The sequence below is a fragment of the Gambusia affinis genome, linkage group LG20 (assembly GCF_019740435.1).
Source record: "Gambusia affinis linkage group LG20, SWU_Gaff_1.0, whole genome shotgun sequence".
Lineage (NCBI taxonomy): Eukaryota > Metazoa > Chordata > Actinopteri > Cyprinodontiformes > Poeciliidae > Gambusia > Gambusia affinis.
The window spans coordinates 13,636,660-13,708,748 of record NC_057887.1 but is presented as its reverse complement, the minus strand read 5'-3'; the positions used below and the strand labels follow the sequence as shown (position 1 = coordinate 13,708,748).

Sequence of the window (72,089 nt, the reverse complement as noted above, 5' to 3'; positions counted from 1 at the left end):
TGTAATGCATGTCCAGCTCTCTGAAAACTTTTGCATGAGTTAGTTTATCTATTTTTTGATCTATTTATTCATTTATATGTCGTCAAAATAGGTGACGGAGTGGTTGGATGATATTATTGTGTCATACAGAGACACCTAGAGGTGGAAAATAGAAAAGAAAATGCCCAATTTTCATGAAATGTTTTCATAACATTGTTATGAAAACAATGTTTTCTGTTAGTTTCCAAACATCTGAATATTAAAGATCACACTGGTCAGCAGAACGGTCATAATAGTGTATTTTGTGCAAAAATAATCTGAACCTCTCAATATTGCTTAGTAAAATTGAGGGAATTACTCTTTAAGCCCAAAAAGAACACAACAACAGTATAGGCACAAGACAGAGACTCCTCAAGCAGTTTTTAATTTTTTTTTTTATGAACACAGACAAGACAATTTTACTTACACACTCAGAAATATGTATATTTTTGACATGCTGTTTTAGTAAAGCAAAAATTGTCTAGTAGTTTTTCAAAAACTGTGAAATTTCTGGTATTCAGTCTCAGTGCATAAAGTTAGTCAGAAGGTATGATCTGATTTGTAAATAAATTGTTCAATTTTTACACAAGCAAAACACTTTGCAGCAAACTGACATGTGTCGAACAGGCAGAGGAAGGAAGTGGAGGTAATGTCAGTCAAGGGTTTTGGTGAAAAAAAAGAACTGTCAAACTAACTTAAAGCTGCCAACAAAATCTCAGCTGCAGGCTAAGAGATCAAATCGTATAAATTCTTTTGACTTTAGCCACCAGGGGGCAGAAAATAACTGAACCAAGTTCAATTTGAGATTTAAACCGAATACCACAGAAAGTTCTGAAATTTATAGAAAGTGATATTGAATTATTTGTATATTCTGGTTTTGCCTTTTTTCGTACAGTTTTTATACTTTGTAATTTTGCTTCTGTAGCTGGATTAATTCTTTTGCTCTTGGTATTCCCTGAAAAAATGACTTCAGGGAATATGGCATTCCCTGAAGAAACGACTCTTATATAAGCCTTTATGTTTCCATTTTCTATTTGTTTTTTGGTTGTAGTGTTCTCCCCACGTATTGACACCCATGTTAGAGATGTGTTGAACCACCTTGAACAAATCCACATTCTAGTGCACCAGTACACTGAAAATTTGATTTAAAAAAAATCTTTCATTATGAAAATAAGTTCTTTGAACATTGTGAAATGAACAACATTTATTGTGCAGCTAAGCTAGTGACCAGAACAAAAAAAGAAATGCCAGGCTGTTGTGGCTGTGTGTGGTTCTCCGGAGCATGACAGAGACATGTTTTTTTGGGGCCCCACCCACATAGTTTGAGCTGCTACCATCTGAAAAAGAAATTCAGAACCTAAATCAAAGACCAACAGATGGAAACACTTCTATATTACTCAGATCGTCGTTCAGATGAATGTAATTTTATATTTATAATTTAAATAATATTTTATTCAAAATGATGCTGAAGTGAGAAAACTGAAAAGAAGGACAGAAAGATAGAAAGACAATACACTTTAAAGAGTGTGTAAACATTTGATATCTGTGTTTGAGAAGCAAAATCTATTACAACATTTCTGAAGCTGGGCATTCATCCAGCACAAAGCGAGAATACAAATCAGACCATCAAATTAACAACAACCACAAGTTTTGGCATGCAGGTTTGCTTAAGAGGAATGATGTAAGCAAATGGACAGATGAAGAATAAAGAAAAAATGGAATCACTAAGAACAGTGATATTGTTTTAAAATCACCTTTAAATGTTTTTTTTAATTATCAGTAAAATAATAAAAATAATCTCACCATTTATAGAGGAAATGATTGAAAGTATTTTTTATGATGTTCATGTTATAGAGTTTAATATTCTTACTGCATGAAAAATTAAACTGTTGCACAATATTTTCTTTATGTAAACAATTAAATTTGCTAAAGACAAGTAAACATGTATTTTTGATGCTGAGTGAAGAGTGATTGGTTGTATTCCTTCAAACAGCACTAATCTGATGAAGTAAGCTGGTTTTCTGAGGACAGCTTGTACATGCTCATAGTACAAACATAGTGTTACGTTTTAGTCCATAACAGTCTGTGCAGAAACCTACACTTGTTATTCAAGAGCTGATTTTTTCAGCTTCATTTGTCCCATACAGGGTGGCTGATATTTGCGTTGTGCGAACCAGCTCCTCCATTTGGCCCTCACCAGTAGGAAGTCATGCTTTTAGCTTTCCATTCCCTATAATTAAGCCCTCCATCCGGCCTTAGAACCTGTCATCTGGCCTGACTTTTTCTCACTGGGTCGCTCGATTGACTTTTTCCACATATACATCATGAAACATCTGAGCTCAGCTGTATCTCATTCTTGACTTCATCCTATATTACATCATCTGTGCAGGTCCTTTAGACTGTTTTCATATTGATCACTTTATTCTGCTCGATTCAAATCCCCAGAGAGGCATTAAAGGTGAGCAATTGTTCTTGCTGGAGCTCTTAATTGAGCAGCTGTATTTTAAATGGAATGTTACCCGGTATAAACAATGTAAAGTATTTTAAGACACCCACACTATAACTGCAAACTGGATGCTTCTGTGTCTGAAAAATTTTCTTAGTCACATAATAAACTCCTTTGATAAATCTTTCAAGCCTGCCCAAAGTGTTCCAAAAGTCAGTTCAAAGAAGCTTTTCTTCATATAATACAATTGTTAAACATTAAAATGCATATTGTTTGTATAAAAAATATTCACGTAGAGGGCTGCACAGTGGCACAGATGATAGTATTGTTGCCTTGCAGCAAGAATGTCTCGGTTTGAATCCCAGAACATGCATGGAGTTTGTAAGTTATCCTTGTGCATGAGGTTCCTTTTAACAAATTTAGCTTCCTTTGTTTTAAGCTCAAACCATCTGGAGTGTTTGCAGTTGCAAAGCTTAATCTTTGTCTTGTCTGACAAAACAGTAAAAAATAAAATAAAATGGCACATCTTTACGTTGGCGATGGAAGTACAGAAAATGACTTTTTCTGACTTGCCTCCTAAATAACAATTGGCATGAAGATCATGTCTGACCTTTGGTGACCCCTAAAATGCAATTTAATTTCTCTATTAGTGAGCTTTAGAGGTTCTTGCCACCTCCCCTAACATCATCCTCTTTGATTCACTTGTGAATATTTTCCAGGGAACAATGTGTTTCAAGCAAACTGGATGAACTTCCCTTGAGTGCCCATTAGCCTGAGCTTCCTGTTTCGCCTGTGTGAGTGAGTCTGTCACCCTCTGAAGTGTTTCATTTGATGCTTTGTGACAGGAAGAGGGGCTGAATAGGAGCTGAGTCAGGGGATATCAGCAGGTGTTTGAACAAGCACAAAGAACAGGTGGCAGACAGGCACAGGGACGTGTGGCTGTGGGGGTTTATATGCTGTATGAAGTCCTCACCTTCCACCTGAACTCTCTGCAGCCTGACACCATCAGCAGCAGCTCTGATTTAACAAATCAAAGCCTGTTTAAACACCTCATTCTTCATTCCCCATTGTCCCCATAAGCATCGACTTGCTGTCATTACATGCCCTCTTCCTTCCCTTCCTCTGTTGTTGCTGGACTGCAGGAGACGGCTTCAAAGAAAAGGTTCACATCATCATCTGTGCACAAAGTCTAAGCATAGGCCACATGAGCCTGACATCAGGAATGAGCACTATGTCTTTTATTGCCACTGTAAACACAATGATGGAGCAGATGGTTTACACTCTGCTCCACATTTCAGATCCGAGTGTGTGGGAGGAAGAAATTTAAAGTGTATATAACTTATCAAAAAAGATACATGGTTAACATTTAGACCAACAGCTTTGATTATCACAATTCATTGTAGAAAATTTAAGTAATGTCACAACATTTATACCCATTCAGAGCTGAATGTTGTTGAAAATGCACAAGTTAAACAGCTGTGTGAAGTCTTCTCCCGCAAGGCCTAGAAGATTAATCAGGAACCCAAAAACAATGTGTCATTCTTATCGCATCACTCATTTCAACAGTTTGAGTCTGAATCTTGGAATTGGCAACTAGAATAAGTTCAAAAGCCACCCAGGAAAAAGTAAAACTAAATATATTCCATGTAGTCAGTTGACAAAATTGTCTGGTCACATGATGTTACTAAACTATTACTTGCTGGAAATTTCCTAAATCTAGAGTAACGTGGCAGCAGATGTGGTAGCTCATCTGTGTTGTGTTTACCACTATGGACTGGTGTTCAGGGAATTTGAACTTGGACCGACCATGCAGGGATCTTGCCAGGGCTAAACCTAATTATCTGGCACAGGGCTGGCAGCGCTCCTGCCAGCTTTCCTGCTATGCACACCGTGATCTGCCATTGCTTTGGCTGCAACAAAAACAATCTAACCAAACATACAAAACAATCCACAATCTTCTCAGTATTAAAGAAGTGGTTTTATGTCAATATCAAAACCTCAAAAATGTCTAATTGGGGGGCACTGAGTGGTGCAATGCTACAGTCCTCAAAGCGGCCATCTTGGGTTCAACTGCCGACCTGGTGATGTTTGATGCGCATCTTCCTCCCTCCTCCATGTCTGTCCATTTCTGTCTGGTAACTGTCAATAAAGGCCACTCGAATGATTACAATATTAAAAGAAAAATAAAGTCTGCTTGGGTACTGGTTTTATTTGTATGGTAAGGAAATGTATAATGCTGCGAACTGCAACATCAGTTTATCATTCAAGAAGGCAACAAAAAACGTTTTCAGTTCATTTAAAAGTAAAAATTTAATGTAAAATGACTTGCAGAAAAAAAACAAAACATCCAACACTTACTTTTGTACTGCATGAATAATAAAAAAAACATATTATACACAATAAGCCACTTGAAAAATCAGGTGTGGCATTAAACCATAACTTGTACAGTTTCAGGTAGTATGTTTAGATACAGTTATAACTGATGCAGCTTTCATGAGGCTTCACTGATTCAGTGCTTTGGTGAAAATGGAAATGTACTAGCTGGCTATGCGTGCACATGATCATGCATGCATGAAAAGCTGTACCGTGTTTTCTGTGTTAGGGTTGTGCACACATCCACGGCCGATCTGTAGTTTGCTTCGGCAGAGCTGAAGTCATGTTGGTTGGTGTCACCACAGATTGAGGACTTGTTTACAGAGCAAGTCTTCACTCCTACCTTGTGTGCAGCTTCTCATTTCATTTCACAGAAAATCTACTCGTAATTCAAACAGAAGCAGATTTTGTTCCTGAGAGTGTGCTGTGGGGTACAGTTTCTTTGCTCGACTGGCTTAAAATCTGTGGTTTATAACAAACTGCTTACAAATGAACCGGTCACATTTCAAACTCCTTTTTATCATTTCCTAGACTTACGTAACAACTGTAGCGACACAGCAGACTCATTTTTTACATTTAGCGGCAAGCATGTGATTTATTCTATTATTTTCTTACCCTCGACGACTAGCAGATTGAAAAACATGTAAAATTTCTACCAAATATGGAAAAGAAAAAAAACATCCACTTTAATTTAGTCAAATTCTTTGTTGCAAAGATAAATAAACAGCCATTTTGCTTGATTTACTAAAACAAACAACTCCATGTCAGAGAAGACAAAAAACCATGAAAGTTCAGATCGTTTGAAGCCCTGTGAGAGAGCTCCAGGGCTGACTGGCAACTGTCCACAGTCGTGGCTGGAACTCAGTGCTGGTCCCTGGGGTTTGATGTGCACCGGGACCGTGGGACGACGGGTGTTTTGGATTAATGGGGGGAAACACCAGGTCACCAGGGCTTTCTGTTTCTACGAGGTGACAAGGGCGTGGAGTCTCGTTGCGAGCGCTTGTTGTTCCCACTGTAGAGAGATGAGTTGGAGGCATTGTTGGGGGCCTGTTGCTGGGGTAGAGGCCGGCGAGGGTGCAGTGGCCCTCCTCTGAGCTGCACGATGTCCCGCACGACGCTGCGGAAAGGTCTGCTAACGAAGCAATAAAGGAAAAAATTGACAGCTGTGTTGAGCATGGCCAGCATATTGGATAGGTCGTAGGCCAAGTGGACATGCCAATCCTGGTGAACAGAGGAAACATACAGGTGGTAGATGACTACAACAGTCCGAGGAGCCCAGAGAACTGAGAACACAGAGGTGAGCGCCAGCAGCAAGGCCGTGGTTTTTCCTAGACGGCGTGGAGGCCCACGCTCCTCTTGGCAGGGCTGCTGCCTCTGCCTTATCCTCAGCTTGCGGATTATTAAAGAGTTCAGCACCAAAAAGATGCTACATGGCAGGAAGTAGATGATGGTAACATGTGTCCATATAAGGACTGCGTCCAGCACTGTGGGAGGGTGGCTGTCTCTCCACATGTCTGACCACCAGAAGAAAGGTATGCCCGACGTGAGCGACAACACCAGCACCGCTGCAATGATCTTCCTGGCCCGTGCCGGGTAGCTGATCTGTCGGTGGAGCAAGGGGTGGCACAGCGCCACATAACGGTCCACAGTGAGGGGTATGGTGGACCAGATGGAGGCGTGGTTAGCAGCAAACTCTGCAGCACTGACCACGTGCAGCAGGACAGTAGGGACATCGCGGTGAAAAACAGCCGTCTCTAGCAGGAATCCAACAAAGATGATGAAGAGCTGGGAAAGAATATCTGAGCCTGTCACTGCTAAAAGGTAGTAGTACAGAGGTTTCTTGGTGCGGCATGCCAGTCTGCACAGGGCCACTGCTGTGAGGATGTTTACTGAAACATCAAACAAAGACAGAAGCAGGAATGTCATTATTTCAGTCACAGGGCAAGAGTGCCCAACTATGGCCCTCTTGGCCTGGTGTCTCACATGTTTTAGTCAAGTTTCTTTTCAAAAGAAATACTCCTTTTGCATTGTTTCAGTTCATTGTAAAAAAATTACTGGTATGTTTGCATTTAATTTAATATCACCTATTTGTGGATTTCGTGGAACAAAACTCCATATTATTCTCTGGAAATATGCTTGTTTGTGGATTTCTTGTAGAGAGTATCTGATATATATATATATGAAAATGCAGCATAGTGAAATATCTTAGTGCAACTACTTGACACAAGGCTGGCGAAAAGAGGTCTGTGGATATTAGCTTCTGTGGCAGATGGCTTCCACTATGCATATTAACGTATACCAAAGTATTTTGGTGTTTTACCTATTAAAATAGGCAGCTCTAGTTGTTTTTAGGGAAGCTTCAAGTATTTGTGGATTTCTGCTATATTCAGCTTTATTTTTCAGCTTTATTTCTCATTCTCAAAAGAGGGACTTTTCCTCTCGTTGGCTCAAAGTCAAACCCTTTCCTTGACTATAGATTTAGTTACCTATGAGAACAATTAGTAAAGTGAACTCAGTGGTCACTGATACCTCTGCCTGTTTTTAGGATTACTGCAAATCTCCTTCAGATTGATACCAAAAAAATATGTATATAGGAAGAAGCAATGACTAAAGCACATCTGTCATATGCTTATAGTATATACCATGGGCTGGTATAAGCGATGTGGGAAAAAAAATCTAACAATGGTTGGCTTTATTAATTGATTTATATATTTGGCTACAATCACAAATATGCTGTTGGCTCTTATGTTGGAAGAACCAACAGCACAGGTCATATGACCAGTATATTAACTATTTGACCCATTAGCACCAGTAATGTGCCACTAATTCACATTCCTATTCATTCTCTAGTTATGCCTTTAATTTACATAAGAACTGTTAATTAGAGAAACATATACCTGGTACTCCCACACAAAGCAGAACACTGTAGTAAATGACCGGAATGAAGCCAAGGACACATTTGGATCTCTGCGGCTCCTCAGGTTTTAGGTCCAGCTCCTCGTAGCTGGACGCTGTCACATTAGGCCAGTCGATCATGGCCTTTGTGCTTCTTCTGAAAAACAAAACAAAAAAAATACAAGTCAAAAAAAGAATTTCTTCTAGTGTTTAAAAAACCAGCATAAAATAGAAGTATAGATTATAGGTTCTCTTAGAAGTTTTTGTAACTGGATCTATTGGAATTGTAACAGATAGTGAACTATTTAAAATAAATTGTCCAAATAATTATATCTTGTAAACTATTTATTGTACATTATTTAAAGTGAATTATTTTTATATTAAAATTTATTGCAGATTGTTTATGGATGTTTGTCTGTTTTGATGGTATTTACACTTTGTAATGTTTGGGGGTTTTGTATGTACCTCACGGGCTGCCGTAATCAATGAGGGCAGGCCTTATGAAGCTGGTCCAATCATTCTGTCAATGAAGGACTTGAATGGTCAAATTGTTTGGCATGAAGGAATCTACACTTAGTGTTCCCCAGTGAAAGCAGCGAGGTACGTTTTGTTTTGTTGTTTGTATTATATGTTTATGTTTGTATTCTAATATTTGTATATGTTTTAGTTTTCACGGTGACTGTGGTGACTGTGGTGACCAGGTGACTGTGATGCTTGTGATAATTGAAGACTGTGGTGATCACGTTGGATCTGAATCACCTGCATAAAGGAAATAAAAAAGAAGATATTCACCCGTCGAGACTGGCTGATTAATTCAAGAACTGGGGAGCTGTAAATTAGTGAAAGCACTAATTTACATTTAAAACGTAAATTAGTGCTTTCACTTAGACACTTTGAGATGCTGACTTTCTTTAGAGGATAAGTCACCAGTCTAACACATGACAACACAGAAACACACAAGACAAACAACCTTGCACGAACACACACACACACATATATGCAACATGCAACCTTTAACAAATATTAGCAATAATTAGAATTCTACATCTGCCAGGAGCATGAATAATTTCGGTCTTAGCTGTAAAAAGTGCAAACATTACAGTGGAAGTATTCTCTCATGTGCCTGTCTTGTCTTTCACTTAGAAAATAACAAAAATTGTGCATGAAATACTATTTTGTGCTGATGAGATTTCTGGAAGATCTCAGAGAAACATTGTTTGCACAGCCAAACAGTCTCACATATAAACAGTGTCAGTCAATGCACTCATTCAATTAAACTGCAGGTTCACAACAACAGATGGGGCCGACTCATTGACCCTATTAACCTCCTGTTTCTCGATATATACTGCTGTCTTGCCAGTTTGACCTTTTCACCTGAGAGTTGTTCACGCTTTCTTCATCAGCCAATCCAGGACGTGCTCTCCTAATTTTCTTCATTCATCCATGTCACCAAATTTGGACTGTATTATCTCTCAGCCATGTGCGGATACACAGCAAGTATAAACAGCACTTTAAAGTCAACACATCCATGCAAGCTTCCCCGATACAACCAGGGCAATCACCACTACAAGCAGTTTGTCGTATTTAATTAATGCCATCGTAAAGGTTGTTTATGTGCCAAAGCCCTGCACAAACACCTGATGACTGGCACTTTTAGTGCTTGTAGAGGTAATTTGATAACACCAAGAGGCATTGAATTGCTTTGTGGATGGCTGCTTTATTTCATCTTAGCACCAGCAGCACCAGCCATGAACCAAACTGCAGTTATGAAGATTAATGTTATTTATGGTATATAAAGAGAACAGGTCAGCAGGAATAGGACAGCTTCATGTCCTTCTGAAATGAGTTCCTCGTGATCTGCAGGCATTCTACAGTAGAACCATTGGTCCTTAATCGATCCACATTTGCCTGCTGGCTTTTCAGCTCCAAAATGCTCCCTGTCACAGTTGCTCGCTGATGCTCAATATTTCCTCAAAACCTAAGGTTTCATAACTGTTTCATTGCAAATACCTTCAATGAATTCCAAAACTCAATATGAGACATTTTAAAACTAAAATCATTTTGCTAAGCCTTGATAGAGTTCCAGTTAGCTTTAAGATTTCACACGAAACAGGAATGATTTTGTTATAATTTTCTGCATCTAACTCATCTTTTTCTGACTGCATCATCCCAAAGCTTCAAATATGTGCAGAAAGACTTACTAACTGAAAGATGTTTATTCTTTGTATCTCATTTTATTGTCAGTGTGAAAGGTTTTTCCATCTGCCAGCTCAGAAGGGGGATTTCAAAGTTTTATCAAATTCTGCTAATTAAAACAGGTAATTATAAACCCTTTTAATTACCTTTAAAAGGGTAATTACACACACTAAGCTAAAACTTAGTGTGTTAGATTTAACACACTAAGTTAAAACTCAGTGTGTTCAGTGTTCACTTTGTCCACTTATCTACTCATCATCTGTGTGGCACTGAATACTCATGGATCATTATTATATGAGTAATTTGATAAAGCTTTGGTATTTACATTTGACTTTGAGGTTTTGTGAAATGTGCTTCTTTTTTTTTTTGCAATATGTGTACAGCTTGGTGGAGGAAAGTTTCTTGTGTGGTGCAACCTTTCAGCCCCAACCAACCCTTTGAGGGAAAGGTTGCAAGGTTACCCACATATGAACAGTGTCAGTCAATGCACTCATTCACCAGTACACAAAGCAACAGCCATAAAGGCACAAATAAGAAAGCATGGTGTGGAAGAACTTGACTTAAGCGTACAGATTCCTGACATCAAAGTTATAGAACATATTTTGGATGAATTACAGTAGAAACTGAGGCGGGTCTCATTGGCCAACATCATTGTCTGAGCTCACAAATGCATTTCGGAAGGATGTTCAAAAATTCTAGTTAACAGGTTCCTAAACCATAGAAAAAAGACTTCCTGGAAGATTTAAATCTATTGTAGCTTTAATAATTTTTTTTTTTAATCAAAAATTTTATCACATTTTTGATAAATTTTATCAAATTTATCACAGGTCATATGATAAATTTGATCAAATTTATCAAAAATTTGTGTGAAGGCCTTCACACTGCCTTCACACTACTGAGGCAGTGTGAAGGCCTCAGTACTTTTGGCACTATGACATACTCCTCCAGATGAAATCACATGGTAATGGCAACTGGCAAATGGGCTTTTGGAGATGGACGTTATTGAGATGAGAGATACAGTGGAGTTTTAAAATGTGCAATGTTTTGCATCACAAGATTTTAATGGACTCTATTCAGAATGAATTTGGACATTTGTGAATGTTAGATTTAGCCAGTTACTGTCTGCAACCTTAAAACAAACGTGAAAGATGAAGATAGAATGAAGAAATATGAAGCCTGTCAGCTCATCAGCACTGATTCACGTTATAAAATAAAATCATTATTGTATTGTGATCTTACTATGTTATTTAAAGGAAAAAAAATATTAAAATGAGGACTGGTTTCTTTCAAGCTTTTTTGTCATGCAGAAATAATGTCTATATGGCTTTAAGAGAGTGACAGAGGAACATCTGCAAGATCAGGAGGAAGGGACAAAGACACACTAAGACATTTACATAACATTCATCTGACCAAAGCTCCAGAACATGACTTTCGGTTACTGTTTTGTCAAGACTGAACTCTCACAGAGACTTCAATCCGGGACCATAAATAGCTGCCATATCCCTGAACTTTTGGAGGAAACAAGAGCTTAGGCTCATTCCAGTTTCTTGCTTTTTTAGGGAGTTTGTTTATCGATAAAAACCTTCTCCCATTTCATTTTCCTTATCTGATAGGATGAGATAAAATATCCTGTTCAGTATTAATAGGCACACACGACTCCCGCAGGAGATGCAGTGTGTGTTTGCAGGGATACATCATCCCTGCATTGTGTGACAGAAGGTGCCACAGTCTTACAAACAGCATGTGACATCTGCACTCCTGCATGACATCCCAGATTTTTTTACTCACATTTAAAATAGTAATCTTTCTGCCTGCTATCTCAACAGTAAGAACAAAGTCATTTAAGTTTTTATTTTTTTAAATAACCAAAATGGGTCAAATGATATTTTACAGCATGTCTGCCGCAGAAGTTGACTAAATTTCCGTCCTATTTAAAAAAAAAATAATTTTATACACTGCTTGGCAAACAAATTTGTGCTGTTTACATTTCTCCACATTTTGTTACATTGCAACCCCAGACTACTAATTGTAATTGGGAAGTGGAAGAAAAATGATACAGAACCCTCAAATGTCTCTTGCAATTTCTGTTTCAGGTCAATTCAATCCAATAATATAGACAGAGTCAAGACCAATTATATAAATCCCAGTTTGATTTTAGATATAAAGTGCAGTGAGGCTCTTTTACTCTGGCAGTTGTTAATTTTTTTTTCTAAGGAATCCAAGTTTATTGCGTCTAGTCACTGACTCTACAGCTATCCCTCCTCCTTAATAAGCATGTAACAACAGTGGAGAGTTGATTGCATGGCGTCATCAGCTTGTAGCAATTCTCCAGTAGTACCAGACTCTGTGTGAGAAGCCATCTGCAGTAACTGACTGGTCGAGGAGTATTTTCTATTATAAGAAAACTTAAAGTGTTAATTGCAGCAGAAGGTCCTGTAGTAGCTTCATTTACTAGACACCTACAGCTAAACATGTGTGGTTAAGTGGTAAAAGCTATACCATGAAGAGTAAAATACATATAGTTAGAGACAGGAATAGCCCCATCAGGGGTCTTATACTGAAGTGAGACAGGGTGAAAGTGAGAAAGACGGAGCTAAGTGGATAACCTGTAGAGAGGGAAAAAGGTAATAATTGCTCAGCTAATTCCAGGAAGGTAAGACAGCAAAGTAGAAACAATGACACTTTTAGAGAGAAACATTAGATTATAATAGTAACTAAATGTGGTGAGTATATGTTGACTGCACAAGATTTCATTTATGAGAAAAGGTTTTTAGAGTTAGTAGTTGTCATTTACATCTACATTACAATGTCACCAGGGGACTCAGAACCCATCCAATCACTGAACAGATGCTTAGGACAGATAAATGTGTGAATGTACCAAAACTTTCTCCAGCTGAACAAAACAAAACTGAAGTTATTATTTTTGGACCTAAAGAGGAACGATCTAGAGTCAGTGCACAGCTTCAGTTATTACAACTAAAATCCAGCGATCAGGCCCAAAACCTGGGAGTAGTGATGGACTCTGACATGAACGTCCAGAGGCACATAAAGACAGTTACAAAGTTGCCCTTCTATCACCTGAAGAACATTTCCAGGATTAAAGGACTAATGTCTCAGCCAGATCTAGAGAAACTCATCCATGCGTTTATCTTCAGTCATATTGATTATTGCAACAGCATCTTCACAGGTCTGTCCAACAAATCAATCAGCTACAGCTGATCCAGAATGCTGCTGCTCGCGTTCTCACTAAAACCATGAAGATAGAGCACATAACACCAGTTTTAAAGCCCCTACACTGGCTCCCTATAGTTCAAAGAATAGACTTTAAAATACTGTTGTTAGTTTATAAATCACTGAATGGTTTAGCACCACAATGCATTAAAGATCTGCTGTTGCAGTATCAACCTTCCAGACCTCTCAGGTCTTCCGGTTTTGTTCTGGTCTGCATCCCCACAACCACACGAGAAGAAGCAGCATTCACCATCTATGGTCCACAAATTTGGAACAAACTTCCAGAAAACTGTAAAACAGCTGAAACACTGACTTCCTTTAAATCTCGACTAAAAGCCCACCTGTTTGGGATTGTATTTGAAACGTAATCAATTACAAATTTATTGATGGAACTTGACTTAATGTGATTGTTGATTCTATGTTGCATTGTGTTTCTGTGTTTGATATGATGCAAAGCACTTTGAAATGCCTTGCTCGTGAAATGTGCTATACAAATAAAATTTGATTTGAGTTGATTTTGATTTGATTTGTAACATAAAATATATGACAAGCTGGAATCCTTAAAGATCTGTCTAAAATCTTACTTTTTATCAGTTTATCCAAGAGTCCTGTCACTCATCAGAGAAACACATTTTGGAATATTTACATCTCATTGTGTGCAAGTGTCCCAGCAGAATTTATAAAACCATACTTTCTCTACATTTGAAGCTTAATTTGAAGACTTATACTAATGCTTAGCATGCGAAGACACCTGATCTTGTCCTGATCAGCTCAGGACCAGAAAAGAGAAAGATGATCACCATGAATGAGAAAGTCGTCAGACTGCTGGCTAAACGTGAGACAAAAGACCTGCAAACTCTCGTGGTGATCAATAATCCTGCAGACATCCTGCAGACCAGCCAAAATCTCCTTTATCTCAGATGTTTTCCTGAAACCTTCATTCCCGAGAGTGCTGTGGATACTGGAAGGAGAGATTGACCTTTCTCACTCCAGGTGTGTTTTATTATATCATTCTTCAGGCAGCTAGATGTGTTGCACAGGCAATAAAACAACTCAAAGTCTCAACAGAATCATTTCCACCTCTCAGCAGATGAGTGTTTGAACAGATGAGCTCCATCGGATCTGTGGGATGGTCCTTACTGACAGAAAAGTTATTCTCGAGATGCAGCTGGAGGCTGCAGGACGTGGTTCTGCAGGGGGCTTCGGAGCCCAGGATGGCGAACCAAATTCTGCCTGCACGTCTCTCAATTATTCATCATCTGAAACAACAGTTTCAGACATTGTGTGCTCACAGCCTAACTGCACAGCAGCTGCTGTTTTACATGACAACAGGGCTCATGTCGTCAAGTGTTTTGGAGGATAGTGAAATATTTATTTATGTATTACGGGGAGAAGAAGAAGAAGTTCGGAGAAAATGAGCCGCCAACAGATGACAGTGGGAAAAAAATGTCTGTGCAGATTAGTTACTGAGTTGGATGCCAAAATTCTGACCTGCGGTTGGAGCGCAGAAGAAGAGTGAATCCAGAAGTACTTCCTGACACCAGATATGATGATAAATGGGTTTCAGAAAAACAAATGTCGGGGTAAAATAACAAGAAACTATTTCAAGTCAACTTTTAAAACTGAGATAATGCAGACCTGCTTTCTTGAGAAACTTATGATTTGAAAATTTCTCCCATTCCAGAAAATCATTTAAGTGTAAAAGCCCTGATTGCACTTAAAAATTAATATCTTAAACATTAATTAGCCTGAGTTTCCAATCTGCTATCTTACCTTCAGATCCAGTTTTCAAGGTGTTTCTCTCCTCCTGGTTCACAGTAGGTCCACTTCAGCGTCGCTCTCCCCCAAACGCTCCTTCAGAGTCCCTGCTGGATGACCAGTAAGGAGACAAGAAGGAAGATGAGGAGGAGGAGCAGAGGAGTCCAGGCAGCATGTACATCGCTGCAACAACTAAACTGAGGGAGAGGAGAGAAATGAGGCAAAAGAGGAGCGAGGGTGGGAGGAGGAGACTGATGTGAGAAGAAGGAGGGAACGGATCAGATGAAGTGGAGAAAATGAAGGGAAACCACACTGAGCCTGACAGGGGATATAAAGTGGTCATTTTTCATGCTCATGGATCTAATGGGGATTTAGTCTGAAGTATTTTCATACTGGAAAAACGACAAAATAAATAAAGTCAGAGCTTTCAGACTAACTCTGCAGCCAAATTCTAAATTATATACCAACCTTATTCAGCTGAATTATACAACACTGCTGAGAAAAGTGTTGTATAATTCTGACCAGCAGTAATTTGAGATGGTACTCATTGCATTTATTTTTTTTCCCTATTTGAATTCTGATTAATCATGATTCTTAAGAAGAAAAAGAAGCAATACAAATGAGCCATTTTCCAACTTGTTTATTTCTTCTATCTACACTGCAAAATGACTTTTCAGGATTTATGGAGACTTTTTTTGGATCCTGTGGTCTGTGGGTGAACTTGCTTGGACAGTTAGACCTGGGCAGGTTGGCTGTTTTGAATCAATCTCTTCCATGTACTGAAATTGCAAATTTATTTATTTAAAAAAAAAAAACCCTTATAAACTTCTAATCTGCTGCAAAATTCTTTCTCAGGGCCTCAAACAACTTTGTCAATCTTACCACAGTGTCCATTAATAACATCAACAGTCAGGAGCAGAACAAATTAAATGTCTGAGGTATAAACAAGGCTTCCTTCAAAATGGTGGATATGTGCAATGCTACGTGTTTTAAAGGGAGAATATATATGGGAGTGTCCTGGTTGTTCCTCACGTAAACCTAATTGCATTTTACAGGAAATATATTTTGTTGTTTATTTTCAGCATTGTTAAAGCTGACATCAAATATTCATATGTGTAGATGTCTTTTCTCTCTAATTTCAAAACACTGTTCCTGCTCTTATTTATTTATTCTAATATCAGATCATTCTTTTCTATTCAAGCTGACTTATTTTAAGCTATTTTGACTTATACCTATATGTTACAACAGAATTGTAAGGCAACTACATGTCAGAGTCAAGTTAAGTTGAATAATTGCATTATTGATGTCAGAGGGAGAAAGAAAATCTCAGTTCAGTCTTATTCTGTTTTTGGATCTTTACATTTCACTCGATATAAACTGATATTTTCAAGAGGAGGTTATTTCACACAACTTTTAATATTACCATACAGTTCTCAAGGTCAGTTCCTCTCCATATCCACACATCTTCCTCCCTGCAGTCAAGTGTGTGGGAGGCTAGAAGATGAGTTCAGTGTAACCATTTCTATTTGCACCAGCTGTGTATCACCAATCCGACTGAGCTGAGTCATCAGTGTCATTCTCCATATTTATTTATTTGGTCATTTATTTAATAAGTCAGTAAATCTGCTTTGTTTCCAAGGGAGAAATGATTAGTTGCAGGAGCCACACAAATCCAAAACTTCAAAATGAAATGGTAACCTTTAGAAAACTTCATTTAGTGACTAGAAAAAAAACCCAGCAGCTTAGCATACAAACATAGAAAGGTCAGTTTGCTAAAATAAATGTTAAATGAACAATACAGTAATTGAATTCATTTGGCAGCATTAAAATCATCTGGATGTATCAGGATGACGAGCAGAGCTGGGGGCTCATCTTTCTGAGCAGAGCAAAAGATGAGACAACATAATAAATATGTTGTCTCTTTTTTCAGTCAGTGCTGCTGTTTTATTTAGGATTTTTGTCATCTTTTTATTAGTTTTTATTTTTATTTTGATGCTGTACAGTATCAATTTAACTTTAACAGACAAACAAATTCAACTTTTTCCTCTGTCCTTCTCATCCTGCTTTATATCAAATCGATTTCATTATCCCAATCACAAAGTTTTATTTTGGGCAAAATAATAGAAAGGATTCTGTTATGTTTGCTGCAAAAATATCAGTGAAATCTTTCAATCTGAAAAAAATCTGAACTAAAAATTGTACTAAAAGAAAGAAAGAAGGAAAGAAAGAAAGAGAGAAAGAAAGAAAGGAGTAAAGAAAGAAGGAAAGAAGGAATAAATAGGTAATCTGATATTTTTGGTATATTGTGGTTTATTGGATGTTGAACCTCACCATTGTTTCATCCAATCTAAACAATCAGAAAAAAACGATGTAAAATTTTGATATCGATGTTTCTGACAATACCTAATTCAGTTGTACTTCATAATTGAAATTTATATAATCTTTAGAAAATCTTATTTTAGTTTTCCTATGAAATCACCAGTGCGCACATTTTGATAGCTTTTTAAGAAAGGCAGAATCAAAGATGTCAGAGGAAAAAGATACTTTGAACTTTTCAGAGAAAAGAATTAAGATGATCCAGACAGCCCTCCTAACTGTCTGAAGTGATGGGACATGGTTTCCTGTCTTGTGTCAGGAGACAGGAACCAAACAGGAGACAGCTCCTTCAGCTCAGGTTTATGTTTCATCAAAAACCTGGAACACATTAAATACATCACATTATGTCGCTAACATTGATTGTCAATGGAATGGTGAGATTTTAGAAATATTTCAGTTGAAGAGCTAAACATGGAAATATAGAGGCTTTTAATGATGTGATAAGCACAATATGCACAATTTGTAATAAGCACAAGTGAGTGAGAGTGAGAGGCTTAAATACTGGGGAGGTTGAATGCTGAACAAGAGTGGAGGCAGACTGAGGACAGGGAGAGAGAAAGTGGCAAAGGGTCGAGGAAGAATACAAAGAGGAACAATAAATAATTCTAACACTAAAGAATAACTGAACTAAAAATAAATAAATCTAGTAAAACTAGAGTAACAAAGAATAACAATAAGAGATCAACATAACGCTAAGAAGAATTGAAATAATGCAAAACAGGAACAAGACAGATTTCACCATCATAAGAAAGTAACACAAAATAATATCAAAGCTAGAATGAAATCAAACAAAACAATCTAACAACCCGGGAATCCTAACACCTAAAGCTCCTGGGGCATTCAATCTTAATGCTCAGTGAGGATCTGCATTAAATCAGATGAAGTCTGAGCTTGGAGTTCTTTTCTGACTTTGAAGCATTTATTAAATGAAATAGAAATAGGCAAAATATGGAGGCAAAAGTAAATGAAAATGTCACAGATACCACACAAATGATTTCAGTACATCAGATAGGGGTATAATAAAAGTAATCAGATATCCAAAATGTTAAATCTTGAAACAGAATGATGAATACCAACAACAAATGAAAATCAGATGCATTTGGATTTAAGATCTGTCATAATGTGTGTATATAAATGAGGTAAATTAATCCATATTTAAAATGCAACGTGCACAAACATAAAAACATGTCATTTACCCTGAAATTGGGACACAGTGGTGTGTAATGTCCTCTAGGAGCGACAGCCTGCAGCGGCTTTCTAATTTCTCTCACGTATTCTTTGCAGCATTTGAAGCTAACACAATTACATGGTAGGAAATCGGCACCATCAGTAGATCTGGGAGGTGGGTTGTTGTTCTGAGCAAGACAAATGTCTCCTTAATTTAACTAAACCCTTTAAGGAAGCACGTCTCAGGGCTGCAAATTGTTGACGATAGCAGAGCTCCAAAGCAAACAGAGCGTCAAACAAGCAGATCTGACCGCCTGATTCATCCAAAGTGTGCTGAGAAACCATTTAAAAACCTGATCTCTATGTGAGCTCGCTTTGAGCTAACATGGCTGACCCTTGCCCTACAGTCGCATATCAACGTGTGTTTATCTGACATACAGTATTATACACATACACTCTTGCCCTGCAGCAGGGGTCGGTCAGTCCAACAATGAAGCCTGCAGTTGATGATAATGCACAGACACAAATCTTTCCCAATCAGAAGAAGGAAAAGGAATATATGTTGCTCTCCTTTTATAGCTAGGAATAACAATCAAAAATTGCAACAGCTTAGACTAGGTTTTCCTCTGTATAAGGCATTTGTAAAGTTTGACTAATGGTGGTTCATTTTCCGTCAGTGTTGAAAATGATCTTACTTTTCAACACCTCACTCATGCAGACCACCGTCTTTAAATAAAAGCAGAGTGGATGTGTGAGAACAGTAGTGTTGCCAGAAACAAAGCATAATGCTGCTACCACCAAGATTCACCTTAGGGCAAGTGCTTTAAGGAAGATGGGAATTATTGTTTTTAATCTACAAAAAGTGATTTGCATTGACAGCACACCCCTTCTCAGATAATAAATGCAAAAAATGGGATATATCTATAAATCCTATTATGAAATAATATTAACTGAAAAATTTTACATTTTAAATCTGAATAATTTGGGCTGTTTTTGTATAATGTAATTTAAAAAAAGCTCATAACTACACATTCTCACTTTCTGACATAAACCTTTCTGTTTGCTGCGCAGTTAGAATAAACAAAATTATTCAGATTTTCTAGATGTCAGAAAATTAAGTGTTGAGTAGTATTTAGTTTCTGCAAATCAAACTGCATTTTAAAGTTTGTCAGATGTTAGGAGTTCAGTAGCTCTCAGTAGTTCAGTGAAAATCTGTTTCAGTTAAAGCTAAGTGTTAGATTACTCAAAGAGGAGAGAGACTCCCTCTAACCTCGCTTCAACAACGTCTTACTCATTTGTGACCAAATGAATACATTTGGGTGGAGAATGTCTTGTAAACACTGCTGTGTAGGTTCTGTTTTTAGGCTAACAAAATCATTTTCTATATTGTTTATGCATATAAAGTAGACTCCAGAGTGTATGTCCTAATTAAAGTAGCAGAATCTGATATTTTACAGTTGGCCTAGAGACAGACGAGCTGGACTCACTCAAATTCTAGCTTCATTATTCTCACTAGTGCTTTTTTGGTTTTCATCATTTTCTGTCCTTGAGTCTTATTTTTCCCAACATTAATCCTAAGCTCTATTTTTCCTCCACGTTCTGTCCCAGATCTCTGCTTCTACGCTTCGTTTCACCGCTGCGTCTAAACCACTGAGGCACAAACTCAGCTCTCAGTTGCTCTGTCTGCTTTAAACACACGTAAAGATTTATCTCTGCAAATAACTCAGAAAAGCTTAAAAGACAGCAAATCCCATTAGGTCTATATCTGGTTTCATCTAGGTGAATAAAGAAACCCAAGTTTGAAGAAAAAACTTGATGAGCTTTAGAAAGCCAGAAGAGCCATTGAAAAAACACTTTAAAGGATCAGAACGTCTGGCTCTTTAGAAGCAAAATATAAGGTAATTATGGAGCTGTAAATGTAGCTTTTCCATATATAATGTAGCTTTTTCTGTAATTACATTTTTTTAATTTGTCTGATTGATGGCTTCTTATTCAACCATGATCCATGGAACACAGATGGTTCAATAAATCCTTTAATGCCAAACCATTTTCAGCAGAAGATCAGAGTCTAATTTATTTTAGATATTTAATCATCAGAAGCTTGTGTTCAAGGATGTAAGATTCATAACGTCAGAATTACCTCCCTTTGTCTGTCTGCAGCTAATTTTATATCAAGCCTTTACCGACATTAAGCTGTGAAAGAGATGCAGCTGTGAGAGGACTGAAAAAAAAAACAGAGAGCAGAGCTTAAAGAAGCAACTGAGTAAGATGAAGTGATGCTGGAGCCGAGCTCGTCTCACAGGTCACCCTGAGTCTGGACGTCTGCCATAGCCTCATCTCTGAACTGTCCCTGTGTGCAGCCAACCTGCAACAAGACACTTGGTCTGTAACCTGAACAGCATTACAGACAAACAAATTACCTCCAATCAGACACTCACTTTGACTGCTTGCGCTATGTTTGGCAAACCAATTGCAGTGAAAATGTCTTTCGTATATTTACAAATTTATCTTCACAGCTGTGTGGAAAAACTGCGTGCAGCCTTAGGGATTTATTTTCTCTTTGCTTCTCTGTTGACTTGCGTATACACCTAGAATAGTTTGAGTAATAGCTTTAAAACATTTGATTAATTTTTTTGCTTGTTTCAGAATTATAGCGCCCGATCACCCATCAGAACCAATTGATTGGTGCATCTATAATCTTATGCAATGCTTTAAAACCGTGTTTTATTAAAACAGAAAATTTCAGCATTTTTTAGGAGTCATACCAGAGCAGTGACTCCATCAGACTTTCACATTATTTCTTTAATTTAAATATGCAGTTAACATTTTGCTGTAAAGCAAACAAGACCTCACTGTTAACATTGTGACTGCAGTCCATGTAATTACAGACAGATTTAAACAACAATGTGGATAAAGCAATTAAGCTCAGGAACTCCATTAATAATGGCACATGACTGCAGAGTAATAGCAGACAGATTAATATGTATGTGGTAACAAATAGCCTTTTTGTTTACAATTTCTGACATTGGTATAGTGTGTCTAGGACTACTGATAACACAAATGGAATGAATTTTTTTAATCCAAAATGTATACCACAGTCCAAAAAAGGTTAAAAAGACTTTAACAAGATAATTATAATAGTGTAAGCAGCTCTGCAACAACAGCAGAAGTGGTTTTCAGGTCAGACTGCGATGTGGTTTCCCTGGAGAACATCTGCAAGACAAGGATCTTGAATCCTCTAAGACAAGGGTCCTTAAATTCTGGCCTTCTGTGCCAGTCTCCTGCAACTTTTAGATAAGTTTCTGTATAAACACAGCTGAGTTAAATGATGGAGTCATGAGCCCTTGATTTGAGGATCCCTGGTGTAATTTATAAAGAGGCGCAGCAACAGGTGCAGAACAAATCCAAAACCTGTGGATTTAATCCACAGGTGTTGGAACAAATCCACAATAGTACCTATTGTACCAATAACAGTATAGGTACAGTTCCGAACCAAAGTCAGAGTGGCTCACTTTGTGGACAAGGAACAGGCAATGGTCAGGACTCAGAAAATAACAAGTCAGGTTTACAATCAGGACCTTGCTCATTTGGCAAGAATAACAACAACCAAAGTCACACAGAGTGAGCACAGCTGGAGTTTACATAGACAACAGGACAGGTGAGAACAATCAGCACCCAGCAGGAGCAGAGTTAATCAGCACTCTAAATTAGTCCTCTCTCAAAAGAAGAATGGAGCATTATAAATCATGGCAAAAAATTGTGACAAAAAGGCAAATGTTAATCGCTCACTTTAATCAAGTACACCCTTTTTAAAACATAAAATACATAGAAATAAGAGCTAGTATTTTATTTTTATCATGATTTTGAAGATCTACAAGACTTTTCAAATAGCTTGTAAAGCTCATATGTTTTGGAATCTCCAAACTTCCATGTGCATATCCAGCTTGGATTTCCTGTTTATTTCATTAACCTGTTCATTAAACGTCTAGGTGATCTTACACTTGGTGCTTTACAGCGGAAACTCAAAGTCTACACACACCTTTGAAAATGCCAGACTTTTGAGAGAGGACTAATTTTAAAACTTTTTCCCACATTCATATTGAAATGTATTTTTTGGTAATTCAACTAAAAATCAAATTTGTTCTTCACATTCTTTATAAAGTGCCTAGCTCTATTTTGTATATGTAATTTTCCTTTTTTCCTCTTGAGAAAATGGATAATTTAGCATCAACAACAAAAAACAAATAGCTCATAAACATTTTAAGAAGTTGCTGAGACTGGCTGACTAAATCAGTGGAGAACTGACTAAACCATGTGCACTGATAGAGGAACATACTTCAAAACAGGAACTTCTGAAAGAGGAGAAAGAGTGCTGAGAGTAAAAAAAAATCCGAAAGCAGAAGCTGTTATGGAAACAATCATGACACTGTCCATTCTGTAAACTTTTAGAATGTTGTGGTGATCTCATATTTTTTTTTCCTGCATTTTTACTGATTCACTCCATAAAAATATTGCATTCTGATTATCAGCTGACTTTTAAATGTAGCCTAATTGCCTATTAATAAAAATAAGACACTAAGCAATTGTTTGCTTGGATGTCCTTGTCAAGTCACAATCAGACTGCCCTCTACTGGAAGAAACATGTAAATGCAATTTGCAGAATGTCAGAAGGGGGATTGTTGGTGCACATTGACTGTGACTGTTCTCTTATTAAATTACCAGACAACATTAAGAGATTTGTTTTTAATAATGATTGAACTGAATTCACCATCTAGGGACCCCAGGCACTAAATGGGTCCTCATGGCAACTTTTGAGGCAACAGTTTTGCCTGTGTTAATGATAATGAAATGAGTTTACTTGAAGATGAATGGTTTGGATCAGTGTTAAGATCTTCTCCTATACCTTACATCTCATCACAGTTTAAATGTAGCGCATGAACTGCACTGCATTGGACACTGATATCAGATGTGATATCAGTGTCAAATATCAACTGTGATATCAAATGTGTCTATTTAGCTGTTCTCTGATTTAAGCGATCAGTGGACAGCTATATGAACTCAGACACACTTTACATCATTGTTAAGGGTTCAGTACTTACAAACATCAACAGAAATGAGTCAGACTGCATTTGTGGGCATAAACATCCTGTTGAAAAGAGTTGAGTTGAATGAAAATGACATTGAGACTATATTGATTGTATATCTCACTGCCCTTTCTAATGAAGCATTTTGTAGCCTGAAGCTGGAAATAAATTGCATTTGACAGAAGTGTCACGCTCATTGGTGGAACTGGGTGAACACACTGACACAAATAACTGCATGAAGAACACACATCCAGCTGGGTGTTCTGTCCAGCCTCTGTTACAGTTTCTTGTTGAAATCAGGATATGGATAAAACTGATTTTTCCCAACTTTAATGAGAACAACACTGAAATGTTGTTCATATTTAATGGCACCAGCAGGAACTGCTGTAAATACAGTTAGTCCCCTGCAGTGTGGTGAGAAAATACGAATCACAAACTAGGGAAATTAGAGAAATCCTACCATAAAACCTGAGAGTAAAGAATTAATCTCAGTGGTAAACTTCTATTTTTTCCAGTTGCTGTGTCAAAAAAATTGACTATTCTGCCTGAAAACTGCCTGCAGGCTACCATGGTTTCTTTTATGGCCTTATTCCTCAATTTATGAAATACACTTTAAACAAAAAACTCAAAAAAGAATCAGGCTTCAGAAGCTCAACGTCAGGTATTAGAAAACACCCCTTGATGTTTAAACTCAAGTAAACCTGAGCACATTTCTCCAACCTTGAGTTTCCCCCATTGGCATCCAGTATGAGATAAAATTCTTTTATTTGTTGTTTTTTTGAAGTCTCTTAATAATGTTGCCTTTTTTAATCTGTCTGAACTGCAGCACCCATGTGTTGTGTCTGGTTGACTCAGACCAGTAGACCAACTGCTTGTTGTAGTTTCAAAGACATTATGAAAACTGAGTGGAAAAACAGCTTTATTCTTTTGCAGCACCTAAACCATGGAAAACATTTACTGTTATTTTAATATCATTTTAAAATACACTTGTGCTCCTTTGCCTTGAACTAAATCTTATATGTTTTTTTTTCTTCTGACTTGTGTTTGTCTTTTATTTTGGGTTTCATTGCACGGTATATTGGTAAGCCTTGCTACTGTTTTTATAGTTCTTAATTAAGCAAATAGTAGGTTACAACTGATGATTAAGGGCTGTTTGGCAGCCACAGGAACAAAGTGCCCTGCAGTCATTCAACCAACCATAAACTCCTCTTTATGTTAAAGAAATTTAGACTGAAATGTGAGGCAATCTAACAACTGATGTGTTGACCAAACTGGGTCATCAATGAGACAATGATTCCAAAACTAACAGCAAATGCGCAGCAAAATGGGTAAAAAAGAAAAGAATCAAAGTTTCAGTGACCCAGTCGAAGTCCATACCTTAACTTTGCTTTGCAGGATCTTACGAGAACAGCGTGGAAACAATTGTCAAATATCAATGAACTGAAGCAACATTGAAGCAACAAGATTGAGCCAAATCTTAGTCTGTCAGATAGAAACTGACTTCCTCAGAGCCATTGCTGTTATAGAGGATTTCTTCAAGCTCTTGAATTTTATTTGGAATTAGTTAAACTTTCCTGCTCTCCCTTTTAGAGAATTAAATCTCCTTGGGAGCCATCAACCTCATCAGATCAATGTCATTCAACCAGTATTGATGAGGAGAGAAAAGTTAGTCATAGTGGTGATCATAGCATCAATTCTAGCATGTTTCCACCCACTAATCAATTATTGTAGCAATGTCTGTGCAGTTCTTCACACAGCCAGGCTCCAGGAATCAGAAGTCCAACTGCGGTGAGGACAGGCAAGACAGAAGATGGCTCAACGGGCTGATCTCATCCATGCTGGGATGTTGCTTCTGACCATGTGGGTGCAGGTGGAGGTGACTGCTGCAGGTAAGCCACAACTAAAAAATATCATCAGAGTTTGACTGGGAAAAAAAATGGGCAATATTGCAAGTGGGAATTTCATGTGATGTAAGAAATAAAATGAAGTGGCGATAGAGGTGGGGGGAAATGAGGAATTTTACCTGTTTCTTCGACTGAAAGTAGAGTAATTGTATTTTGGATCTTTACAATCCAACACAAGAAATCCTATAATGGCAGTCATATTAAATACATTTAGAAAAAGATGTTAGGGAAGTCATCTAGAAGAAGACCTGAAAAAGTAGCTTTGATTTCTGTGATTTTTTTTTCTCACTCTATTTATAAAAGGATTTCTGCAGTGCGTGGGTTTACTCACCGGAACCTCACAGCCGGTGGGTGAGTTCACAATAGGTTGTTTCTGCATGACACTTAGGGAAGGAAGTGTCAAACATGTATGAGAATCAGAAAGAGGAAACTGAGTTTTTCTTGACAAAAATCTATTCTGAAATCCCGGCAGCTACAGAAACAGCGCAGTCCAACAGAGGAAAGGCTGCAGGAGATGGTGCACTGAGACAAAGATTTAATTAAACATGACCCACAATCCTTCATTATTCACACAGCAAGTGCAGCTGGGCTGATCAATGCCATTGATTTTCATGATACTGTCCCACTATCTGCCCCAGTAAATAGTCACTGACAACTTGTTGGCAAGCTATGAATGTGAGCTGTATTCTGAATGTGACATGCACTAACTTCTCCAGTTCCTCCATCTCTTTTTTGGTCTTCACTCTCTGGAAGCAGGTCTGCTCAAAGCTGACTTCTCCCAGGAAGGAGGCAGTGATGGAAACACCATCAGCCACTCCCAAACACTGTTGCAGCGGCTGGAGGCCCTGCTGATTCAGGGGAACGGAAGTGACGTTTCTCTCCGTGTGGAGACGCCCAATGCTGACGAGGTGAAGGTGATCCAGGCTCACTCCCTGGTGCTCTCTCTGCAGAGCTCGGTGTTTGAGCAGATGCTGCTGAGCCGCAACAGCAGCACTATGGTGCTGAGAGAGACTTCCGACTGCGCCGCTGTGTTTGACAAGTTCATCAGGTGAGGCTGGAGCTGTGAATTCCCACCGCATCCTACCATTAAAGTCAGGCTGAGCTATCTTGCCACCTAGAGGGTTGCTCCATGCACTACACTGAAGTCAAATCAAAACCTTTGGTCAGTCAAGCAGAAAATTGACGGGTGAGGGAAACTGTTGAGCTGGCCATTGAAAACCTCTGTGTGGCAGGTAGAAGGAGACCGGACAAAGACACTCAATATAATCAATACAGAAAAACAACTCTCTATTTCTCAGGAGCTAATGAGATTCTTGAACACCTTAATCTTTGTTTTTTCTGGACTGAAAAAGAAAACACCTTTAGAAAACCAAGCCCTTTTATCTGTGTTTGCATTGCTTATCCACATGCAAACATCACTTAAGATGAACATAGCACATTTCTCTGACCTGCTGTTTTGGTATGCTAATGGAAACTGAGATTCTGGGAAACAGTTATTTAGATTCGAATACCACTTCGCACATACTCAGCATTACTTGGTGCATTCCATACCAGCAAGAATTGTAATGGTTTTGACAGTTCTCTTCATAAACATGACAATATTTGTTCCTGGTATTGTTTAAGGTTTGATAAAGACATGATAATCTCTTTCAAAAAACAAACAACAACAAAATAAAGGTTGTTAGACTTGCATATTTTCAGAACTTGGAGTACATTTCACGTTACTATTTTTCAGATCTTAGTAACCAGGTTGCATTATAATGTGATCTTCAAGCTAGCTTTCCGAAAATGTATGGGTTACTTTCTGGAACCTACGGCATGCTGTCTAGAATTTAAGGTGCATTATCCTGTTTAGCAAATTACTGTCATGGAATGCAAAGACTACTCCCAGGAACTAAAAGTGTATTTGTATCCCATGATTTACCCTGCAATAACTTTTACTTTAAAAATATATATTTTTTACTTATTTGTTAGAACTGTCACTATATTGTGACAGCATAGTATGAGACAGATTATCATCTGTAGAAATGTACCACTTCCATCATAAACAACCAATCAGTGACAGGAGGAAGGTCTTAGTGCTGTCAGTCAAGCTTTTTTAGTTCGCTAAATGGAAACAACCATTACAGGAAAACTGCTAACTAACCTTAGCATTCATGTCAGGCTCTGTTATTGGGAAGGAGTTGTAGCATAGTAGAGAGAGAGCAAGGAGGAGGGTGTGAGCAGTACATATATAGTATTTTCAAAAACATATACATTACCTTCCTAGAATGTACAAGCTACTTTCCAAAACCTCATAAGTTGCTTTTTGAAACTTGATTGTTACATTGTGGTGCAGTATTATGCATAATGGCCCATACATCAATAAAAGTTTCCAAGACAAAGCCAAAGGTTTCGGTAACAAAAAAAATACCTTAAATAGAAATGTCATTAGCAGGTCTTTGCATCTTCAGCTCACCGTTCTGCTGAACGTTTTTCTGAACAGACTATTCATTACTTGTCCTGCAATAAATTTTGAAAGAAGCATTTAAATATGTGACTAAGGTTTGGTTGTTTTGTGGGTAACATTTGAAGATGCAAACCTGTTATCCCCTTTTCTTTGTGCAGATATCTGTATTGTGGAGAGATTTCTCTTCGTCTTGACCAGGCCACGCCTCTGCACAAGTTGGCCACCAAGTACCAAGTGCAGAGCCTCCAGCAGGGTGTCACCAACTACATGACCCAAAATTTGGCCAGAGACTCACCTTCTGGTCATGTGGCAGGCTGGTATGAATATGCTCTGCAGGCAGGGGATGTTGTTCTGAGGGATAGCTGTCTGCAGTACCTGGCTTGGAACCTGTCATCTGTGCTGCAGAGTGGGGAGTGGGTGTCTATCAGCAGTCAGCTGCTTATGACCCTGCTTCAGCGCTCTGATCTCGTCCTACAGAGTGAGATGGAGCTCTTTGCAGCTCTAGAGGCCTGGATTATCCAGAATGAGCCCGATGGTTTGACGGCAGAGAACACATTAAGAGCTGTGCGTTATGCAATGATGCCTCCTAGGGAGCTCTTCCACCTGCAGACCCAGTCAACAGTCCTGGCTCGTTATCAGGAGTCAGTCCGTGACCTGCTGTACATGTCCTACCAGTTTCACTCTGCCTCGCCACTGCAGATGGCAAAATACTTTGACGTGAATTGTAGCCTCTTTGTCCCAAGAAACTATTTGTCTGCAGTGTGGGGTTCGCCTTGGATAATCAACAATCCGACCCGGGACGACCGCAGCACCAGCTTCCAAACTCAACTGGGGCCCAGCAGCCATGATGCTAGCAAACGAGTTACCTGGAATGCCCTGTTCTCACCACGCTGGTTACCTCTCAGCATAAGGCCCATGTACACAGAGAGCGGTGCCATGCAGCCGACACGTGTGGAAGGAGGGCGCCCTCGCATCATCATCACTCCAGCAACATCCAGTGCAGATTTTGCAGGAGTGAACTTCCAAAAGACAATTCTTGTGATGGCTCAGCAGCACGGTAAGCTAGTCGTGAAGCATGTCTACAACTTCCACCAGAGCACTGAGGAAAACGGTGACTTCTTGGCCGAAGCCAATCTGTACAGGCGCACCTCTGAGTACCTCATCGACAGCTCCCTCTTTCTCCATGTCATGGTGAAACCACTTTACCAAACCCTCATAACCACCAAGAACTGACTGTAAGCCCTCACTCATATCTGAATCCTCCTAGCTTGGTCTCTTGTTTGTCTTTTCACATAAAATTACTGTTTTCACTTGGCAACTAAGATTTCCAGTGTTCCGTCTTGTGGCAAGGTTTATGAGGAAAATCATGAACACATGTCGTAGCTTGGTGCTATTCTCAGTTCTTGTACTGTCAAAACAAATCACATCGATGAATCCATCCAAACTGCTCAAAAGCCTTAAAAAAGAAACATATGTGGATTAAAAACAAAAAAACTACATTTTTTCATGATTTTGTTGTAAATTATTGACCGTGTATTTGACAATAAGAAGAACGAAAAACATTCAGCAGTTTTCTTTTATCTAAATGTTATTTCTTCAGGTGCTATTTTCAGTAAATTTATGAGCCCAGAGAAAAAGTATTTGCTTTTTATGTTAATGAGTCATAACTAGGTTGTATCAGAAAATACATCTCTGATTAATAAATCATTAAATAATTGCTCTCTGAGCACCAAATCCCTTTCCTAACAACTAGATTGTGACTTTTCAATCTTTATTTCTTTCCTGTATGAATTTGTTGATGTCCCAACACTTGATCACTTAGTTAATTAAATTTATTGTTGCTCATATATGATTCGTGTTACCTACTAATAAAGACTTTTACAGTTCTGTGTGTCTTTGTGATTGACAAAAATACAGTGCTTTGGAAAAGTATTTGTACCTGACCAAATAAACTAGTGAATTACTCTGAAGTGGAAGAAAAATGAATCATAATTAGTTCTAAACAAACAAATGTGTTTTAAAAGGAAAAAAAACAAAACAAAACACAACATCAGACTATAACAACATGATTGCAGGTGCGTTTTATATGGTGCAGGTGGGCCTTATCAATGTCTGATGGACTTGACAATTCTCTGCTGGTCCAATGAGGTCGCGGCTCCTCTGCATCCTTCAGGCAGCCAATCAGGAAGGTTTTCTGTCATAGCTGAACCTGCATAACAAAAACAAGCCTGCAGAGCCTTAAGAGGCCAGGGCCGTAACGTGGAGCATAAATATTTATGAAAGAATTTATTTATTTCAAAAACTTGTTCACGTCTAAGTTGGTCAAAAATATATGGTAAAATTCCGATAACAATTATATAAGTTTAATACAGTTAATAATATAAATTTACTAGTTTCAAAATGATTTATTCTATAAATAAATTAAATTACTCTTTTTTTCTTTCTTTTTTCTTGTACATGGGAACAGTCGTATACGAACCGAAAAAATATAAAACCACTTATTTTTAGGTGATTTTGTTTTGTTTGCCCTCCCCCCCTTTTTTTTAATTCAATCTGTTTAATTTATAATTAAGTAATCCGTTTCGATCCGTTTCTGTTTTCCAAGCAGATTAGATTAGACGTGTAAAGTGAACTACAATTGAGAAAACATGATTGTTGTGTGAAACGCAGCCAGTGAAAGCTTCGCGCCGTTTAAATCCCGCGACTCAGTTTCCCACAATCCTCTGCGGTCGAAGCAGGAAGAACGTTGTCTCGCAGGGGCTCACTCTGATCCAAGTTAGGAGCTTTCAGCTGCCAGCCTTGGCCCATCATGTAAGTGCTGCGGAGAATTCTTTGCAGCGCATTTGCAAAATTACCCGGTTTCCCGACGCCTGCGCGGGCTGTGCATCCGTACCCGCGCCCCGTGCACGGACACGCACGGCTCGGACCCAAGAAGGCTCCAGGTGCATGAAGATCGAGGCTTGTATTTTGCATCTTTGTTGCAAAGCAAGCCGCCGAAGCTCCAGTACGAGGGCGATGGAGGGAGGGAGCGAGAAAGAAGGCAAAGTCTTTTGTGCTTCCCCTCCCCCTCATCAAAGCAGAGGGGAAATGCCTCAGCCAAAGGGAGGTAAGAAAATGAAGCCGATCTGTGCAAAACTAGCCACATGCAATCACAGCTGCAAGGTTTGCAACGTGCACGGCTGCAGCCCGAGCACGGTCGGTGCATTTTAAAGTTACAAGGCTTAGGAGGGTCAGTTGCATTTCCTGTTTGAGATCTTCCCCTTTGCACAGTTCCTGGTAAGACGATGCTGTGTGTTCTCATACTGACGCTAATAGCAGCGCACAGGCTGGGGATGTTGGGCAGAGTCACGAGAAAAGACAAGGACACTTGAACTCTCTATAATCAACTCTGCACGAGTTGATGCACGCTGCTCCAGGTAAATCCTAAGTGCCATGTCACGTCACGTCCAGGGCCAAAAAGTGTGCAGCTTTGGTGCAGGAGAGCGGCACACTCTGCAGCTGTCAGTGCTCAGATCTGTCTCTGCTTCTTGGAGACAAAATAATAATAATAATAATTAATAATAATAATCTATAAATAGAAAATGAGCTTCAAGGGGGTGGGGAGCTGAAGAGCTGCATAGTCTCTTAAAAGTCTGCAGGGAAAGAGTCAGCTGCTGCTTTTGTCCAGAAACTGGATATGAGTGAAACACCTGGGTGTCCACTGATGTGCGGCATGCTCAGCACACTTTGACCCCGAGCTCAGGCAGCATGCAGTAACGCCTGAGCCCTGCAGCCGCCCAGCTCCTCAGGATCTAAGGTGCAGGCAGTTTGCATGTACCTCTTGGGGGGGGGGGGCACAGCTGCAGTAAATGCAGCTCATGTCTTCTTTTTTTTCCTCTTCCTCCCCTCTCTGTGTTTCCCAGAAGTCCAAAGTGAGGCTGGTTTATTGCACAACATGCAGAGCACACACAGATCACACACTCTAACTGCAACAGGCTGGATGGGGTGGGGGTTGGGGGAGGGGGCGGTTGTGGTTGTCCAGGTAGAAGGGAGATAGTCCCGGATGGTCAGGGCCTGTTTATCGGCTACAGTCAAGTGGCCACCCACCTAAACAGGGGAACTGTCTTGTTGCATCTGGCTCATCCTGTGATGAATAATGCACACGTTTTATTTGTGTTCTTTACATGAATGAGTCGGTCAGGGGCTTTCCTGAGAGCAGAAGTGGGTTTCAGTTGTCACTCTCTGACGTCGCTTGGTGCACGAGGCTGCTGTCGTGCACCCGCCTAATCTTTCACTTCAGATTTTTCTTTTATTTCAGATTTCGTTTGTAGGTTTCTGAAACAGCAAAATGGTGCTTGCGTTGAATGAAAATTGCTTCCACTGGTCACCTTTAGGCCAAAAGGCTGCAGATGTGAGACATTAACGGTCCCCAGTGATGAAAAGAGTTGGTCTGAGCAAAATACGCTGAAAGATCTGTTGTCTGCAGCTCCTCCAGTGTGAGGAATTTCTTGCTATTCTCTGTTTGAGTAACTTTAAATGCTTCATACTTGACAAATGGTGGATTTTCTTGCGGCTTCATAGCTTTAATTTCAGTGGAAGCAGTTTGACTGAGCTATTATTGCGTTGCAGGTTGTCATCAGATCCTGATTCAAGCTAAATGTAAAGTCCTGGTCAGACATTCAGGGAAAATATCAGAATTAGCTGGGTTAAGAAATAATAGTATTTTTGTTTTCCATGTTAAAGCAGTTGTTCATTATTTCATCCAGCTGGTAATCAGGAGGAGCAATATGAACATTAGTGTTGGAAATACAAATGTTTTGCCTCACAAAGATGAACTACGATGGGCCAAACTGTTGCACCCAAAAAAATCCTTAGATAGCATTGTTATTATTTAGAGGCATTCATGCCCTAGTTTGTTCAATGTTCTTTTAAAAAGCTTATGTGAACCATAAGATATAGAGAATCCTGCATCAAAACAGAACTATTTTTGTTACTAGGATGCTAATTTAAAGATGCATACATAAATAATAGCTAAGATTTTTTCATTGAATTGTATTTAAAATTAAATGAGTAGTTTTTGACTTATTAAATATACCTCTTTAAAAAAAAATAATAATGAACTATTTTGCTACTTTTCTTGACTCTTGACAAGTTTACAATCAAGGTGAACTGGAGCCCTGGTTTGAATTAAAGCACCGAAATTAATATTTTATAAAGGTACAAAAATCACTAACGATGTTGTCATAACCGCTTGCGTTGCATTATCAAAGAATGCATGTTTTTTTAATTTTTATTATTATTGTTTTATTTTATTTTTATCTTTTATTTTGCTGTTGTGGGAATGTGTGATGACTGCCACTACTTGTTACAAATGAATTGCCCTTTGGAGACTTGATAAATTGGAGTAAAAAAAATAAAGTCTATATAGTGTTGGATATTTTGGTTGAAATTGAGCTGATTTATAGTTCTTATACCAAAACAGCAGTAACATGTCTCCATACCACACTACAGAAGTCATCGTTTTGCTTCTTGATTTGTAGAACCTACAGGTAATAAAACCCAACAACTATTCATCCAGTTAAAGATTAATGTTTTGTAGTTGAAGGCCTTAAATGTTATAAAAAGTGGGAAATTTGAGTCTGGAAAATGTGAAGGAAGCCTAAAGACTGAGCTGAATTAGAGATGCTAACAGTTGATTCTCTCTGGTATTGATTCTCTTGTGGTATTCCTGCAGTAGTTTTGCTCCGCTTTTACATGCCGCCGTTCAGTTCTGCTTTTGTAATCTCCTATTTTTGAGACACTGAAATCTCAAGATTCAGGGGATTGTCTTTTGCTTTCAAGACTTTGTGAGCACAGAAAGCCTTGAATGTTGGGTAGCCAACATGTGTTTTAGTATCTCAAAAGAAAAAAATTGCTCATCAAACTAAAGTCTCCATGGCTGAATGGCTGATTTGTGCTCAGCAGATTCATGAGTCACCAGATGGCTCACCTGTGTGACAGCTCTATGGTTTTTTTCAGTCATTTTAGACTTAATGAAGGGGTAGCATATCTTTTTATGCTTCCTCCTTGTGCTTGTGCTCATCACTCATGGAGACTAATTTTAGGATTCAGTGGTATCATTTGACCGCTTCATCTCATCTGTCATAGAAGGCAAATAAAGCTGCAGGTTTGTTAAGAAAATATTGATCAATTATGCAGCTTGAGTACCATACTTAAAAGTAATGCCTCAGAAAATAAAACCTGTAGATTTCATGCAATCTTTACCGGAGATTGCTGTGCCTTTGCACATCCCTTACTTTTTTTGTTACATGTTGTCAGATTGCAACTACAAATTTTGACGTATTTTACTGGCACTTAATGTTTTGGAGCAGTATAAAATAGTGCCTATTTGTAAAGTGGAAGGAAACTCATTCAGGGTTTTCAAAAGTTTTTATGATCTAAAATACAAAAATGTTTTAGCCATTCTGAAATGCTTCGTAAATTCCCTTTTTGCCACAGTTACAGCTTCAGATCTCATTAAGAGACACATTTTCTTGTGTAAAATATCAATTTTCACCTCCCAACAGAACTTTAGTTCATTTTGGGTCTCAACTTTTACTGAACCATTCAAACACATGAATATGCTATGATCGAAACCAGGGTTCCGTAACCTGCTGCACCAGAGCCTCGCTTAGCTCTTTAATCTCTCCAAAGAGCCTCTTAATGACTTTGTCCAACACTGATACAGAGCTGACTAGTGTTTTTAGTTGGGCAAGTAATTAAAAGGCTGATTATAACAGGTCTTTTATGTCTTTTTGCTGAAAAGTCTGCACAAAATAACTTTAAATTGTTTTTCTCCATTTAGTATGCTTAAGAATTTATGTGTTTAGTATGCTTTTTCCCAATCAAGAAAATGTTTTTAACTCTTTCTTCATAAGAGACTTGTAAAGTTTTATCTTTAAAACCTAATCATAGAAACGAAATTATGGCTTGCTACCCACAGAACAGATTTATAAATGGTAGATATAAAACTTGAGAAACAATTTTACATACAGTACACACCAAAACTATTTTCATCCGTGGTAGTTTCAGCATTTCAATTAGTAAAATGAAATATATGTGCCAGCGCTGTGAATAACTTTGACTTTATTTGTATGTTTTCCAGATTTCAGTTTCACCTCTTACCTTCCACTTCACAATTATACATTGATTAGTGATGGTCTATTAAAGGAAATAAGTTTAGGTGTGTCCTTTTGGTGCATCTGTGATGTATTTCTCATGTCTTGAAAACTGGTCACTTAAAAGCGAGACTCATTCAAGCTTTGGATGCCATCTGTTTTTGTTTTTAACTACAGAAATGTGGCTCTGAATCGGATGGGGTCTCATGTGGAATCAATGGACTGCAAAGCCAAATATTCTCCCTGGCACAATTATGTTGTGTGATAACATTCTTTCTGGACTGATATGACAAAACTCATCAGGACATGAAAAATCAAAACTGCGCTTGCATCACCTTTAGATGTACCTATTAAATATCAGCTAAAAACTGTGTGCGCTGCATCGCCCCTTTACCAGTTTAATTTTGCCTCAAGCTCTGTGCACAACAGCTGCCTCCTCTTGCAGCCCCAGTCTTGCACAATCACCGTGTTTGTCTGGCTAGTTCAGCCGTTTTCACCAAATTTTCTGTGTTGATGGCCGTTGACGATGACTGTTGTTTAGTTGAGTGTAGTTCAAAAGATCAACCACATCCGGACAAGAAATAATGGCTTCTTATTGTAGCAGCGGACTGCAGGGAAAAAAAAAGGTATTCCTGTGACTGCGTGTGCAAGGCTGAAAGGGAGAAAGAGGGATAAATTCAGGTGTTGTTGAGGTTGGCAGCAGGTTTCAGATTCTTTTTGCTGAGATGAGATGGAGGGTGAGGATCAGGGGAGGTGGAGTGTTACACCTTAGTAGGCCAAAAGAGTGGAAGTTGCAAATTAAGTGACGGATGTAGATGCAAATTAAGTGACGAATGTAGCACCTTCCGTGCTGCTAAATTGAGACCTGAATAAATGATGCTTCTTTGTGTTGGTTTTCTTTCTTCCAACTTAAAGCTGTATATGTTTTTGAGCATAAGATTTTCTGCTACTTGATTCACACCTTACCCCTCCCGCCCCACCGCCACCACCACCAAAAAAAGTAGTAATACAGGTTCCTAACTTCCGTCCATCAAGCCATTTGCTTCCCCTCCCACTGCCCGATCTTCCCTGATCCTCTCCAACACCTAGACATCCTTATATGCAGAAACTCTCTCCAGCTCCTCCTGGTGGATCTTAACTTGTTGCCAGGCAAGAAGTGATGTATAGTCCCTCCAATAATTTTGTGGAGCTGCCATGCGATCTCGTTCCAGTATGTACCTACCGATACACATGGAAAACATCCATCTGGGGCCATCCAGGAAGTATTCTGATGAGATCTTTTGAATGATTTCAGCAGACATTTGTTTCATGGGGAAAAATATGCTGTGCTATTTCAAACAAGATGATAGTTAGATGACACTCTATAGCCTGGTTACTCTAAAGAAGCTAATTTCAGCTGCTTTCATCCAGCTGAAATTTCATCTTTATATTTAGATCTTCATCTCCTCTAAATCTATTTTGTACATTGTGAATTAAGTACATCTAGAGTCTTTCTCTTTTGGATAAGAACCTTCTTCTCCTTGACTGATTGATCATTTCTGCAGATTCATCTTGATCCATCTAGTCCTCTCCTAATTAATTGTGCTGTCCTGCATATGTGTGAGGAAAACACATACATTCTTAAGCTCCTCTGCCTTGGGCTGAAATTCGCAATCAGCAGTTCTTCACTCTAACATCTCTTTTTTTCCTCCAATTAGCACCTCAGTAAAAGCCAAAAATCAGTTACACAATAAAAAAGAAACACTGTCTTGTTTTCTCAAAGGAATCAGTAGCTGGTTTAGGAAGACAAACCTCCAAAAGCAGTCTATAAAAGAATGTTAGTATAAGTTTATAATGTGTTTTGTATGTTAAAAGTTAAAAATGGTAGAGATAAGATTCAAAAAGCTGAGGACACACTATCCCAGTCTTGACATATTTAGAAAAGAGGCATATTATTTTTATCTTACACAGGGTATTATGTCAAATTGACTCTTTTTAAGCTTTACATCATGTTATAATCTTATTCTCTCATCAAAAACATTGGGAGTGTTTTGATTCTTTCATGCATGTTTTAGAAATCCTTAAATTTCTCTCAGAACTTTGGGGCTGTGCAAATAAACATTAGGATTATATGACGGGTGGTATTTTTCTATTTGGAAATGTTTTAATTGAGACATGTCAATTAAGTCCCAATATAGTTTATGATCAGTATGTAACCGTTTGGTTTGTTTCAATAAGACCCTGTATTTCAGGCTTATATATTCGAGCATATGTATGTGTTTTATTTCTAAGTTAATGATTAGTTAGGTGATATTTTTGCATCATGCTCCATGCTTTTGTGGGTTTGTGAATACTTAAATATAAAGCTTCTCCCAGCTGATGTCATCTCCCACCCTCTCTTTTTTTTATTTATTTGTCAGCAGAAAGCATTTGCAGTTGGGTTGGAGATAAAATCCTACTTCCTGGCTGCGTCCAGATCTGCTTAAAAAAATTGAAACGTGCTTGTTTAACTGCAGCTGGGTTTGAGGGAGATTCTTTTTTTCCTTTCTGCACTTGCGGACTCCAGTCTTTGTCCAATCTCAGACTAACAAAGTTTTGTGCTGACTTGTCTTTCCGACTGACCACAACTAGTATAGATTGGTGCAACCTTCCCCAGATGGGAATCTGGGGTAAATTCGGGAAAAAAAAGAAAAGTGTTGCATGGCCCCAGCTTAAGGTGTTAAAAAGGTTTAATTTGTAATCATCTGTGAGACGCCTGTGTTTTCTCCATAAGGGAAAGACAGTGTTCTAGTGTTATGGAAAAAGATGTAACCTAAACCAGCCACAAACGTGAACCTCTGTTGATTTCAAAGCAGCCGTCTGAATGAGTGAGTAAGCCATAATTTCAGGCTGCAGTGAAGTGACTCAGTCTGTAAAGTGTTTTTCATGCGAAGGCCGCATTGTTGATCATCATGGAGATGAAGATCCTCTGTGTTCCTCACACTTGCATACAGTAATCAATGAAATGAGCTTTAGTATTTCTAATAAAAGGTGAGTTCAATAAAAATAGTTGGTTTTTAAATACACTCAGTTGTGACTTCAAAAAGGAATATTTGACTGACCTTTGGTTGGGTCACGATTATTCTTTAACCAGTAGTTTAGTTTGAGGTAACTAAAGTATACAATATCTGCAGAAAAATAAGTCATATTTCTAATTCAATGTATTACAACATTAGTTTCCAGCTACTACATCTGATAGGAAGCTAACCACATTAGTTCGCTTTTAGTTTTATGGTGTTAAGTTCACATCTAAATGCATCTGAATGTGTGGTGCAGTACATGGTCTGTTTATGAAGCCACAGTTCTTTTGGACAAAGAGGGCTTTCAAGTAAACACACTCTTTTAAACTTTCACACACAGAAATGGAAATGTGGGGCTTATGAAGATTCACTTTCTCAACAGATTCAATATATCTTCCATCCAAAAACTCTTTTGCATAGAGATGATTGGTGCAGATGCAGAATAAAGGGCTCATTTAGTTGTATCTAAGTTTTGATTCTAGCAGATAACCAAAATGTTTTGGGTTCATTCTTGTTGTATTTAACTCACACATTTAGCTTTTCTAAAACAGCCAGTTTGGATTTGAAATCAACTCCTTCAGATGTTCTTCCTGGTAATCAGCAGAACCTTCTGTGTTAGTCATTTTGATCTGACTGCAAAGGAACTGAAGCATGAGCCAATGACGACATGATTCCCAAAAGAGCATCCAGCAGCTGTAACCTAAAGGAGCTGCGGCTTTGGAAGTGTAGAGTATCTCACAAACTGCCAGAGTCGGAGGGGGCAAACGGCTGAGGGCGCTGGCTGGAGTTATTTTCAAATCCTGCTCTGCCAATAGCCTCCCTCCCCTCTCTGTTCCTGTCTTTTTTTCCCCGTCCCTTCTTGTGTCCGTGTTTGCGATTTACTGCCTCCCTCCCTCTGTGATTGATCCATCTTCCTCCTGCTCTGTGGAATTCCATTGAGAAGCTTTGGGATTGTTTGAATTCCAGCTGGGGTGCATGTGTGGGTTAGCAGCTGGCACTGTGCGTCCCCAGTCATCTGGGCTCATTATCCAGCCAGGACATTGTCTGCCCTCACAGTTCGAGGCTTTCTGCCTGCAGTCTGCCTCTATTTCTGCAGCACAAATCCTAGTGCAAGCCTTTATTGTCAGTGCCAGCTTCCGTCTTCAGCAGACTAAGAAGCCAACACACATGCAAGACTAGGCTGATTGCATGCATGCGTGCTTGACGGGCGTGGCAGAGACCAGGAGCATTGCCTCTCTTAGCTACTACCTTCTCGCTGTCACTTCTTGAGAAACAATGGGGAAAAGCCGGCTTCTCACCTTCCTCGTCTGTGCTGGTTTCGTTGGGAACAAGGAGTGTCCCAGCACAGACATCTCCTGTGGCCTCCCTCCAGCATTTCCCTGCATACTTGAGCTCATGTGCTGGAAATTACTTGGAATTATTTGTGCTGCTGGTTTTAACTAACCCACACTCTCTGCCATGTTTTACTACTTTGATACTGATGCAGCAGAATGATCACGAACAAGAAAAGGATTGTGCATACCAATTATGCGTTACAATCTGAAGAAAGGATGAATGGGGACATTTTTAATTTGAAATGTAAAAAATGGGAAATACAGGGCGTGCTGTGGTGGTGTAGGGGATAGCGCGTCCCACATTTGGAGTCCTCGACGCGGCCGTCGCGGGTTCGATTCCTGGACCCGGCGACATTTGCCGCATGTCTTCCCCCTTCTACTTCCCCCTTTCCTGTCAGCCTACTGTCATATAAGGGACACTAGAGCCCACAAAAGACCCCCTGGAAGGAAAAAAAGAAAAGGGAAATACTCTGTGTAAACGTTAAATATTCTTGAAACTCTGCCACATACCAGACATTTTATTTTTGTTTATACAAAGTAACCTTTGGGATTATTGAAATAAAGCTTAATTCAATTTGATTAACAAATCAAATTGAATTTATTTATTAAAGGACGGTTAAATAAATCGTACTTTATTCAACCTGTAGAATACAAAATTTGACAGGTTCTGCAGATGGAATCCCCCTTAATGATTCCTTTCTAAACATTGAACTTAAGCAAGTCTTTGATACCAATTCAGTCGACTTTTACTTTGAGCTCTTTGATTGGTGCAGGAATAATGTATGCACAATTTTATCCAAAATCAGTTATTTTCAGTTATCCATTATATCTGTTCTGTTATAATATATACCTAACTCATTTAATATTCAGATTTTTATGCATTTTAACTTTCTTATTTTAATACTACTGATTATCCTTAACAGATCTTTAATTCTCTACAAAGCCAAAGGTTGTACCTACTGAGCATTTTAACAGTTTGATTAATCAATTGCCTATTGAATGTCCTGCTCTGTGGGGTTTCCCTGTGCTGACTGCCTGGTTGTTGAGATTGCTTTTTAAGGCTTGATGTTTTTGTTCAGATGTCAAATTATTGGGATATGGCTAACAAATTTGTATTTACAGTTACATACTGTAGAGTACATATAGTTTTCATCTAATTGACATATCATTAAGGTGATTTGTGGCATATTGTATTGTGGTCTGTCACAGGAGTTTATTTTATGTTGTATTATTGTGTTTTTGAATTGAGTTTTTTTTTAAGGGCTTATGATATTTTCTAAACACCCTCAACCCTCTTTTGTCAAGAAAAATAAAAACAAAATGTATATATCTATATATCAAAGTGATACTTGTTTCCTGTAGCAACACTCTTCAGTGTGGGTGCTGTTACTGAGTGAAGAAGAATTGCTATTTTTAGGATCAGTGAAATATTTACAAAGAAAGACATACAGAAGAAATGAGAAGCTTAAATGAATTACACAAAACTGTTCCAGACTGTTCTTTTCACCTTTTAAAGTTCTGTCCAGCACTGGAACATTATGTATTTTGAAATTTTGCTTGTGATTTAGACACTTTAGAGTTCAGGATTTGTATTCTTTTGGCAATGCACATAGACAACAATGATGGCACAGCTAACCTTTCTACTCTAGAAGTTGAAGTGACAAATTTGAACTGACAAAGACAGTTTGTACTTATTTTTGTTTGGTTTTAATATGATAATGAAAGCAGGTAAAATCATTTTTTTTTTGTTTTACATAATATTATAGATTATCATGTCTGTGAATAACAGGTTTTCTAGCATAGTTATCTGCTTTGCTTCTGCTCAGACTTTGGTGGTGTGATCCTTTACTGCCATCATGCTAGCTTTACCCACTGTTACATTTCCTTTTTGGGGAATTTAGCTTTTCTAAACTTATTTTGGGAAGCTTAAGGTTTTAATTATGTGGTTTTGGCTTGAATCATTTACATTTTTGCACTTTAACAGTAGAAACCAAAATTGCAATTATTTTTGATTGATTTAGGAAAAATCTTCATTTAATATGATTACTCATTGAGAATGGAAAGCATATACATTACACCTGTAAACAAGCATTAAGTTGTAATATTAAATGTATTATTTATTATGAACATTTCCACTGAAATACACATAAATTGATTAAATCCTATCATAAACTGCACAATCCTATCATTACATAATTTTTGCTAGACCGTAAATGAACATTGACTATACCGCAGTGTAACGTTGTTGTGCAAAAGGGTGTGATGTTGACAGAGTGGAGCTGTCATTTATCCGGGCACTAGAGAACTGGAACAGTCATTACATTAACTTTACTAACAGTACATTAACCTTACTCAACAGTAGGCGTTACCACAAAGAAAACTACACAGAGCAGGAATTGCTGCAAAAGAAGTCGAGCAGGAAGAATATATTTCCTAATGAAATAGAAACATGTACGAGAGAATATTAGGACAAAAATTGTAATAGTGGCAATGCAGTTTCATATGGCAAACTAATTAAGACACTTAACATAAGCTCGTCTTAAAACCCATCTATTTTACTTGGCTTTCAACACCAGTGAGATCTAGTTTAAAGTGTATGTCTTTGTTTTTAAACTACTTTTAATTCAAATTATTTTTATTTTGTTGTGCTTTTGGATTGTACAGCACTTTGTATCAACTGTGGTTGTTTTAAAGTGCTTTATAAATAAAGCTGGTATGGTATGGTATGGTAAAATCTCTAAAATCCCATATAGGCTTATCACATCAGATCTGTGAATTCTAGCATGCATTAGCAAAAGCTTAAGGAAAATAAAGAAATTAAAGGTGAAGCAGAAATGTGCACTACAAAATGACAAGGACCTCAGACGTGGGAATTACAAATGGAATCTAGTCAAAGCCCAGACCCTGACCTAATTGATATCCCTTCTGCTTACCTGGGCTGTCTGTTCCATATACCCCTCAGTCATTTCAAAGCCGGAAGGCAGGAGTGGAGCAAACATTCCTCTGACCAACATCAGAAAGTAATACATGGCTATAAGTAGCATCTCCTTTAAAGTATGCTTACTTTCCCTCAGCTAGAAAATACATTTTTATTTTTGTTCACAGGGATTTAGCAGAAATGATCGGTTTAAAAATGCAATTCTATTATGTTATTTTCCATAGATGGGGAAAAATGGTACAAGTATGTAAATTGAATCTTTCTTGTGTCACCTTATTTTTTTTCTTGATTATAGGGCTGCATATCCTCAGTCTACTCTGAGCTGTTTGCAGCACAGTTTTTGATCATACTAGAAAGATTTAGGATTGTTTTCCTTCCAGTGTACGTTTCTCCTCACATGTAGTGGATGTGAGAAGATGCAAATTTAGAACCTGCCATGGCGGCGCATATATATATATATATATATATATATATATATTACAACAGTTTAAAAAGTCCACTGCTAGCTGAGTGTCTGATGCTGATGAATCAAGGCTCATTTGGCGACTCCAACATTCAGTCAGTATTAGACTGGTTGGTTGTCATTTGTGTGGACTTTGTTTTAAACAGTTGTATTGAGATAACTTAATGTCCACCATTTAAGCATTCTTGGACTTTTCCATTTACTAGGTCTCTGTTACTCTGACGTCTTGTCTCTAACTGTAGGTTGTGGCTGAATTTGTGTTCCATCATTGCTTCATGTATTCTGAAACACAACAGAGCTGCTGCTTATTCCTTCCAGCCACACACATTACATAATCCTCTGCCCCTCCGACCCCCACCACCTCTTCTCGCTTGCTTTTCTACACCTCGGCGCTCCTCCTGTCATTTCTGCTTCACATAGCTGCAGTCTTAACCGACACTCCGCAAGCACTGCGTTTCTGTTGTTAGTTTAGACATGTCATTCCACACTTTGCATATGCATCTGCACTTACAGGGGTTGATGTTTGTTTTGGGAAACCTTTGCATTGTCAGTGTTTTTCATGGCTTTGCATGGTAATATCTCTGTAGAGGTTTGAAGTAGGCTTCTGTTCTTTAGCTGCGAGGAACATGCTGTTTCTTGCCTCATGATCTGAGTTACAGCTGAAGCATTTTCCAGTCCATTTCATGAAGAAGGAAAAACTATGCTGTTGCTCTGTTGTGATCATATAGCTGGCCTTTGGTTAATGCATTGTTTTAGGTCAATGATGTGAAAAAGTTCAGGTTGATGCAGACAGTGTCGATCCTTCTTTCTCTAAATGTGGACGTTGTCAGACTTCTGCTGGAATATTTGTCCTCATGCCTCAGGTACTTGCACCTTTTTTAGACGGATTCAAATTGAATTTGGTGAGGAACTCATGTTGTCATCATGACTCAGCTAATCTGCCAGTTAAAGCTCGTATTTAGTTAATAATTTCCAGTATTGTGGGCATGATTTTTCTCTTCACTTGTATTTGATGTTTCTTTAACACTAAATCCTTATGTAAAAAAAAAAAATTAAAAAAATGGGGCAACATGAGTCATGGTTTTTTTTTTTTTTTTTGTGACTGTTAATAAACGGAAGCTGCTCATGAACTGTAAATGGTCCGTGGCATGTCAATTTTTTGTTTATTTTGCACTTGGTGTCAAGCTCACAGCATGCACAAACTCAGAGGCTGAATGGGTATGTATGTGTTTGTGTCTATAAATATCTACAGTACAGACTATTTTTATATGTGTGTATAACCAAATGGTGCCTTGTGGAAGTATTCAAACCTCACAAACTTTGTCATATTTTGTAACTTTACAACCACAGAATTGCATGTTTTTTCTGGAGGTAGATTTTTGTGACAGATCATTACAAACTGGTGTATTCTTGTGAAGTGGAAGAAAAAGAATTTATTGTTTTCCAATTTTTTTCTTGCAGATAAAGCTCTAGAAACTCGGGTTTGTGATTTTAGTAAGAACCCGTCAGAATTTTCTTGTATTTTTCAAAAATCCGACATCTTTGCATCTTCAAACTGAAACTTTGTCCATCCTTCTTAACTAACTGGTTTAATCTCATTCCCATTTAATGGAAAACATCTGCAAATATCGTTTTCTAAGTCTTACCAGTGATTCACTGGATTTAGATGTGGACCTTGACTGGTACATTCTAACTGTGATATACTTTCATATCAACCATTCAGTTGTAGCTCTGGCACCATCAGCTTCGACCAACTTCAATGTCCCCGTTGAAGAACGACCAGTGCTCTGTGACTACATTTAGGGTTATTTATTAATGCTGAGATAAAGTCACACACAGGTTTGATCTAATTGACTTATGAAAGCATTTGTTTGCAGTATTTAAAAAAAAAACTTATTTAAGGCTACTATTATATTTTACAGGTTAAATTTTACATTTCCACTGATTTGTTTCCATAGTAAAAGTTTGGGTAAAATGTATAACTGTTTCATAATTCTACAGTACTTTGTGCTGGTTTGTTGAATAAAATGTCACCAAAATATTTTGAAAATGTTGGCTGTAAAGTAACCAAATTTGGAAAAGTTGAAAAGCATTTGACCTGCTTGCCATCTGAAATGGCACTGGTTTTCTTTTATAACCTAAAATTTTTAGTTAAATTGCTTTGATTTTTGTCTTTTTTTTTTTCTCCATCCATTTCCAAAGTTATAGAGTTTTGACCGGAAGGATGTATGCCTCAGAACAATATTTCAGTGGGATTAGTGTAGAATTAGTGGATGTAGATTACTTTAATTCCCAGGTAATGTACAGATTTGATGCAGGTGTTGACTCTCTGCTTGTCTTCTGATTTACAGTGTGAGTTGTCACAGCATTGCCTGTTTCCAGTTACTATTGTTGTATGTGTAAATGCATGTAGGAGGGGCTCAAAGTGACATTTTGCAACAAAGCTGCTTTGGAAAGTGGAGACCAGGAGGCTGGCAGCATGAGGCCACCAGTGGAGAACTGCATAGCCCGGCAGCGTCACACCCTGCACAGTTGGATAAAAACCAGGACACACAGTGCTGTGTGTGTGTTGGAAAGCTTCAGAAAAACTCTCTGAAGGACAGGTTCATCTGCAGATACTTGTTTGTATTTTCCCTCAAGACAACAATGTCAGAAATTCCAGTTATTCTTTTGGCTCTTCCCCATGCTCTCTGAAGAGAGACGCCTTGAGCGTTGCTTTAAATAGTATCAAATGACATTCATTCAACTCAATAAAATCTTGCACATTTAGTTTATTATTGGGCAGAAATGAAAAAGACATTATTATTATTATTAAAGAATATGTTTTTCTTTGGCCCTCAAGTGTTTTTTGACTTGACGATTTCGATTCTTGTTGCAAAACGGTTGGACACCACTGATTTAAGCCATGTGATGCTTACAATGTGATGCTAACTATGTTACTCTTTAATGTTATTCATTTAGTTTTTAAGTCTTAACATGTGTTGCTAGGAAATTATTTTTGCTTTGCTGATTGTTGCAATGCTAGGTGTGTTGTTGCTATTTTTCTTGTGATTGTAGCTTTACGGTTAACTTTCGGTGGAATAACATTGAAAGAGTCCTTAGCCGTGTTACTTTCTCTTTCTACAGAAGAAAAACTGATTTGTGTATGTTTAGCTTTTGACGCAGCACCATCTGTGGTTTTGCTACGTTCTTCTGAAGTTAGTATAGCGGTGTTTATGTGGGATTAGTGGGGATAACTTAATTTGCAATTTACTTTTTATTCAGCGTGAACCCTTAAATGTCATATGTGAACATCTACTAAAGCAGTTTTTTTAGTGCTTAGCTTAGGTCCAACTAGAGACTCCTCTTGAGACTTTAATCCAATCATATGTAAATACTGACTGGGTTGCTCTTCAGCAACCCGGTCTGAGGAGGTTTGAGCCAGACACAGTCTGGAACCCAACAACTCACCGAAAGCAGTTATGGTTAACAAAGCGTACTGCTGTTAAACTGTTAGTACAGCAGCTTCATATGAGACAAAAACACCTGGGCTACCAGACGTCTACCTCCTTACCTTACCTCTGACATTTAGCTAGGATCTGGAGCCAGACACTACATTTAACCGTGAGTACTAATGATGATGATGGTAAATTGTAGATTGACTCTAATCCAGATGAATCGGTTCATAATTTAAGCGACTTCATCTATCCAGGCAGAAACACTCGGGCACGGACAATGGTGTCATTTGTTTTTAACTGTATTTGTAGCTGTGAAAATTTTGTTCAAAACATGTGGATTTTTACAGCTGATGTTTAACAATTAGCAGCAAATTAGCTGCACATTTTGCACAAATATACAGCTTTTGTTGTTTCTTTTGGAACTGCATGTCAGTTTGTTCATTTTAAAATTGTGTATAATTAGCCCGCTTTGTTGTCACTGCAAAACAAAAAACAAAACAAAACAAAAACAGAAAGTTGAGCAGGATGATCAACTGTTCTTTCATCCTGAGCTATGTTAAGAAGCCAAGTATGCTTTCATCTTGTGGTATGCTCTGCTGCCAGTGCAGCCATCCTCTGGAGTCTCATCGGTCTGCTTTCCTTCCTCACACAGACTCCAGAATTACACAAGTTTGCATAACCTATTGCACAGAAAGTTGCAGACCGGTTACTAGATATGATTGAACATTTTAAGAGAAATATCTCAGTTTGTGGTTCCAAATATACTTGTTGCTTGTATCTTAAGTACTGTTGGAGAGCTGAGCCGTCACACGGCCATATAAAGATGTCATTGTGTATTCTAATGTAATGTGAATGCATATCTATAATATTAAAGATAATTTGATATAATGCTATCTCTACAGAAAGCTGTTACATTAACATGTTTTTATTAATAGAAGAGGTTGTGAGAGGCCTCTTGGCTTCTGAACTGTAAATCATCCGCATTCAGAATGACGTTACACACACCAGAGTCAGTGATAAATAGTTCTTGTTTAACTATTCTTAGTCTTACTCGCAGACATTTCCTCTTTTTTTGTCTTTTTTTTCTCCACAGCACTGCTGCTATTAATAAAAAAGGCGTAAAAAGAGGTACTTTGTGCTTTTAGAATGGAATTAGCTTAATGCAGAGTGTTAGGTGTCTGTGTGCAAATATCAAGGCTGTGCTCAAAAGAAAAAAAGATATTGAAAATTAAATATGTCAGTAAACGGCTGCAAAACTGCAACCTTTTTGATCTTTGAAAGTCTTTAAGCATTCAATAAAATGTTCAAATTTTAGAGAAACCAACATTGTGAAAGCAAATCGCTCTAACACTGTTTTGTTTGTTTGTAGGTAAGAAGAAGCCGGTGTTGAAGCTCTCTAAAGAGGTGTTTGAGCAGCCCACACCTGCTGCCGTGTAAGGCTCTTTACCTTCAACATACACCCGTAAATCCTGCACTTTATTGATCCTCACTTCCTGCTCAGCACATACCTGATCTTATCTGAACCTCGTCAGACTGCTGAACATGGGAAATACAAATCCACAGAACAACAGGAAGAAAAAACCGTGTTCCCGCAAAATAAGCACATTTCTGCCCTCGGCTTGTTTTTAATCACAAATACTGTCGCTCTCTATAGATATAGAGAGAAAGATATAGAGAGTGACAGATTCTGACACTTTAGTAACATTTCTCTATGTTTTTTTTCAAGTAGTACTGCTTTTAGTTTTAAATCATTTATTGTTTTTCATGTATTTTCTCGTGTATAAAAAATACCCTTTTTGCATTCTTAAATTCCATACAAAATGTATGATGTAATAATTTTTTTCATTTTCATTTGTTAAATCTATATTTAACATTTCATTTTATTTTTAGAAAAGTAATAATTATGTGTTAAATAAAAATATATGTTTTGATATAATCAAGAAATAAGAAAATATTGAACATTTTCTCAGCCTTTACCAGTCCTGATGTGTAAAGTAAATGGTGGAAGCGTGGATGAAAACAAACCATTACATATCAGCAGAATACTTGAAAATAATTCTCTTTATAGACTTGCATGTCAAGTGTTGATTTTGGGTCTAGGTTTAATTTATATGGGGCTTCTTTTTTTCTGCATGCCAATTTTTATGTTTAATGTTTCTTGCTGTCCAATTTAACTGTTTTATGTGTAATAACACCACCTTTTGTGTTTTTTAGACCCCCCAGGGATTTGGATTCAAAGGCTTGCGTAACAATTGGAGAAAAGGTAATCATTTTTCAGTTGCTCCACCACTTCTGACCCCATTGAATTTTTATTTGTGCTGTAGCGTCTCACTGGGGACTTTTATTCCTTCCCTTAGAGCATTTATTGTTTATAAACCCTGGTGGGCTCAGATTAGCATCTGCTAGCTGTAAAGAACGCTCCGTTGAACATTACAGCTGTCTCTAACTCTTCTGATTGTGGGGAGACAGGAATGCTCTTTAATGCCCATCATGCTGAAAAAATATTTATTTTAAACTCTTCAAATAATAGGCATTTTCCATTGGCAGAAGGGCTTAATTAATTTATTTTCCCTTAAAAATCTTGTTTTTCCTCCTTGTGCATTAATAAATGCTGGAAGCCAACTGGCAGCTTTATAGACATGAAACACATCCATTGTGAAAAGTTTCACCCCTTTGACACTGTCCTCTTTCTGTGTTTGGAGCAGAAATGTGAGGTGAAAGCAGATGATCTGGAGCAGATCTGCGAACTGGGACGAGGAGCGTATGGTGTGGTGGACAAGATGAGGCATGTGCCCAGTGATCTTATCATGGCTGTTAAGGTGAGTAAATCAAAGCCTATTGTCACCCAGAAGATCAGATGCTCTCTACTTTTATTAGTCTCTCTGAACACCTACTATTGCCAAACGTCCACCTTAAATATATCAGTTTGCCTTTTAAACTCATTGTTTATCATTGGTCAGTTATCAATTATCACTGTGGTTGAAAATTCTGAACTCTGGTTGTGGCATGCAAGTCAATATCTAATCAAAAGTTACAGGAATGTTTTAGTGCTCATTGGGTTGTGTAGAGCAGCTATGAGCAGGCACAATCAGAAGACTGTAGTCTCTATGTCAGTTTGGAGAACTGTGGAGAAATTCTCATGTGAGTGAAACCAATAGCTAACTAGAACAGGACTTTGGCCCCTCAGTGAACACCACCTACCTGGTCATAACCGGTGTGCCCACCTCCTGTAAATTCAAGAGATTTTAGAAGATAGATGTGTGTGTTGACACAATGTCAGAGTGAGAAGATTTTTGCAATGACCTTAGAGAAGCAATTCTTACTGTGCATCCATTTGAAACTCATCATTCTACAGTGAGAAAGAATATAAAAAAACTGGAATTTAGACAACTTAGACTTGTAAAGTTGCCTCTGAATGAGCTGCAAGACTTCTGTAGCAATGTCTCAGGATCACATCTGGAGAAATCCAAACACCTTGAACTAACTGTAAGTTGTGGTGATTGTGGATCGATGATCTGGGCTTGTGTTGTCTCAGAACCAGAACACTTTGCAATGGATGAGCATGCCATGATCTCCTCTGCATACCAAAGCATTCTAGAGAGAAAAGTGAGGCTACCTAATTGACTGCTGAAGTTTTTACCAATCAAAGTCATCAACAGGCCAAAGACACTAAACACAGCAGTAAATGGGCAACAGAATGACAGCGTAAAAGCAGAATCAAGGTGCTGTGAGAGCTATGTACCATCAGATTTCTACAGACCTCAGTGAGCTGTCTACTTTAGAGTAGACTAAAGTTTCTCCTCAACAACTGCTGCTACAGGTGGTTCCCACAGTGGGGAGCTTCTGCATGAGTTGGCTTTGTTAGATTCTGGCTTTTCCTTGCATAATTAACGCCAACTGTCGGTGTATTAATTAATTAGACATCCTGTCGTTCCCTTCCAGCGTATTCGGGCCACTGTTAACACTCAGGAGCAGAAGAGGCTGCTGATGGATCTGGACATCTCCATGAGGACAGTGGACTGTTTTTACACCGTCACTTTCTATGGAGCGTTGTTCAGAGAGGTATGCTATTTTGTATGGACCCTCATGTGCGAAACAGTATTTATCAGGTGTCCTTTCTGTTTCAATGATTATTGTAAAGTCTGTATAAGGCAGAGATTAGAAAAAGGGAGAGAATTCAAAAATAACATTGGAAATATGAGTTGTGTCAGAGACTTTAAATGACCGCTGAAAACATTTAGTTTAAGAAAACCTGCTTCATCAATGCAGAACATTGCTGTCTGTTTATATAAATAAAGAGGGAAGTGAAGCAGAGAACTTGTTTGTTCAACTATTTCATTAAACAGAAGCTTACTGGATGTACATGATTACAAACAGGTCAAGATAATTTAAAATCACTTCCTAGCTCTTATTCTATGACGAAAGAATCCCATATTACACACAGTACATGTATAACATATGTAATGTACAGCAGGACTAATCTTTTGTTTTATTCCTGGCAAACATTCTTGTGACTAAAACCTCTTCTGAGGATTTTATCGGATGGAGAAAACTTCCTGCATCAATGAATGAATGATCAGGATTTCCTCTTTTAAGTTAAAAAAAACAAACAAAAAACTTCCTGTCTGATGGGAATCCGTCTGGCTGCTTTGTTTCTTCATCTCTTTCCAAATCCTACCCCCACTTGTTGCCAGGGTGACGTGTGGATCTGCATGGAGCTGATGGACACTTCCCTGGACAAGTTCTACAAGCAGGTGATCGAGAAAGGACTGACCATTCCTGAGGACATCCTGGGAAAAATTGCAGTTTCTGTGGGTTACTTCACTAACACCATCACATGAATACATGCTTTAGATATTAACTTTAGATAGTAACTCTCAGTTGTTTATTAATGACTTCTTTTATTACAGATAGTAAAGGCTCTGGAGCATCTGCACAGCAATCTGCAAGTCATCCACAGAGGTAAGAGCCTGAGTGGAAACCCACTTAACTCTCGGAGATGCTGTCAATATCCAGTCAGCTGCTTCCTTCCTTTTAGACTATTTCCAGATCCTATTAAAGGATCATAACAGCATCTTTATTACTCGATACTCAAGCAAAGTTCTGAAATGTGAATCTGTCTCTGGTGAAGAGCACTCTACAGGTTAAAGGTCTTAGGTTTCCTGCCTGCTTAAACATCAATTGGGATCTTTTGATGCAATTTCAGTCAGTCACTGAAAAGGGAAAATGTTTAGATGTCTTATGTACTTTGATGCACGTATTAAAATATAAAATGCTGGGGCATGCTGTGGTGGCGTAGGGGATAGCACGACCCACATTTGGAGGCCTTGAGTCCTCGACGCGGCCGTCGCGGGTTTGATTCCCGGACCCGGCGACATTTGCCGCATGTCTTCCCCCCTCTCTCTTCCCCTCAGCCTACTGTCATATAAGGGACACTAGAGTCCACAAAAGACCCCCAGGAGGGGGGGGGGAGAAAAATATAATATAAAATGCTACAATATGTTCTACAAGAGGAGCCTGAGCATTCTTTCTGAGGAGGCTTTAACATTTGGTGGAAGATGCAGATATTCATTCGGATGATGGAAAGGGAGATTAAGTGCAATTACTTTGTACCAGGTCTGAACTGGTACAAAGTAGTATGGTGTGCAAGCATACATTTCTAATTAACTTTTAATTAAACAAAAGTTGCCTGAACATCAACTTGGAATTTTATTTATTGTGTTCTAAATTTAATAAGTTAAATTGTTGCCTCAATATTAAAAACATGCCGTTTCAATAGATTGAATATTAAGATGAGTATTCTTATGCTGTCTCGCAAAGCAGAGTAGTGACACTTTTAAATTATATAGTTTCTAAAAGAGGACTAAGATGTCTTGTTTTTCAATTATCAAGGAATCTATAAGATTGTCATATGGTAACTAATTATATTTTTCTCTTAACCAGAAAACATTGTGCTGCACCATCAAAAATAGTGTTGACTATTTTCTTTGTATTGGTTTCAAATTTTAAGTTTTATTAACATAACAAATCAGTATATCAATATGCTGTGCATACTGATATACTAATTATAATATCTATTTTATATTATGTATTTTACAACCTTGCTACTTGTTCTTTTAGCATGTGAAACGTAAGAAGACAGCTTCTCATTTTAAAACCAGTTAAATTTTGTTCCTAATCAAACAAAAAGCGCTGTTTGCTCTGTTATTTCTCCAGATGTGAAGCCCTCCAATGTGCTCATCAACACTCAGGGTCAAGTGAAGATGTGCGACTTCGGCATCAGCGGGTACCTTGTGGACTCTGTGGCTAAAACTATGGACGCCGGCTGCAAGCCCTACATGGCAGTAAGCAGCATTTTTTTCTAGAAATGAAAGAAGTATCTCTGTATTTCAGTAGAAATGGCAGAAACATATGAGACCAATGTTATTATAGTGAAGTTGAATATGAGGACCATTTTACATCAATAGTGTTTACATAGCTTCTCAGAGGCTAGTTGTTGTTTCCATTTGATAGAACTGTAGTCTTTCAAATGTAAAATTTGTGATCGATTCGTCTCTTCCACCTCAGCCTGAGAGGATCAACCCGGAGACGAACCAGAAAGGCTACAACGTCAAATCCGACATCTGGAGTTTAGGAATCACAATGGTAGGGCAATTAAGTAAAATAAGTAACACCTGAACTGTTGTGAGGTTACAGCACCGTCCACACTTATTGCCACACCAGTTAAAGTTGTTTAAAAAATTTTTTTTAAAGTAAATACATTTCGTATTTCAGTAAAAACTTTTGTTAGATCACTGGCCCCACAAGTAGGGTTACAGCATTGAAGTAATTCTTAAAACTGAAAACTTACATTTTGCTTTCACTTTTTACTGAGATTAACAGGAATTTGTGGGAATCCACATCTATTTATTGTCTGTGTTAACCCGTCATAGCCATAGCTCTGCGTAGTTGTTTGTATCACGCTGGCCTTTATTTCAAGTGTTGGAAATGAGTTTCTGTGTTTTCAGATTGAGCTCGCTATCCTGCGCTTCCCGTACGACTCATGGGGAACGCCCTTTCAGCAGCTGAAGCAGGTGGTGGAAGAACCTTCGCCCCAGCTTCCTGCTGACCAGTTCTCCCCTGACTTTGTGGATTTCACCTCTCAGTGGTACGTCGTTGTGTCACTCCATGTTGATCCGCTTCCCTACAAGCAAGTGAAAACTACCACAGATAAGACAGGAAATCATTGTTAATAGTGTTGTTTCTGATAGAATTAGTATGTTATTGCTTCCTATATAAGTTACTTATTTACATCTAATAAAGTTGAATCATCTTTTTGGAAGATAAGTAAAAAATGTTAAGACATCTAAACAGGCAACCCAAAAAATCTTCAGTCACTGATTCCATTTTAATTGTTTCATTGAATGAGGTATCACATGTAACTAGGCCTGTCACAATAAATATTAAATCAGTTACACGATAAACTAAAACTGTTTTTAAAGGTTTTCGTTTGCTTGATTTATTATTTTTCTTTTTTCTCTCTCTTTCTACCAAAACTGGTCTCAACTATCCCCTTTTTTAAAATATAATTTTATCTATAGAGACTTCAGAATAAATTTTACTTCTTTCTGTTGTTTTGTTTATTTATTTTGGATATTTACCATGTCTTCCAGTTCCAATATTTAAATGTTCATCAGAATTGACAGTTTATTGGTCTAAGTGTTCTTAAAATATTCTTCCATTGAAAATTGTCTCAACACAACAATATTATCGTTTATCACAATAAGTTTTGGGACAATTAATCGTCTGGCAAAATTTGTTATTCTGACAGGCCTACATGTAACAGTTGTCAGAAAAAGTTATTATTTTCTCCCTTCCGATGAGAGCAGAGCAAAGTTTTCACCTGACTGATCCAATCTGTTAGCACTAGCAGCCATTCAATGACAGTACAACACATCAATACTGAGGTCTGATTTGGATCTGTCTCTGTATCCACCTGATGTTCATTTTTAAACTTGTTGCCTCTTATTTCCTGCCGTTGGTTTTGTTTCCTCCTTTCTCAGTTGCTTAGTTACAGATGCAAGTATTACGGTAACGGGAAGATGCAGCCAGTAACTGCGTGAGCTGCGGAGGGATGTCTTTAGTATAAGGAATGGTGTGAAAAGCCTAGCTTCTGCCTTTTTGTGAAACTAATAAGATCAGTCACATTTCTTGTTGATGTTTTAAGTTGACCTTCGGGTTTACTCTGCTGCCCTTTAACATCTTCTGACAAATAAAGTAACAGCAATTGTCGATATCTGAACATATGGATTTACCAAAATGGTTGGTCTTGTCTTGTTGCTTCGTGGCTGGTTTCTAATCAGAATTTTGGAAAACTTTAACCTGTCAAAAAGGATTTTTAGCCAGTTGTGAGGGGAAGGAACAGTGGGATAGTACGGTAAATAAGTTCCCTCGGTGATCACAGTAGACAGTGTTTTCTTATCTGACTCCATCAGCTAAAGAGTATTTCTTATTTATTTGTCATTTTGTACATATCAAAACTATGTTGAGAATTTACAGGAAACTTGGCAGCTCTAGTTTTGCTTGAAATAAGCTTTCAAGTGTCTTTTTTTCTGTGACAGCATTAATGAGGGCCAGTAAATTTTCCCATTTGATCTTCAGCCTAAAATGTACAAAATAACTGAGAGATGTCAGTGAAAACTGTCCTTTTGGCAGTTTTCATTGATTTATGAAACATCTAAATCCTGCAGGTGGATTCTAATGTATTTTGTGTGATGATATTTAAGCTCCTTCAAACTCAGAGAAGTTTACAATGTTACCTCCAGCATAGTTGGATATTTAGAATAGTAAAGAGCAGCAGGTATTCTAGACCTGTAAAGCAGGTTTGTATCCTGTAGATGAACATTGTTTTATTTCCAGACTCCTGCCCTCTGTAGAATCCAGATTATCACAGTTCTGTCTGCATGTGTGGGCTCTTTGTTCTGCTGCAGGATGATCTTGTACCAATCTGTTGGTGTTCTGAGCCCAAAGTAGCATAAACTGTCTGTGATATTCTGCTGAGACTCCAGCTTTCCCTGCAGAATGGAGGTTTCTTCTCACTCTTCTGTCCTCAAATGATGGGCAAATGATTTCTCAGAAAATGGAGTCAGCTGATTTTTACCGGCAGAACCATGCAGCTGTTCCATCCGCTATCACACTAATTGACTCAAATCAATCTTGCTCGTTTCCTGTGAACTGCAAAACTGAATGTGAAAGTACAGAACCAACTTGTTGCAATTTGTTTGAGTAATTCTGTATTTTGGCCTTGTTTTTTTTTTTTTTTTTTTTTTAAACCACAGCTTAAAGAAAAATGCCAAAGAGCGGCCAACATACACAGAACTCATGGTGAGTCTTCTCTTTTATGTTCACCTTGTCCTTCTGATGCTGTCTAGTTTTCTTATTGTTTATTGTCTATTTGTCTTGGCTTTAATTACACACTACAAAGCTGATAAAATCTATTACATATGTATAGAAAGATCTACTATTACACATGATTGCAAAGTGATCCTAAATGACCCAATTTTGAAAAAAAAAGAGAAAGTCAGTCAAACAAAGAACAGAGACTGAAGTAACAAAACACACACCCAACAAAACAAAACCAAACCTCTCGAGACCAAAGTGGTTATTTTGCACAGTGTTGCGGTCAATTACATTACAATGAACACATATAGATGCCAAACCTCTTTAAAGAGACAAATCAGTCACAAAGAGATGACAAAATAACCAAAGAACATTTATAATAATGACATGCATAAAGAAATCTTCTGAAAAAATAAACACAGAGAGATTGCTGAAGCCTGTAGACGTTAAGCTAGAAAATAAGACACGTACAGTGAGAACAAACATTCATAATAGCCAAACTTGTAGAAATATAAATTCATTGAAGGAATAAACAAATTCCACAAATGATCAGAAAGACAGATTGAACTATAGAATATTAAATAAGACAAGAAATTATGTAAATTAATCTAGCAAAATGTCAGACAGCTGTGGTAGAACGCACCACAATTAGGAAACTTGAGAAGAAGTCCTAAACCCTGCCAAAATACCAAAATACATCAACTATTTTCTATTAGATGTGCTAGAAAATAAAGTAGCAGAGTAATTGAAGAACCAGACACTTACCAGAAATGCTCAATCACAGGTTGCTATAGTAACTACCAGCATTTTTAGGGGCAGAGGTGAGCAGGAGTTCACAGAGAAACACGATTTTAACTATCATACACACAGTCATTTTGTGTAGAGTATAAGACATACTAGTCTGCAATTAGCACCACTACCATCTTACGGTGTCCTTGTATGTAACCATTTAGACCTTTAGAGTATTTTATGTAAGTCATATTTCAAATGTAATAAAATTCATTCCCATAAAATATAATGGGAATGAATTGGAGATTTGGGATGTGCAATTGTTCATTATTCATAATGGGGATTTATTTATTTTTGTTTATAGGTCTTTCAAACAAACTGACAATCATATCAGACCTATAATCCTCAAAAACGAATGAAGTTAAAGTTAAAAGAAGTGCATTATAAATCTTAACCTTAAGATTTATAATGCATCTTAACCTTAAGAACAAATAAAATACAAAAAAACAGAAAGTTTCTTCAAAAGGCAAAAAAGGAAGTGAAGGAAATGATCAGATGGAGCATCTTAAATAAGAAAAAAGGCTTAAAAATGCCCATCAAAACTGATCATCTTTATCCAAAAACAAAAACAAGAAAGTAATTTCAAAGCAACTAAGAAAGACAATAATAAAAAATTGACTTCAAAAAGAAGCAAAGTAAGGATTAGAAGGAACTGCAAAGTACAGAAAGTTGTATAATAGAGTAGAAATTGATGGTTAGCATCTTCATATCTATAGCCTTGCTAGGGATGCAAGTCCACCCTCATGAAAAGACTCCTGATTTCATTCAGACTAACCTGACCTCTGTCTCCTCCACAGCAACATCCCTTCTTCACCTCCCATGAGGCCAAAGAAACTGACGTGGCTAGCTTTGTGAAAGTCATCCTGGGGGATTGAGTTCTACATGCGCCCGGCACGGAGGGAGGAAAACCTAAAAACCCATCATACAAAAAAGCCGGTCTCCCTCTCACCCCCCTCCACGCCTCCAGAGTCAGAACGAGGAAGACCAGCGGATGAAGTAGAACAAGGAGGCGGCTCCCCTGTGAGGTGGCGGGAGGGGCGGGGGAGACCTCGAGTATAATGTGGAATAATTCAAAGTGTTTGTATGCAAAACCTCCCCCAGTAATCAGATTAGCTTCACCCACTACTCCCAATATTATTAACGAGCTGGCCACGCCATCCACCATCGTGGTCAAACTCTTGTTTTCTCACTGAAAGAAGGGCAGATCGTATAAAAAAAAAGATGGATAATATAACGCTTTCTGTGTATAATCTAAATGTTTGCCTACTCAAAGCAAAAGTCCCACATCAGATTATTAACTGACTGCATGTACAGAATATATCTCTGGCAGCCACAGATGGCCAATGATGAGCAGCTGTAGAGCCTGATTGTAGACTTAAGAGCCTCCCCTAGTGGTCTTTAATAGGTACTGCAGTGCAACTGCTTTCTTCGCCAATGCCATCTACCTACGTGTTTTAGGCTCTTGGCTGCCTGCGAGTGTATGTCATTGTGTGTGTGAGCTGAAGGATGTGTTCAAACGGCTGCAGTGGAGGCAGAGCCAGAATGCTGTCCGGTTAGTTTGCAAACACAGCGAGAGGTCGGCTGATGCTCTGATACAGCCGCTGTTCAGCATTTCAGGCCGTCGAGCTGCAGCAAATTAATCAGAGCAAATTAATCAGCTTTAGTCATCAGAAAAGCTGTGAATATAATGAACTGTCTTTTACCAAAATGTCTGGGGTTTTTTTAGGCAAGAAACATTTTGAGTGGCTTTAAGAAGAGGATTGCCCCTGATTTGATGTGCAGTTTACTTTAGGTTGAGCCCCAAATACCTATCAAACACTCGCTTTTTGTGCAAAGGGCTGGCATTGTCAAATGTGGTTGAAGAAATCTTGAAATTATTGTTAGATTTTTTTTTTCTAAGCTTCAAGCTACCTATTCCACTTTTGTTTAAGTACAAGAACAGGAATCTATGAAAATCTGTAACCAACTCGGCGGGTAGGTGACTTCAAGTTGTGTTTGAGAGAAGATATTGCTCTAAAATAGGGTCTCTCTTGTTTTAAAGAAGTGAATGAAAAGCTAACAAGCCTCTCAGAAAATGCAGTTTACAGTCTAAATAGCTTCTTACATCTTTTCCATTCCTCTGTTTTCATTGTTAAAAAAAATCTTGCTGATCCTGAAAATGGCTAACTTTGAATCTTTGCTTACATCAGCCACTCTGAAGAGTGATAGCGCCATCTATTATGTGTGGTGCCTTCCCTCATCAAGATTTTGATTTTTAATTGATTTTTAAGTTTCCAACTCCCTCATCACTGGTCATTCCTGATCAAGCTAATAATTCTCAAACTCAAGTCACCATAAGATTTCTTGACTCCTGCTCCTGATCTATTGTAGAATCACTAAAATTAACTTTCCAATGATACTTCAAAAGCAACAGTTTACCCATTTATTTCCAAAGTTTACCTTATTCTTGCTTAACTGTTAGAAAATATAACTGTCTTGCACAAAACAATAATTATGCAACAGCTGCTTATTTTGTTCAGAAGTTCCTGACGAAAATGTTAAATGTTGGTTTATATTGTAGAAGGGGGCCGACACTAAAGAATTAGAAGTCAGAGGAGCCTCTAGGACTTACCTTTAGCTGGAAACTGTAAATATTCGTCAAATATTTGTGTTTGCCTAGTTGGTTTTTGCACATATTTCTTTGAGTGTAAGGTAACCTTTCAAAGAACCGATCTCCCCTCGTACAGGATAGTGCCCAATAATTTGTTACATTTCAGTTTAGTCCAGCTGTTTTGCACTTTTAATATAAATATATTATTTTCCTAGTTAATGGGTTTTGATTGCTTCGCATCTTCAAGCTCAAAGTAATTTGCCATGACAGTTTGAGCAAAGGGAAACCAAAGCATTGTCTTATGTTTGCACAAATAGTAAAACTGTATTAATTCTAGTACAGAATGGCCGTACGAGTTATAAGTACTCCTTTGAAGTAACAGCGCTTAAACTTTTATTTTCTGTCCCTTTGCAAAGCCTGGACCAGTGAGCAGTGAGTCTTGTCCTTCAGTTTGATTTGTTGCAACTCGCGGTCTTGGTAATGCTGGATGCAGCTGTGCAGACCTCCGCATGCTTTATTTTTAGTGTGTGTTTGTGTGTTACATGGGGAACATTGTCCCATATCCTCCTTGTTTTCTGTACTGAGCCAATCACAACCATCTCCACTCCATGCTCAACATAAAATGAACTGGACATTGTTGCTGTTATTGTTGTTAGTACTATATTAATGTTATTATTTAGGATTACCCCCACTCCCTAATCGATCTTACAGACATATTAACTGCAGTTATTCTTATTTATTACAACTGCTGTGTCCTTCTGAAGACTTGAGCGATCCATCAGAGACTCTTCTTCGCTTGCCTCTGCGGCTGTGTGTTTTTGTTGTGTTTTTCTTGGCTCAAACAGGTAAATGCTTTTACTATGTAACTTTTATGCCTTCTATGTGCCTCTATAATGAAAAAAAAAGACGTCTAAGAAAATAAGGATGATGCAGGGTTGGGCTCCCTCCCTCTTCACACACTGCATGGCATCATATCCCCAGCAACCTGCCAGCTTTGAGGACTTTGTATTTCTTTGTGATGTTACTCTTGCTGTAGCTTGAGGGTGTTTATACTTGTGCCTGTTGTCGCCTCGATTGCTTCTGAAGGCAGAAAGCTTGAAGATGGTGAGTGAAATTTTAACAATGCTCTCGCTTTGTCTTTAACCTTAAAACTCTCTTTATTTTTAGTCACGTTTTTTTGTTGATTTTGACTTGTTTTGGAGCTCCTTCTGGGATCTAATGATGTGAGTTTATGCACTGTAAAAATGCAGATTTTCTTTGGCCTTCAGAACCAACTTTCTGTCCTCCATCTGTTTTCCTCTATTTTTGTCTTGAGGTTTCCTGTCGTTGCAGGTTAATAATCCTGTCTCCTTTCACCCCATAACCCGGCCCTAGCTTGGCTCAGGCCTCGGACCATTAGCCCAGAAAACTTCTGGAGGTGTTAAAGTCTTCTAAACAAACCGTCACCCTCCTCTGTTTGTTCCGGTTACAAAGTGTTGGCTGCCAAGAGGCAGTTCGCTGATGAGCGGTGGATGTTTTTTTTTGTTTTTTTTGTTTGTACAGCTGCCAATCAAGGTGAATCAGTTTGTGGATGAGCACACCAAGGGCTCCCTTATTACCATATTTCTATGACAAAATTAGCAAAATTCAAAGATTCTTTGTGTCAAATTATATAAAAAATAAATAAATAAATCACAAATTTTCTAAATATGACCAAAGAGAAGCCTACCAGGATCCTTTTATTCATCATCAAGTATATGTGGTGTTTGTGGGTGTCTTAAGTGCCTAATGATGCTTTTTTTGTCACAGATTTATACTTAAACACTTCTCTGTGTTCAAGCGTGATAGCTAAACACCATCTTAGTCCTTTAGTTCCTCTGCTGAATCCACTGACACTGCATGTTGCTGGGACATTTTGCACTGTACTGAGGACACACAATCTCTCTCTCTATATATATATATATATATATTTAGATATTTATAAAGATATATATATATATATATATATTAATTTAGATATTTATAAAGATATATATATATATATATATATATATATATATATATATATACAATATTCAATTAAAGTTGCTGTGTGTGGACAGTGGAATAGAGAGTTGGAAATTTTAAAGTTTTGTTATTTTTTTTAAAGTTCTGCTAGTTAAATTCTACTGGAATATCTTCCCCTCACATCTTCAGTCATATGTTTTGAAACTACTTGAATACACCACTAGATGTCAGAATCTTCACATGGCGACTTTACAATTAAAGTGAAAAAGAATGCAGCTTTTACTCTTACAGTTAAAACTAACTAAATTATTTAAATTTAAAGAAAATATATATTTTATTCTTTAGGCTTCAAGTTTGCAAATATTAAAGTCTGTCAAGCCGGAGTACCCGGAGAGAACACACGCATGCAAAGGGAGAACATGCATACTCCATGCAAAAAGACCCTGGGCCAGGAATCGAACCCAGGACCTTCTTGCTGTAAGGCAACAGTGCTACCAACTATTATGACTTTAAACAGTCTATTCATGATCAAAAACTTTCCGATGTGACTGAATTAAATCAGTTCTGCACAAAATTGTGGGCAAAGATTCTTCAGTTATCAAGTTTAGAGCCAAACGTGTGGAACAATAAAAGCCAAAAAAAAAGAAGAAATCATGAAGAGGGATTTCAGCTGAATGTCTTCAAAAGACATGAGCAGCGTAATTCTGTTGTGGAGATTTTTATACATAAAATTGGATAGAAAAAAACAGTAATCCATCCCAATTAAAATGTATATGTTTTTATTCCAACTCTTGTTGCCCCAGGTTTACACACTGCAACTTCAACATTATTTCACAAATGTAAATCTCCTGATTATATTTGACCTCATTTTGATTTTTCCCTGGAGCTTTTTTAAATTTTTTTTTAATACTTAGATCTTTCATATCTGACAACAAACTACTTCCTTCATTAGCTAAAAAAAAAAAAGTAAAAGCTTTAAATAGTGTTCAGATGAGCACAGCTGTATTGAGCAAAGTAACTCAGCTGAAACCTATTTATTGACAGTCACATAATGCGCAGGAGGAGCTGCATGTTAGAATGCAGCTTATCTGAAATACACTTGGCACAAAATTTAAAGAAATGTATGTTTTTGGTCAACAGGTTTTTGGCAGAGGAAGTGTGATAGGAAAACAGCAAGGTTTGTCATAAATAGAGACAATCCTATTGTGGAGAGAAGCTGTGTCTTTATCCCACACACTACTTAACCTCTGTTCAAGTAAATAAATGCTTAATTGCCAATTTGTCTACATTCTACTGATGTTAATCATCCAATCCAATATGAAAAACCAAGAATTTTTTTTTTTAATGTCTGAAATCCACCTTTTCAACTCTGCCACTCAACCTACAAATACTTTACTATAACATTTATTGCCAAGAAGGGCTAAAACAAAGAATTAATGGATCAAACACAAATTGTCTTACTTTTTTTTTTTCTCTAAGTAAATATTAATCTGTGCTGTTTGAGATCGATTATTTTTAAAAAATCTATACTCTCACTTCCAGCCAGGGCTAAGCTACTGAGAGGCTAAGAGGAAAATCCAGTCACACACCACATCACATCACTTCTTGCTTTTAAGTCTGTCCCAGTCCAATAACATGCTAAGGAGTGGAGCTTCCCGTTTTTGGAGAAAACAGTAAATCACCGTCCCTCTAAAAATCTGCAACGTCTTTCTTTCTGCGTCTTTGTTTTTCTCTGTGAGCGTTCGTCGGCTCTACATGCATGTAGGAAGTCTATTTCCATCCTGCTGTCACTTGCTGGGTGACCTTTGCTCACCGGGGTCTGGACGTCCGCGTGGGAACATCCCATTATAATCTGACTTCAACCAGCAGCAGGCACGTATGTGTGGATGATGCAGCTTTTGCTGTAACAGTTTATTTATTTTGTCATTGGAGGTCATTAAGAGGCGTGAGGCTCGGAGAGAATTGGAGGGTTTTTGTTTTTTTTTTGCTCACCTTCCACATATTCAAAGTCTATCTAAAGAATTATCAGAAAGCCTGAAGATGAGGGAAACTTTAATCCCTTTACAGACTTTTTGTTAGGATTATTTCAGGTGTAAATTTGTCGTCTGTGCGTCTGCACATTTCTCATGCTGCGACATGACTTGTGACACCGTGGAGCTTTCTGTTGGTAAACTGCTGGTACACACAGCTGTATGTGACTTCTGATGTTGCGGTGTTGTGTTCTTTAATCTGCGATCGGGAGGGAAGTGGTCCAGGGATGCTACTGTACGTGGAAGAGGGTGTTTTTGTTGCTGTCGAGTGGGTTTTTGGGGAGGTTTTCTTTGGGTTTTGCAGCTCCATGGGAAGTGAAGTTCTCAGTATATTTCCACGTCTCTTAAGCCTCCGCTAAAGACTGATGACTGTTCACTTAGAGCTCAATGAATTTCTATGAATAATTTAGATTGCTCAAAATGATTGTGTGCAATTGTAATGATGGAAATTCAATAAAAAAGAGGTATTTTTACACAATATGTTCTGCATCTGTTTCTTGTGTTTTGCATCATGTTTCTATAGAAGCTGACAAACAAAACTTTAACACCAGCTGGAATATTTATGTTAAGAACAAAGATTTAGAAAAATTAGGGGAGACATCCTTGGTCCAAACTGGACTGTTTGGGGCATGCCGTGGTGGTGTAGGGGACAGCGCGACCCACGTTTGGAGGCCTTGAGTCCTCGATGTGGCGGTCACGGGTTCGATTCCCGGACCCGGCGACATTTACCGCATGTCTTCCCCCTCTTCTGTCAGCCTGCTTTTATAAAAGGGACACTAGAGCCCCCTCCTCCTCGAGGGGAGGAGAAAAAAAAAAAACTGGACTGTTTAAGAATTTAACCTCCAACATTTGAAGAAAAGTAACCCATGGCATGATGCTGCCTTTTCCATGTTTCAGAGAGGTTTTTTTTTTTTTTTTTTTTTTTTTTTAAGGTGATGCTCAGTACTGTTTTTTTGTCAAACATACATTTTTGCATCTGTGGAAAAAAAGTTCCAGTTCGGTTACTGCAGACAATAATACATCTCTTCACAAAGTTTTGGGAGATTTTAGCCAGGCCTGGTCGTTTTCTTTTGAAGAAAAAAAAACTTACTTTGCAACTCTATCTTAGAATGTGGAGAAGATAGAAGATTGTTGTAATATGTGGAAAGCAATCAGTATCTGTTGCATACTGCCACACCTCTTTCACTTGCATCCTTCTGCTAGATGATGGAAATTAACAGATGTGAGGGAAATTTTATTATAACTCAAGAAAACTACATTTTGACAGGGTTTTTATTTTTTTTTATTTATTTATTTTTTTTTTTGCAGTTAAAAGGGTTAAAATGTTTTTAAAGGGAATTATTGTGTTCTCAAAAACTGCAACCTTGGGAACTTACAAATTAAACAGGGATTGATTGACTTTTTTAGTGACTTTTTTTTTTCCTTCACACTACATGACACTAGTGATTTAACAATGGAGAAAAATAGCTTTAATCTGTATTTATAGAGTCAAACCTTTGGGGCAAAAATTTTGTTTTTATGGTTAGTTAGTGGACAGTGGTTGAAAGAAAGAAAAACAGTGAACTTTTCCCCCCAGCTCCTCTGGCTCAAATTCACAAAAAGAGTAAATGATTTCCCTCCAACCTGATCAAAAGCATCACAGGTTCTGACTTTCTACGAATGCCGGAGTTTTCTAAAGTCAGGTCTGAACTTTGCTCACAGATGTCTGAGAGATGATTGTTGGAGGAAGGAAGATGCAACAGGGAGCCAAAAATACCTGCCTTCCCCCACATTGAAGTCCAGCAGGGTGGATGTGCGTCAGATTAGACTGTAAGCAGGAGCAGGTGGTGTGTGAGAAACTAACAGTCGCAGGTAGTTTGCTTTTGTTGATCTGAACCTTTTCTGTCTTTGTTATGCTTTGCTCCGCTCTCTCCTCGCTCAATGATTTCTAGGGTTTGCAGCAGATTCTGTTATTTGTATTCTTTAGCAAGCGTCAGCCTCATACTGTATGAGTTCAATGGGTCCATTTCCCGGATCTGAAGCTTCCTTCAAACCGCGGCACTACGTGACTTTCTGCAGAGCATAACGAGACTCCAAAAGGGCATTGAAGGAATGGCAGATAGCAGAATCTGATGTAGAGATAAGGTGTTCTGAAAATGTTCACAAACTTCAGCTCCCATTAATGCTCAAGTTAAATGATAAATCAGATTTTCTTTTTCACAGTGGAAAGAGAGGAAAGGAACTAGAGTATAAGGAGAGCGAAAAGTAAACTTAGAAATATATATAAAAAATAGGCATTAGAAAGAGAATGAAAAGAGTCAAGATGTTGTTGGTAGAGTTGATTAAGTATTTTTTTAAGTATTTGTCAAAAATGTCACTAAGTCCTAAAAGCAGAATATGAGATGGATACCTTGTGAAAACATCAAGCTCCTCTGGAATTTCCCTGCAGTTGTATTTTCATTTGCAGAAATGCAACACCAGAGCAAGAAAGAATTTATTAAAACCATCAATCATACTCATATACATGCTGCTCACACCCTTCCCCCACATAGTATGCTGTCGTACCACTCAGCTAATGGCGAAGAAACAGTCTAATGTAAATAAAAAAAATTCAAATTCTCAGCAGGTTCTGCTGTGACGGAGGAGCTGTAGAGGGAGGGCTGTAGCGCAGTAGAGAGCAAGGGGGAGAAACCAGAAAGCTGTGCTTCTTCAAATTTCCAGCATTTGTCATCGGTCTTCCCAGAACTCACTCACTGCTGTAGTTTTAATGGAATGTTCAGAAAACAAAAAATAATGAGAAAGAAAATAAAATGACTTAACATTAAAAGAAAAATTAGTTTTCAACTATGATTTCAAGTGAGAGGAGAGACTGTGACAAGAAATATAAATGTTAGTAAAAACAACTCAAAGACAATGAGGAGAAACTGGAACATAAAGAGAAAACAAAGCAAGGAAGCTGAAAAAAGAATGAATCATAATAAAAAATGGATGGAATTGGACAAAAGAGGATGGTAAAAATGATTTTTATTCCATAACCTCTGTGGCTTCAGGATAATAAAAACAGGCAGAACTTTGAAGTTTTTTTATCATGATTATGTTCCAAAACCAAACACGAATATATATTAACTTCTATGTCTATGTTTGATCCACAGCTCACCCAAGAAGTCATTCTTTATGTTTTCCAAGAAGAGCTGCCCAACTGGTTTGGTTGATGAACCAAAACCATGATGACAATTTAAATGCATCTAAAAACAAACATTGTCTCTGTCTCACAGAACAGCTCAAGCTCAGGCACATTGGATGAAGAGCAACTTTTTACATTCATTTTCAACTCTTTCAACATATTTCCTATTAGATTTAGACTTGGACTTTGATTAGGCCAATCCTCCTTCTCACAGATGGAGCCCTTAATAATCAAGCTTAGTCACATATTTGATCTCTGATTGCTCCAGGTATTCCATCAGAGATAATGTTTGCTTAGTTTGTTTGTGTTTATGTTTTATTGTACTTTTACTGTGCTTTTGTCCAATTAATTAATGATTGATTATTGGTGAATGGATGAATATTCCATTACAATTAATAAAGTTACAGGAGGTTTTCTGAGTGCACTTGAACTATCACAATAGTCAGGCTGCTGCGTGTTTCTTGCCCTTATCTGATCTTTTTGAAAGGACATAATAAAAAAAACACTTGGATACTTGTTTTGTTTTCCCAGAATTAGAATAACAATTTTATTAATCCCTAAAAAGTGTTTAAAATTAGCTCTGTAATCCAGTTTATGCCTGACCATGAACGGTTCTAGCCTGTTTGGCACCCTGAGCAAGGATCCGTATCGGAAACTACTGCTGGGTCTGATCACACTAGATGTACTAAATGGTAGTCGCCAGTGCCATTGAGCATATGTGGTGTGCAGAAAGCAAAGATAATGTTTTGTTTTCTTATTGTGTTAAATTTGCAGCTTATTTCACCTTCTCCAAACCTTTATCCCCAATGTGTGATAGGTACCCAGGTCTTCATGGGTACCTATCACACCCATCTCCCAATGGCGACTGCAACTCCATAAAATCTCACCAGACCCTTTGTTTCACCCCTACAGCATAGTTTGTTCTCTATGCTGTTCTCTAACAAACATTTGAAACTTTCACACAAACAGCTGGATGATGCTAAGTTTAAACTTTACACAAATGACTCTATTAAATATAAATGCATCCCTCACGGCTGAAACTATATATTTAAAAAAAAAGTGATGTGTTGTTGCCCACATTTATAAAAGCTAAAAATCACTGTCCCAGGGTTAACTTCTTACAAAGCGCTGTGACGTTGGAGGTTTTGGGGGTCATATCAAACAAGAGCATGAGATTCCTCACTTGCAAGCCCGCCATCCTGCTGCTGTGCTGGTTTGAATTTCTTTCTATAAGCGACTGGCTTTTCCATACCGACAGCTGATGATGTAATGGAAACTCTTCTGAGCAGTGCACTTAAAAAACTAGAGAATGATTTATAATGAAAGGCAGCTCCAGCACTCTTTAGTGCTTTCTTCTAAGGGGGGATGTGAGTTTCAGGTTCACTGCTGGATGTGGGGGTAAAAAAGAATTATGCCTCTTTGTGACGATAAGCAGCCCTTCCATGTAGTCAGGTCCGGCCTGCAGAAATTAGAGATTATTTTACCTCCGCATCTCCCAATGGCGACTGCATCTCCATAAAATCTCACCAGACCCTTTGTTTCACCCCTACAGAAAATAGCAGTCGGTTCAAGCTGCCAGCTCTACAGCCTGACATGTGGATGGATGGACTTTCTCTCCTGATAATGGGGGAAAATTTGTTATATAAGCCAAAAAAACTCCTCACGAAAATACCTGATCTGCCTTGTCTTTGTAAATCTCTTCAGGTGGCCAATAAATCGACCGTGCCAAGAGGACCAAATGAAAGAAAGGCTTCATGAGGAGGAAGTCCTGGATTTGTGTCCAGAGGAGGAGGAGAAGCATGGAGGTGGACCTGCCTGTACACCTGTGACAGTCCACATTATTGGGGGGCAAAAGGAAAAAAAACAGGATCTAAAACTTAGAGAAAACATCCTATTTCCCCCCTGCCTCATCTCATCCCAGAAGTGTTTATATAGCTTTTCCTGCTCCTGTCTGCAGAAACAAGACAGATGAGTCAGGCCAAGGTGGAAGAGGGGCCACTTCCTGCTCGTCTGCATTCAAACATCCCCATTCAGTCGTCTCTCTGCTGAACAACAGCTCATCAGTTCTTGATGGACTTGAATGAAAGAATGATGACTAAATGCCTGCTTCCGTTCATCTTCAAATATAGCGACAGACGTGACACCTCTTCTTGTATTGAGAACAGGCTTCCTATCAGGAAGTTTGGAAATAGAGGGAAATCCCTGGAATAAACCCCAAAATATCATTGGGAATCACAAATGGCAGCTCATGTGCTCACGCTGCTCGTCATTGTTTTATTTAGCTATTTCACAGAGCTTCCTTTTCCCACATTTGGCCTAAATCGCACAGATTTTTCTGTGCGATTTGTTGAACTTTTCAGCACTACTGAAAAGTTCAACAATTTCTTTTGTTCTTGAAATCTGACCATTGTGCACCAAATATCTGCAGAGATGTGCACAGATTTACCAGATTACCGACATCTGAAAAAGGCCATAAAAAGGTCAACCTAAACATAATTTTTTGTATTCACCAAAAGCAAACAGTACAATTTAAAATGTCTGCCATAGTCTAATGTGAAATATTCATATATGAAATAGAATATAAACAATATGATGGGATAACCCTGGGGTTCTTGCTCTAATTTTTAGACTGACTGTTGTTCATACACTAAGCAACTCTAAGTAAACGCTTTCATGGTTGTTGTTGTTACTGTGACACTTAAAAAAAATAAATAACTGCAGCTCAGACCTTTTTTCTGCATTTTAATTAATAAGTATTTAGTTTTTTTGTCCCAGACTTCTTGATTATAGTTTCTGTTAAAATAAACCTTGAACTTGGATTCTGGACTCTTTGCTAGGAGATAAACCTAAAAATTTAGATTAAATAATTCTTCCTGTAAATATTTTTGACAATTTCAACAAAAGCTTGAATGTAAAAGTCTCTGGTGAGCTGTAACTTACAAAAGGTGGTGTTGCTTTACATGTTTAATCTTGCCACGTTATCAGAGGGCACTTTGTTTCCGCAGTCCACACAGGAAGTGACTACCAAAACAGAAGTGACTGTGAGCGGAAGATGAAGTGTTAAAGTTACGAGCCGAGTGGGAGGGTCGCATTCAGGAAGCATCCTGTGCACAACAAAATGCTTCCTGTTCCTGTCGCTGATGACCAGAAAGAGGCTGTTTGATGAAGCTTGGAGGGAAACAAAGAGGTGAAGCCTCCTAAATCTGCTAACTAAATATAAGTGGAAAAAATTTTTGATACTTGCCGGAAAACCCGGCTTCTTTATAATTCAGCCAGCTACTATAGACCCTGTCAAACTCCTAAGTAGAAAATTGTATTCCTTTCTCTTTAGTCGCCACATTCCTTCACACACAAATAGACCCACCAAGGGCCCACTCCTGAAACACAGCTTGAAAGGCGTTTTAAACTTAAAAGAACTAAAGATTATTATGAAATGACTAAAACAATATGTGACGCAACAGAAGCTGAGCTGACTAAAGCCGAATTCCTGGCTGAGCGCCCGCCATAGGGATGAGCATCTCTGGACCTGAACTCGACAGTGATCTGATGAGGCTCATCGGAATCAGGATAATCAGTTAGAAGTTTTAATCCCTGGATTTGCACAAACACACCTCTCTCTTGCTGTTAGTTTTCTGGTTTATCACAATTTTAAAGTTGAAATTGTTAACATGTAGAACGGAAATAAATAGTTGCTCATTACTTTAGTGCAATAGTAGTCTGAGCAAGTACTTCTAGTAGTTGCTCTGAGCAACTAGTCTGAGTACTACTACTACTACTACTACTACTTTCTGTTATGGCTGCAGTTCAGTTTAGTCTCCTGTGAAACAAACCTCCAGGGATTTGGAAACAACACTGTGGCAATTGATCTTCAGATCCAGCCAATGACAATGCAAACTTTAAATACTGTAATCATGGGCCTACTTCCTCCTTTTTTATTTTGCTTGGCCCAGTTTCTGTCTCTTTACCTCACCATAACTTTAGGTATTTAAGATCTATTGTTTTCTCTCTCTCTCTGGAATAGGCTTGGTTAAGTTGGCTAAATGTTCAGTTACTTTTTCAGGTTTAATTATTTTCTAATGTTACAGAGAGCTCTGGCACCACACACATTCAAAAACCCTGTTTTGGAAGCTCGAACTTTGCATGCCCCCAAATGTGTCCGGACTTGTTTGCGTGCTCCAAAGTTGTTGATGCTCCTGTTGTACCTACGTGATGTGCCCCATTGCCAAACAGATGCCCCACCCTGACAAAAGGCCACAACCCCAATATACAGCCTGCTAGCTATTGTGTGGGTATCTGGCACCCACAAGTTCAGCTGTTGTTTGCTGTCTTCTGGCCAGCGCATGGCACGTCCAGCCTCTGCTACCCCACCTCCAGTCATTTCTTCACACTCATGTAAATAATAGTTAGCTTGTAGCTGGATCCTGCAGCTACCTGGAATCACAGTTGCAGCAAAATGATTTTATGTCACTAAATGGTACATATGATTAAGCTGATTTACAATTAATGGTAAATGTGTAATAGATGCATAATACTTGCTCTTTTAAAAATGCATATGCATAATATATTTAAAACACTTTGTAAATTTGTAAACTTTTAAAACTTGTAGTTTACTTCAGTTCTATTAACTTGTATGTCTGAGAAAAACATTAAAAAGAAAAAGCAACCAAGCAGAAAGCCTAAAAGTGACAAAACGTGAGACCATTACATAAGGAAGACATAAATCAGACATTAATGCACCACACAATGACCCATCTAGAAGAAAGTGATTGCAATATGTCCTGTTATGTTATTATTTTATGGTAAAAATATATAGAGTCCCTGGGCAGTAGCATACTACAAGTGCTCTGTGGATAACTTGGGCTACCTGTAAATTATCTTAGCTGCCTCAATACATTCTGACCCTCATCTGGCTCAGACCCTCAAAAAAAGAGAAAATGTTGCTACAGCTAAAAATTCTGGGTAAGAAGAACATTTAGAGAACGAAGTTAATGATTTACATAATATGCAGACATCAGTAGACATTTCCACTGACATAGGAAACAAAGGCAATACAAAGAAAAATAACAAACCATTTTTTATCTGAAACATCTGCACATAGACAATATTCCTTGTTGTGTTGGGATCAAATAATAATAATTAAAAAAATAAAACCACAAAATGTCAACAAAATGAAAGAATGAAACATCAATGCTAAATTGATAAAGATGACAAAATAATATTCAACTTGACGCTGAGCATTAGGAAAATGGAGACATGTTTCTTAAAATACAACATTGCTAAGGTGATGCAGATATAGTTTTCTCTAAAATATATTAAAGAAATATTTGTAAAGGAATCTTGCACCCTAATTAGCATACTCTGGTTATCTTTAAGCAAATATTTTTACCTCAAATTGTGGGATTCCAATCCAAAATGCTGTAACACTGACACAACAATATAAAAACTAGACAAGTACACCTAGAATTTTGTTAGAAACCAGTTTTTAATATTTTTGAGGTGCTGTCATATCTCTTCAACTTACATGTAAAGCTGAACAGTTGTGACAAAACTACACAGAGGTTTAAAATACACACAAACAGCTCAACTGGTTTTGGTTTTAGCACAGTACATTTTAACAACATTCGAATACCAATATGTACAGCACAAAGAACTATCACCAGGCTCATTAAGATTTTGATGTTTGTAGTCTTACATCATCTGTTTGTTAAAACAGATGCTACTGCTTGAGGAAGCTTTTTAATTATTAATTATGCTCCTTTTGAGGCTTTTTCCCCCACTTTTGGATCTCAAAACATGGCTTAATCAGCTCAGCTATTGCATAGATGCTAATGTTTAATTTCCGCAGTTATAGGACACCACTGCATTAGATAAATGTAGGATTTGTAAAAACAAGAGATTGAATCTTCTAAT

General features: G+C 38.0%; 3 protein-coding genes across 5 annotated transcripts; 2 read left to right on the top strand and 1 right to left on the bottom strand.

The window, feature by feature from the left end:
• Positions 1–4,797: 4,797 nt before the first annotated feature.
• On the bottom strand, positions 4,798–15,131 carry gpr142 (G protein-coupled receptor 142). Its single transcript, XM_044103735.1, has 3 exons — positions 14,933–15,131; positions 7,735–7,889; positions 4,798–6,726 (listed from the first exon to the last, which is right to left on the bottom strand). Exons 2-3 carry the CDS (start codon positions 7,871–7,873, stop codon positions 5,780–5,782), a joined length of 1,086 nt encoding a protein of 361 aa, XP_043959670.1. The 5' UTR covers positions 7,874–7,889; positions 14,933–15,131; the 3' UTR covers positions 4,798–5,779.
• Positions 15,132–21,863: 6,732 nt separating this feature from the next.
• Positions 21,864–29,782, top strand: btbd17a (BTB (POZ) domain containing 17a). Of its 3 annotated transcripts, none has more exons than XM_044103732.1 (4): positions 21,864–22,118; positions 25,276–25,433; positions 26,202–26,496; positions 28,056–29,782. In XM_044103732.1, exons 2-4 carry the CDS (start codon positions 25,355–25,357, stop codon positions 29,128–29,130), a joined length of 1,449 nt encoding a protein of 482 aa, XP_043959667.1. In that variant the 5' UTR covers positions 21,864–22,118; positions 25,276–25,354; the 3' UTR covers positions 29,131–29,782. The 3 variants fall into 3 exon arrangements, with proteins under 3 accessions (XP_043959667.1, XP_043959668.1, XP_043959669.1); XM_044103733.1 differs by having other exon boundaries at positions 25,290–25,433; positions 28,056–29,758; XM_044103734.1 differs by having other exon boundaries at positions 26,205–26,496; positions 28,056–29,758.
• Positions 29,783–30,541: 759 nt separating this feature from the next.
• Positions 30,542–60,143, top strand: map2k6 (mitogen-activated protein kinase kinase 6). The gene is made up of 12 exons (XM_044103731.1): positions 30,542–31,003; positions 47,613–47,676; positions 48,458–48,506; positions 48,949–49,062; positions 50,186–50,305; positions 50,938–51,054; positions 51,154–51,205; positions 52,460–52,587; positions 52,811–52,888; positions 53,251–53,390; positions 55,561–55,606; positions 57,208–60,143. The coding sequence occupies exons 1-12, from the start codon at positions 30,844–30,846 to the stop codon at positions 57,283–57,285; spliced, it is 1,146 nt and encodes a 381-aa protein (XP_043959666.1). The 5' UTR covers positions 30,542–30,843; the 3' UTR covers positions 57,286–60,143.
• The last annotated feature ends 11,946 nt before the right edge of the window (positions 60,144–72,089 follow it).

Excerpts from the sequence above, each read along its gene's own strand:
- gpr142 (XM_044103735.1), bottom strand. The coding sequence starts at position 7,873 with ATGATCGACTGGCCTAATGTGACAGCGTCCAGCTACGAGGAGCTGGAC. Across the intron at positions 6,727-7,734 it reads GCTTTGTGTGGGAGTACCAG|TAAACATCCTCACAGCAGTG; the intron begins GTATATGTTTCT and ends TTGATGTTTCAG.
- btbd17a (XM_044103732.1), top strand. The coding sequence starts at position 25,355 with ATGGCTCAACGGGCTGATCTCATCCATGCTGGGATGTTGCTTCTGACC. Across the intron at positions 25,434-26,201 it reads GGTGGAGGTGACTGCTGCAG|CAGGTCTGCTCAAAGCTGAC; the intron begins GTAAGCCACAAC and ends ACTCTCTGGAAG. Across the intron at positions 26,497-28,055 it reads GTGTTTGACAAGTTCATCAG|ATATCTGTATTGTGGAGAGA; the intron begins GTGAGGCTGGAG and ends TTCTTTGTGCAG.
- map2k6 (XM_044103731.1), top strand. The coding sequence starts at position 30,844 with ATGAAGATCGAGGCTTGTATTTTGCATCTTTGTTGCAAAGCAAGCCGC. Across the intron at positions 47,677-48,457 it reads CAGCCCACACCTGCTGCCGT|ACCCCCCAGGGATTTGGATT; the intron begins GTAAGGCTCTTT and ends TGTGTTTTTTAG. Across the intron at positions 53,391-55,560 it reads GTGGATTTCACCTCTCAGTG|CTTAAAGAAAAATGCCAAAG; the intron begins GTACGTCGTTGT and ends TTTAAACCACAG.